We start from the raw sequence: 60,948 nt of genomic DNA on the forward strand, positions 1-60,948 counted from the left end.
AACCCACACCCAACCCAACCCTACCCCTAACCCTTAACCCTAACCTCACCCCTAACCCTAACCCTAACCTCCTAACCCTAACCCTAACCTCCTAACCCTAACCCGACCCTAACCCTAACCCTAAACCCTAACCCACCCCTACCCTAACCCTAACCCACACCCTAACCCTAACCCACACCCTAACCCAACCCTACCCTAACCCTAACCCTTAACCCTAACCTCACCCCTAACCCTAACCCTAACCCCCTAACCCTAACCCGACCCTAACCTGACCCTGACCCTAACCCAACCCTAACCCAACCGTAACCCAACCCTAACCCCAACCCCAACCCTACCTCACCTCACCCTAACCCTAACCCGACCCTGACCCTAACCCAACCCTAACCCACACCCTAACCCTAACCCACACCCAACCCAACCCTACCCCTAACCCTTAACCCTAACCTCACCCCTAACCCTAACCCTAACCTCCTAACCCTAACCCTAACCTCCTAACCCTAACCCGACCCTAACCCTAACCTAACCCTAACCCAACCCTAACCCTACCTCACCTCACCCTAACCCTAACCCGACCCTAACCCTAACCCAACCCTAACCCCTACCCTACCCTAACCCAACCCCTAACCCTAAACCCTGACCCTAACCTACCCTAACCCAACCCTAAACACTAACCCTACCCCAACCCCTAAACCCTAACCACCCTAACCCCTAAACCCTAACCACCCTAACCCTAACCACCCTAACCCTAACCCTAACCCTAACACCCTCACCCTAAACCCTAACCCTAACCCAACCTAACCCTAACCCCAACCCTCACCCTGACCCTAAACCCTACCCCTACCCTAAACCCTCACCCCAACCCCACCCCTACCCCTGACCCTAACCCGACCCCAACCCTAACCTAACCCCTAACCCTAACCCGTAACCCTAAACCCTAACCCTAACCCAACCCTCACCCTAACCCTAACCCAACCCTAACCTTAACCCTAACACCCTAAACCTAACCCTACCCTAACCCAACCCTAACCGTAACCCCAACCTAACCCTAACCCTAACCCAAACCCTAACCTAACCCTAACCCTAAACCCTAACCCTAACCTAACCCTACCCCTAACCTGACCCCGACCCTAACCCTAAACCGTAACCCAACCCTACCCTAACCTTTACCTCTACCCTAACCCTAACCCTAACCCAACTGTGACGAACTGGGACTGTTCTTACTGTGATCTGTAAGTGCTGACAGGGGAGTGTGGCTGGGATGGTCTGCGTTGGGGGATGGGAGAATGACTGAAGGGAAATACCTGAGCCTGTAACATGAGAACCCAGGAGGGGGCTGGGGCGAGGTGACACCTTTGCCCGGGAAACTGAACAAAGGCTGTGGGAGGGGTCGCTGAAGGAGAGTCGGGGGAAGCTGGCTGGTGAGGAGGCTGGAGGCAGGGAGGGCTCTGACCTCTGGAGGGGGGCTGGGGTGCCCGAGGACCCCAAGATGGACCTAACTGAGGGGTATCCTGTTGTCTGTGCCTGCAAGACCTGTCTCGGACTGTATTCCCGTCGTCTAAATAAACCTTCTGCTTTACTGGCTGGCTGAGAGTCATGGTGAATCGCAGGGAGCCGGGGGTGCAGGGCCCTGAGTCCCCCCATACTCCGTGACACCAACCTACACTGACCCTGACCCCGACGCTAAACCTTAACCCTGACCCCGACCCTAACCCCTAACCCTAACCTTGACCCAACCCCCTAACCCTGACCCTCACCCTCCCCTTACCCCAACCCAATCCAACCCTGACCCCGACTAACGCTAACCCTAGCCCCACCCCTACCCCTCACCCTAGCCTAAACCCTAACCCTACCCTATGATCCCTTACCCTAACCCTGACCCTGACCCTAACCCAACCCTAGCCTTGACCCTCACCCTCCCCTTACCCTAACCCAACCCTGACCCGACCCACCCTGACCCTCACCCTAACCCAACCCTAACCTAACCCTAACCCTCACCCTAAACACTCACCCTAAACCTAACCCTAAACCCTGACCCTAACCCGACCCCAACCCTAACCTAACCCCTAACCCTAACCTAACCCTAACCCAACCCTCACCCTAACCTAACCCAACCCCAACCCTAACCCTAACCGTAACCCCAACCTAACCCTAACCCAACCCTAACCCTAACCCCCTAACCCTAAACTGTAACCCAACCCTACCCTAACCTTTACCTCTACCCTAACCCTAACCCCCTAACTCTAACCCAACCTACACTGACCCTGACCCCGACGCTAAACCTTAACCCTGACCCCGACCCTAACCCCTAGCCCTAACCCTAACCTTTACCCAACCCCCTAACCCTGACCCTCACCCTCCCCTTACCCCTAACCCAATCCAACCCTGACCCCGACTAAAGCTAACCCTAGCCCCACCCCTACCCCTCACCATAGCCTAAACCCTAACCCTACCCTACGATCCCTAACCCTAACCCTAACCCAACCCTAGCCTTGACCCTCACCCTCCCCTTACCCTAACCCAACCCTGACCCGACCCACCCTGACCCTCACCCTAACCCAACCCTAACCTAACCCTAACCCCTCACCCTAAACCTAACCCTAAACCCTCACCCTAAACCCTCACCCTAAACCTAACCCTAAACCCTAACCTAACCCCTAACCCTAAACCATAAACCCTAACCCTAATCTAACCCCTAACCCTAAACCCTAACCCTAACCTAACCCTCACCCTCACCCTAACCTAACCCCAACCCTAAACCCCAACCTAAACCCCAACCTAACCCTAATCCAACCCTAACCCTAACCTAACCCTAACCCCCTAACCTGACCCCGACCCTAACCCTAAACCGTAACCCAACCCTACCCTAACCTTTGCCTCTACCCTAACCCCCTAACTCTAACCCAACCTACACTGACCCTGACCCCGACGCTAAACCTTAACCCTGACCCCGACCCTAACCCCTAGCCCTAACCCTAACCTTGACCCAACCCCCTAACCCTGACCCTCACCCTCCCCTTACTCCTAACCCAATCCAACCCTGACCCCGACTAACGCTAACCCTAGCCCCACCCCTACCCCTCACCCTAGCCTAAACCCTAACCCTACCCTACGATCCCTAACCCTAACCCTAACCCAACCCTAGCCTTGACCCTCACCCTCCCCTTACCCTAACCCAACCCTGACCCGACCCACCCTGACCCCAACCCTAACCCTAAACCCAACCCTACCCCTAACCGAACCCTAACCATAGCCTAACCCTAACCCCAACTCTAAACCCTAACCCCAACCCTAATGCCACAGATCCCGCAGGCAGACCCTCTACCTCCCAGCAGGCATGGGTGATGGGGGGGCTCCCGCAGGCGCATGGCACTGCAGATGGACCCCACAGCTCCCAGCTGCTGCGAGCAGACCCCAAAGCTCCCGTCCACCATAGGGGGACCCTAGAACTCCCAGGCACCACATGTGGCAGCAGTCACAGAGGACTCTGGAGCCACAGCTACGGGTGATGGGGGGAACCCAGGAGCCACAGGAGATGGTGGTAGATGCCCTCGGCTTCCACATTTTGTCAGCTCTTTTTAGTAAACGTCAGGGACAGGTCAGGGCTTCCATCAATTTTTGTTTAATGCCCATGACCTGTCCATGACTTTTATTATAAATAACCATGACAAAAATCTTCGCCTCAAGAATGATGAGTTAACTTGCAACCTTCTTCCCTAGCACTTTAGCCCCCTGGAGCAAACATGACCCTACCCCCTCTCTAGGGTGCTACTGACACTAAAACGACCTAAAAACACCTACTTATAAATCACTATTGGTTGGCACCCCATTGCCACCCGCACTTCTATGCTGCTGCTGGCCAAACCCTCCCCCCAAAATCTAAACCCTCCCCGGAACCCAGCTTGAACAAAAAATTGCTCCCCCTTACCCTATAACCTGGTCCCCAACCCTAAACCCCTGAACCGAACCGTAGCCCCAAGCTCCAGCTCTGAGCCCAGCCCCTCTGAGCCGGACGCCGCCTAACCCCGAGGCCAGTTCCCCATCCCCACCCTGGGAAACAACAGCACCACTCGGGGAATGCTGCTTCTTGCCGGCTGCCGGGACTTGGCTCACGCGCACAGCCACAGTCCCGCAGCTACAACCATCCCGCGCGCTCGCTGGCAGCGCGCGCCGCGCCGCACCCCGGGAGCTCAGTCCGAGCCCGCTGCAGCGGCTGCGCCCGCGCCTGGTTCGCTGCCCACGGGAGCCTCGCGCTGCAGCCTGGCGATTTCCCGCCTCCCTTCGGCGACTCCAAACGGGCCCGGGGCTTGGAGAGGTTTCTGAGCCGCCGCGCCCGCAGCCGCGATCTCCGCCGCCAGGCAGTGACAGCCCATTGGCTGCCAGCTCGGCCAGCGGCCAGACAGCGCCCCGCCCCCGCTTTTCCTCCGCCCCGGCGCCAGCCGCCAGCGCCGCTCGGCCTCGCTCCGCCTCCCCGGGGGGCGCGGGACATGCCCCGCCCAGCGCTCGGGGCAGCAGCCCGACGCCCCTGCCCCGTGCCTCGATTCTTCTCCTGTCCGCTAACGAGCACACGCAGGGCGACAGCAGTTACACCCTTACCCCGCGCCCAGTGAACTCCCCTTGCTCGCCATGGGGCAGCCGGCCGGCACTTAACTAGTACGTCACTCAGTCAGTTTCCTCTGCTCTCCAGCCGGTGAAGTCGGAGCTCTCCAAGCTCGCTCACTTACCCTTCTCGTACCAGCTTCATGCCCAGGGTGTACAAAGCACAAACCGTGTGGGATTCTAGCAGAAGAAGATCACGTATTCACTTGGCTTAGGAATCGAGGACTGTGCTGCTGCTCTGACGGGATGTACTTCCATACCTGGGATATTATTGCAAAGATACAATTAGAATTTCTGTTAGACAATTTTATGGGCAAATTATATTTGGTAAAAATCGTATTTAGTGAAAGAAATGCTGTAGTGGGAGCATGGTTACTGGGGCTACAAAACACTTTCCTTCCTGCGTGAAACAGTGTTAGAATTAGAACATTACATAGTTTGTTCCAGTGTTGGTACAGGTTTAATTTCGCTTACGTGTAGGTTTGTTTAAGGGTGACTGTTTTGGTTTATTGGTTTCGTTTGTTTTAGTTGAAGTGGAGCTTTTAATTTACGTTTGCTGGATTGGAATGTCTGACATGCAATACCGATTTTGACATAATTCTGCATATTTTTACACAGATTTGGCCAGTATTCGAATTGCTTTAAGGCTTTATAGGTGGTTTTAATAGTAGGGCTTATTTGTTTTATGTTATTTTATCATCCTGCTGCAGCACACTTTTGATAAAATGTGGGAATTATTAATTTATGGAATTAGAAATGTTTTAAAATAGTTTTTCTTAATGTTTGGATTTTAAATTAAACACTGTTTGCTGCTTCAAATTTTGATTTAGGTTTAGGTTTCTCATGGGATATTTAAGAGGATTTTGGAGTTAATGCTAATTTTTGGACAGATTTAAATTATTTAGATGGACTTGGAGTAAATCCTGTTTACTATTTTATTTTAATAATGGCTATATTACTGTAAACCCTGACCGTGGGAGAGGATATAAGACCATAAGAACGGCCATACTGGGTCAGACCAAAGGTCCATTTAGCCCAGTATCCTGTCTTCCAAGAGCGGCCAGTGCCAGGTGCCCCAGAAAGAATGAACAGAACAGGTAATCATCAAGTGATCCATCCCCTGTCGCCCATTCCCAGATTCTGGCAAAACAGAGGCTAGGGACACCATCACTGCCCATCCTGGCTAATAGCCATTGATGGACCTATCCTCCATGAATGTATCTAGTTCTTTTTTGAATCATGTTATTGTGTTGGCATTCACAACATCCTTTGGCAAGGAGTTCCACAGGTTGACTGTGCGTTGTGTGAAAATACCCTTCCTTTTGTTTGTTTTAAACCTACTGTCTATTAATTTCATTTCGTGACCCCCCTAGTTCCTGTGTTATGAGAAGGAGTAAATAACACTTCCCTGTGTACTTTCTCCACACAAGTCATAATTTTATAGACCTCAATCATATCCCCCCCCTTAGTTGTCTCTTTTCCAAGGTGAAAAGTCCCAGTCTTATGAATCTCTCCTCATATGGAAGCTGTTCCATATTTTTGTTGCCCTTTTCTGAACCTTTTCCAATTCCAATATATCTTTTTTGAGATGGGGCAACCACATCTGCAAGCAGTATTCAAGATGTGGGCGTACCAGGTATTTATATAGATGCAGTATGATATTTTCTGTCTTATTATCTATCCCTTTCTTAATGATTCCCAACATTCTGTTTGCTTTTTTGACTGGGGACTGCTGCTACACACTGAGTGGATGTTTTCAGAGAACTATCCACAATGATTCCAAGATCTCTTTCTTGAGTGGTAACAGCTAATTTAGACCTCATCATTTTATATATTTAGTTGGGATTAATTTTATCAGTGTGCATTACTTTGCATTATTTTGCAATGCAAAGAGAGGAGATGAGCCTGGCCTTTAACTGAGAAGGAGCAGATGCATGCCCCCCTTGAGGGGTGGTGCCAGGTGATGAGGGGGAGGGGTGCAACCCCCCAATTTTTTTGTGTAGCCCACCTCAGCCCTCCCACCAAATAGGAAGAGACTGGTGCCACTCCTGCTGGCTACCAAGTGTCACTGCTGCTCCATAGGAAACACACTCTGAACATTACCCCAACTGGCCACTGAGTGTCACTGCTGCACCAAGGGAAACATGCTCTGTGCTTTATCCTGACTGGCAGGAACACACATTGTGCATTACCCTTACTGGCCACAAGGTATCACTTCTGCTCCAAGGCAGACACACTCTGTGCATTACCCTGACTGGCCACTGGGTGTCACTGCTGCTCAAAGCGAAACATGCACTGTGCATTACCCCAATTTGCCACTGGGTGTCACTGCTGCTCGAAGTGTAACAAAATCTTTGTGTTACTGCTGCTGCTTGGGAGGCAGACTCTGTATATTACCCTGACTGGCCCCTGGGTGTCACGGCTGCTAAAAGGGAAACACGCTCTTTGCAGTACCTCGATTGGCCACTGGGTGTCACTGCTGCTCCAAGGCGTACACACTCTGTGCATTACTCTGACTGGCCACAAGGTGTCACTGCTGCTCCAAGGGAGACACACTGTGACGTTCTGTACCTCGAGGGAACACCCTGTTTGGTTGTTATCTAGTACAAATTTGGCATGTCTGGTGTCTTCAGAAGGCTCATGATGCACTGAGCATTGTTGGTATAGTCATGTTATAGTAATGTTATAGGTTGTAATTTCATGTATATAGTTATGAGGCTGAAAATGTGTCCTCACCGCATAAAACAAGCCTAGGCAAAACGCTCCAGTAACAGAGGGACATTCACACCTCATCAGGGCATGTATGGGACAAACCCAGCCCAGCCTCACAGGAACAAAGGGGACTGGCCTAGACAGCAACAAAGGATCTGTTGGACTCTCGAGTGAGTCACCTCCCTTCCCTTGATGAGGTAGTCACCTGCCTCTGAAGGGGGGGGGCAAAGCCAAGAGGGAAGAAAGAACTGTGATAAAAGGGAGAGACGTTTGCCATGCTCTCTCTCTCTCTCTTCCACCTCCATCTAGAGACATCACCACCAAGTGACTGAAGCACTGATCAAAGGGGAGAGCCTGGCTGAAGAGCAACCAGCCAGCCTATGGTGAGAAGCATCTAAGTTTGTAAGGGCATTGAAAGTGTTAAGATCAGCTTAGAATGCGTTTTGCTTTTATTTCATTTGACCAAATCTGACTTCTTGTGCTTTGAATTATAATCACTTAAAATCTATCTTAGTAGTTAATAAATTTGTTTGTTTATACTACCTGAAGCAGTGTGTCTGGGGCCTGGTCCACACTAACCCCCCACTTCGAACTAAGATACGCAACTTCAGCTACGTTAATAACTTGTAATACTTGTAAATAGTATTTGGGGGCTGTAGTAGTGGGGGGCTATAGTAGTAGTGGGGGATTGTAATACCAGTTGGGGGTAGTAGTTGAGGGGTTGTAGTAGTAGTGGGGGGTTGCACTAGAAGTTGGGGGTTAGTAGTAGTTGGAGGCTCATAGTAGTAGTTTGAGAGTTGTAGTAGTAGTTGGGGGGGTTGTAGTAGAAGTGGAATGGTTGTACTAGCAGTTGTGGGTAGTAGTCATTGGGGATAGTAGTAGTAGTGGGGGGTTACTAGCAGTTGGGTTGATGTAGTAGTACTTGGGGTGTTGTAGAAGTAGTTGGGTTTTTTATTATATTTGGGGGGTCATAGTAGTAGTTGGATGGGTTGTAGTAGAAGTGGGAGGATTGTAGTAGCTGTTGGGGGGTAGTATAAATAGTTAGGGGATAGTAGTAGAGGGATTGTAGTAGTATTTGGGGAAGTTGTAGTAGCAATTGGGGTGTAGCTGGTTCTGGGAGCCCCCCCCCGATTCTACTACCCCTACTACTACTACCAGAACCCCCACCTACTACTACAACCCCCACTACTACTCCTATTATTACTACACCCCCACTACAACAACAATTACTACTAGTAGTACAACTCCTCACTACTATTACTACTACTACTACCACTACAACACCCCACCACTACTACTACCACTACAACCGCCCTATGACTACGATTATTTTGGCAAACTCATTGAAAAATCAATTAAAATCTATTTCTGAAAAAATGTACTTTTATTTGTAAAAAATTGAAGCCAAAGATAACTACTTTTTTAATTGAACACGGGGGGAAAAAACTAAAAAAATCCATTGAAAAATCAACAATTTATTTCTGAAAAAAATTGATTTGTCTTGGGAAAAATCAAACAAAAAATTAATAAAATTTTTAGCCCAATAAATCTATTTTTTTTATCAAAAAGACAAACAATATTTTGGCCAAAAAAAACCCAAAATCCTTTTTCCAATCAAGAAATTCATTACAACGTATTTTCTGCCAAAAAATAATTTTTATTTGGAAAACTTTTAGCAAAAAATAATCTTTTTGTTCGAAAATGTCAAGATATATTTTGGCAAGAACGAAAGAAATTTTCATTGAAATGTGAACTACAATTTATTCTTGAAAAAAATTTCAATGGAAAAAAATTAAAAAATATTTAGCCAAAAACCATCTATTTTTTTCATTGAAAATGTCAAGCATATATTTTGGGAAAATGAGTTTTTCATCAAAAAATCGTTTACAATTTATTCCTGAAAAAATGTATTTTTTTGGAAAAATTAAAAAAATAATAAAATATTTGCCAAAAAATCAATTTTTGATTGAAAATGGCAAATAAATATATTGGCAAAAAAATAAATTTATCTTTGAAAAATCAATTACAACTTATTTGTGAAAAATTGATTTTTAATTGGGAAAAATCAAATAAAATTTGTAGTCCAAGAAGAGCAATTTTTTTTATCAAAACGTCAGTGGTGTATGTAGAATTTATTTCTTACCTGTACGCTGAGCATAGGTGACTCATGGGAGGGACACGGGGCACCAGCTAAAGGGGGGGGCACCTGACCACCCCACATGACCCCCCCACGTGACCCCCCCGGGGCCCCTGCGCTCTCCCTGTCCCCTCCCCATCCCACGTTACCTGGGGCGGGGGGGGGGGGGGGGGGCTCTGACCTGCTGCTGCGCCGGATACAGACTTCTGAACTACAGGGCTCTCCGGAACTGCAGCAGCGAAAGGAGCAGAACGCGGGGCCTGGCCTGGGGGCAGGGTTGGGGACGGTGTAGCTGCACCAGAGGAGCAGAAAGGCGAAAGGAGCAGAATGTGGGGCTGCTCTGGTGTGTGGCTGTACTGTCCCCAGCCCGCTCCCAGCCCTGTCCTCCGGCAGGGCTGTACAGACCCCAGACAGGAGACGCAGCTGCATGGAAGGGCTGGGGGCAGGACTGGGGGGCGGTACAGCTGCACCGGAGGAGCGGCCGGCGTGGGGGCCGCTCACGCTGTGCTCCTGTGTCTATCCAGTACAGCGTACCGGCAATAAATATCCTAATGGTACCGTGGACTAGCCCACCCTACTTGCACCACCGTCCACGGGACACAATTAGAACTTGGTCCGAATCCATTCCTAGTGAAAGCAGGTGCTGTAGAACCCCCCACACCCTGCTCTGGGTGGGGGAATCCTAGGGTTGGGGAAGGGGTCCCAGTTCCCAGCCCCGTGTCTGCACAAACACCAGCCCTCCCTCCTAGGTGGGGTCAGAGTTAGCCCTGGCCAGGAACAGCCCCAGGTCAGGGTCTGGCAGGCGTTCCCGACTCCCTTCCCCTGATACAGCACCTGCCTAGATACACAGACACCCTGCCTCCCATGGATGCAAACCCCTGGAGCAGCCCCACCTGCCTGCAAGCTGGTCTGTCTTTATTCCCCTCCCTTCACCAAATCTTCCTGGGCTTGTCCCCCATCCTCCTCCTGCCGCCCCAATCTGCTCAAGCCCTCCTGGTGGGCCATAGTTAAGCTTGTGTCCTTGTTTGGAGTGGCACCCTCCCCCTGCCTCCAGCCAATCAGGTATGGGCAAAGATGCAAGGCTGGGGAAACACACCTGGGGAAACACACCTGTCCCCAGGTAGCAAGCATGCCCCATGAATCACAGAATATCAGGGTTGGAAGGGACCTCAGGAGGTATCTGGTCCAACCCCCTGCTCAAAGCAGGACCAATCCCCAGACAGATTTTTACCCCAGTTCCCTAAATGGCCCCCTCAAGGATTGAATTTACAACCCTGGGTTTAGCAGGCCAATGCTCAGACCACTAAGCTATCCCTCCCCGCCGACGGTATCACTCTCCCTGTCGGGGAATCGAATCCCAGTCTCCTGCATGACAGGCGGGGATACTCACCACTAAACTAACAAGGAAAGGGGCATGGCTAGGCCACGCTCAGCACACCTGTTTCGTTCAAGTAGGGGGTGCCCCCTCCCATTTGACCTGTGAGAATGTTGGGTTGCGCCTGCCTCATTGCTCTGTTCTCACCACCACCCCAGGGTCACGCTTCAGTGCCTCCTCCCTGGGCCTCCCACTGCTTGGGCCCTGCCTGGGGGCCAGGACCGCAGTCCAGGTGCTTCCAGTGGTGATCGCCCCATGTGAGCCCAGTGCCACTGGGAGGTGCTCAGTGGGGGCGTGCACTGGGTTGTTAGCCAGGTGATCAGCTCTGGCAGGTGCCGCGGCTCTGACAGGGTCCCCGATCCCGCTGGCAGATGCCAGTGCCTCGTGGGTGGTAGGCTGTCACCCTTAGCGTGGCTGCCATATAGAGAGCACAATGCCTTGACCAGCTGTGACCCAAAGGGGGGCCCTTGGGCCGTCAGTGCCTTGCGGGGGTAGCTGCAGGGCTGGAGGAGGTAGCGCCGGACGGCTTCTGCGTTTGCTCTGGCCGAGATTTCCCTGAGGGGCGCGGTGACAAGGAATTTGGTGCATAGATCCACTTCTCTTTCCTGCCTCTGCTTCCTCCAGGTCTCATTTGGGCTCTGTGTGAAGGCAGTGCACTTTCTGGTCCTTCCTCCCACGACCAGCCCTGCTAGTGCCCGGCAAATCCAACCCACAGCCCCTGCTAGCCCAGCCCTTGTCCCCACTGACTCTTCCAGTGCCCGGCAAATCCAACCCACAGCCCCCTGCTAGCCCAGCCCTTGTCCCCACTGACCTCTTCCAGTGCCCGGCAAATCCAACCCACAGGCCCCTGCTAGCCCAGCCCTTGCCCCCCCGACCTCTTCCAGTGCCCAGCAAACCCGACCTGCAGCCCCCTGCTAGCCCAGCCCTTGTCCCCACTGACCTCTTCCAGTGCCCGGCAAATCCAACCCACAGCCCCCTGCTAGCCCAGCCCTTGCCCCCCCGACCTCTTCCAGTGCCCGGCAAACCCGACCTGCAGCCCCCTGCTAGCCCAGCCCTTGCCCCCCCGACCTCTTCCAGTGCCCGGCAAACCCGACCTGCAGCCCCCTGCTAGCCCGGCACTTGCCCCCCCGACCTCTTCCAGTGCCCGGCAAACCAGACCTGCAGCCCCCTGCTAGCCCGGCACTTGCCCCCCCGACCTCTTCCAGTGCCCGGCAAATCCGACCTGCAGCCCCCTGCTAGCCCGGCACTTGCCCCCCCGACCTCTTCCAGTGCCCGGCAAACCCGACCTGCAGCCCCCTGCTAGCCCGGCACTTGCCCCCCCCGACCTCTTCCAGTGCCCGGCAAACCCGACCTGCAGCCCCCTGCTAGCCCGGCACTTGCCCCCCCGACCTCTTCCAGTGCCCGGCAAATCCGACCCGCAGCCCCCTGCTAGCCCAGCCCTTGCCCCCCCGACCTCTTCCAGTGCCCGGCAAATCCAACCCACAGCCCCCTGCTAGCCCAGCCCTTGCCCCCCCGACCTCTTCCAGTGCCCGGCAAACCCGACCTGCAGCCCCCTGCTAGCCCGGCACTTGCCCCCCCGACCTCTTCCAGTGCCCGGCAAATGCAACCCACAGCCCCCTGCTAGCCCAGCCCTTGTCCCCACTGACCTCTTCCAGTGCCCGGCAAATCCAACCCACAGGCCCCTGCTAGCCCAGCCCTTGCCCCCCCGACCTCTTCCAGTGCCCAGCAAACCCGACCTGCAGCCCCCTGCTAGCCCAGCCCTTGTCCCCACTGACCTCTTCCAGTGCCCGGCAAATCCAACCCACAGCCCCCTGCTAGCCCAGCCCTTGCCCCCCCGACCTCTTCCAGTGCCCGGCAAACCCGACCTGCAGCCCCCTGCTAGCCCAGCCCTTGCCCCCCCGACCTCTTCCAGTGCCCGGCAAACCCGACCTGCAGCCCCCTGCTAGCCCGGCACTTGCCCCCCCGACCTCTTCCAGTGCCCGGCAAACCCGACCTGCAGCCCCCTGCTAGCCCGGCACTTGCCCCCCCGACCTCTTCCAGTGCCCGGCAAATCCGACCTGCAGCCCCCTGCTAGCCCGGCACTTGCCCCCCCGACCTCTTCCAGTGCCCGGCAAACCCGACCTGCAGCCCCCTGCTAGCCCGGCACTTGCCCCCCCCCGACCTCTTCCAGTGCCCGGCAAACCCGACCCGCAGCCCCCTGCTAGCCCAGCCCTTGCCCCCCCGACCTCTTCCAGTGCCCGGCAAATCCAACCCGCAGCCCCCTGCTAGCCCAGCCCTTGCCCCACTGACCTCTTCCAGTGCCCGGCAAATCCAACCCACAGGCCCCTGCTAGCCCAGCCCTTGCCCCCCCGACCTCTTCCAGTGCCCAGCAAACCCCACCTGCAGCCCCCTGCTAGCCCAGCCCTTGTCCCCACTGACCTCTTCCAGTGCCCGGCAAATCCAACCTGCAGCCCCCTGCTAGCCCAGCCCTTGCCCCCCCGACCTCTTCCAGTGCCCGGCAAACCCGACCTGCAGCCCCCTGCTAGCCCGGCACTTGCCCCCCCGACCTCTTCCAGTGCCCGGCAAACCCGACCTGCAGCCCCCTGCTAGCCCGGCACTTGCCCCCCCGACCTCTTCCAGTGCCCGGCAAACCCGACCTGCAGCCCCCTGCTAGCCCGGCACTTGCCCCCCCGACCTCTTCCAGTGCCCGGCAAATCCGACCTGCAGCCCCCTGCTAGCCCGGCACTTGCCCCCCCGACCTCTTCCAGTGCCCGGCAAACCCGACCTGCAGCCCCCTGCTAGCCCGGCACTTGCCCCCCCGACCTCTTCCAGCTCTGCAACTGCCACTCTATCCAGGCCCCCAGTGGTCACTGCCCCCGTGGGGAAGAGGTTATTCTAGTGTCTCTCACTGCAGTCAGCACCTCCTACTGGAAGCACGGGTGTCTCCTGCTCCTCCAACCTTTGCCTAAGGGTGGCACTGCCCGTTCAGGGCGCAGCCTGTCATGGCACCCTCTGCTGCCAGCCTGCTGCCTTATGGGATGCAGCCCAGGACCTAGCAGTCATTTGCCCGAGTAGATGCTGTAATAGGGTCCCGAGCAGTAACCCCAACCCTCCCCTTCTTATCACCCTCTGCACCAGCTGCTCTGGTTGGGGGCTCGCCCTGCCCCTGCCTTTCACCTGCGCTGACTGTGTGCCACGGGGGACTGTGGGCACCTGTTTTCATAATCACAGCATGGGCCCTGTGTGCTGTGAGCTCAATTGGCTCCAGCTCCTGCTGCACCCCTGGCGCTCGATGGTGGCTCCAAAAAGGCCATCGGGGCAGCAGAGAAACAGGAACTAGGAAGTGGCAGCGCCTTGGCCAGCGCTGGCCCGTTTTGCTGGGGGGAGGGGGGGGAATAGGGCTTGCACTGCCTGTCTGAGGGCTGGTTCTCACCGAAGGTCACGCTAAGAGCCCTTCCCAAAACAATTCAGGAGATGAGCCTATAACTGACCCATGCTTCAAGGACCCACCACCCGCCGAGCATCAGGTCGTGTTTCTGCAGCAGAGAGAAGGCGCCTGAGCCCCAAGCAGCTCACCAAGCCCTGCACCCCTTCAATAGTGCCCTGCCCCCCACATTGCATTCCCCAGCAGGGTTTTCGCTCTCTCACACCCGCACCTGCACATGCACACACTCCCACCTCCACCCCGCCCACACATACCTACACCGTCCCACCCTCACACACATACCTACACCCTCCCACCCTCACACACATACACCCACACACCCGCACATGCACACCCCCACACACACATACACCCCCCCGACACACACCCGCACATGCACACACTCCCACCTCCACCCCGCCCACACATACCTACACCCTCCCACCCTCACACCCATACACCCGCACATGCACACACTCCCACCTCCACCCCCCCCACATACCTACACCCTCCCACCCTCACACCCATACACCCACACACCCGCACATGCCCACACTCACACCTCCACCCCCCCACATACCTACACCCTCCCACCCTCACACACATACACCCACACACCCGCACATGCACACCCCCACACCTCCACCCCCCCACACACATACACCCCCCCCACACACACATACCTACACCCTCCCACCCTCACACCCATACACCCACACACCCGCACATGCACACACTCCCACCTCCACCCCGCCCACACATACCTCCACCCTCACACCCATACACCCACACACCTGCACATGCACACACTCCCACCTCCACCCCGCCCACACATACCTACACCCTCCCACCCTCACACCCATACACCCACACACCCGCACATGCACACCCCCACACACACATACACCCCACACACACACACCCGCACATGCACACACTCCCACCTCCACCCCGCCCACACATACCTACACCCTCCCACCCTCACACCCACACACCCGCACATGCACACACTCCCACCTCCACCCCCCCCACATACCTACACCCTCCCACCCTCACACACATACACCCACACACCCGCACATGCACACCCCCACACCTCCACCCCCACACACACATACACCCCACACACACACACATACCTACACCCTCCCACCCATACACCCACACACCCGCACATGCACACACTCCCACCTCCACCCCGCCCACACATACCTACACCCTCACACCCATACACCCACACACCTGCACATGCACACACTCCCACCTCCACCCTGCCCACACATACCTACACCCTCCCACCCTCACACCCATACACCCACACACCCGCACATGCACCCCCCCACACCTCCACCCCCCCACACACATACACCCCCCCCCACACACACACATACCTACACCCTCCCACCCTCACACACATACACCCACACACCCGCACATGCACACACTCCCACCTCCACCCCCCCCACATACCTACACCCTCCCACCCTCACACCCATACACCCACACACCCGCACATGCACACCCCCACACCTCCACCCCCCCACACACATACACCGCCCCACACACACACCCGCACATGCACACCCCCCCACACACATACACCCACACACCCGCACATGCACCCCCCCACACCTCCACCCCCCCACACACATACACCCCACACACCCGCACATGCACACCCCCCCACACACATACCTACACCCTCCCACCCTCACATCCATACACCCACACACCCGCACATGCACACCCCCACACCTCCACCCCCCCACACACATACACCCCCCACACACACACATACCTACACCCTCCCACCCTCACACACATACACCCACACACCCGCACATGCACACCCCCACACCTCCACCCCCGCACACACGTACACCCCCACACACACACATACCTACACCCTCCCACCCTCACACACATACACCCACACACCCGCACATGCACACCCCCACACCTCCACCCCCCCACACACATACACCCCCCCACACACACACATACCTACACCCTCCCACCCTCACACACATACACCCACACACCCGCACATGCACACCCCCACACCTCCACCCCCCCACACACATACACCCCACACACACACACCCGCACATGCACCCCCCCACACACACATACCTACACCCTCCCACCCTCACACACATACACCCACACACCCGCACATGCACACTCCCCCCCCACATACCTACACCCTCCCACCCTCACACACATACACCCACACACCCGCACATGCACACCCCCACACCTCCACCCCCGCACACACGTACACCCCCCCACACACACATACCTACACCCTCCCACCCTCACACACATACACCCACACACCCGCACATGCACACCCCCACACCTCCACCCCCCCACACACATACACCCCCCACACACACACACATACCTACACCCTCCCACCCTCACACACATACACCCACACACCCGCACATGCACACCCCCACACCTCCACCCCCCCACACACATACACCCCACACACACACACCCGCACATGCACCCCCACACACACACATACCTACACCCTCCCACCCTCACACACATACACCCACACACCCGCACATGCACACTCCCCCCCCACATACCTACACCCTCCCACCCTCACACACATACACCCACACACCCGCACATGCACACCCCCACACACACATACACCCCCCACACACACACCCGCACATACACCCCCACACACACACATACCTACACCCACACACCCGCACATGCACACCCCCACACCTCCACCCCCACACACACATACACCACACACACACACACACGCACATGCACACACCCCCACACACATACCTACACCCTCCCACCCTCCCACCCATACACCCACACACCCGCACATGCACACCCCCACACCTCCACCCCCACACACACATACACCCCACACACACACACCCGCACATGCACACCCCCCCACACACATACCTACACCCTCCCACCCTCACACCCATACACCCACACACCCGCACATGCACACCCCCACACCTCCACCCCCCCACACACATACACCCCCCACACACACACATACCTACACCCTCACACCCTCACACCCATACACCCACACACCCGCACATGCACACCCCACACCTCCACCCCCACACACACATACACCCCCCACACACACACCCACACATGCACACCCCCCACACACACATACCTACACCCTCCCACCCTCACACACATACACCCACACACCCGCACATGCACCCCCCCACACCTCCACCCCCCCACACACATACACCCCCCCACACACACACCTCCACCCCCTCCCACCTCCACACACACCTACATCCCCCCATCCTCACATACATGCACCCACACACCCGCACATGCACACCCCCACACCTCCACCCCCCCACACACATACACCCCCCCCACACACACACACGCACATGCACACCCCCACACACACATACCTACACCCTCCCACACACCCGCACATGCACACTCCCCCACACACATACCTACACCCTCCCACCCTCACACACATACACCCACACACCCGCACATGCACACCCCCACACCTCCACCCCCACACACACATACACCCCCCACACACACACACCCGCACATGCACACCCCCCACACACACATACCTACACCCTCCCACACACCCGCACATGCACACTCCCCCACACACATACCTATACCCTCCCATCCTCAAACCCACACACCCGCACATGCACACCCCCACACCTCCACCCCCACACACACATACACCCCACACACACACACCCGCACATGCACACACCCCCACACACATACCTACACCCTCCCACCCTCAAACCCACACACCCACACATGCACACTCCCCCACACACATACCTACACCCTCCCACACATACACCCACACACCTGCACATGCACCCCCCTACACCTCCACCCCCCCACACACATACACCCCCCACACACACCTCCACCCCCTCCTACCTCCACACACACCTACATCCCCCCCCCCCACACATACACCCCTCACACACATACACCCCCACACGTATATATACACGCCCACCCTCACACACATACATCCCCACACACACACCCCTGCACCCGCACACACCCGCCCCCACACACACACCTACTCCTCCTCACACACATACACCCACACACACACACCTCCACCCCCTCCCACCTCCACACACACCTACATCCCCCCCACCCTCACACACATACACCCACACACCCGCACATGCACCCCCCCACACCTCCACCCCCACACACACATACGCCCCACACACACACCCCCGCACATGCACCCCCCCACACACACATACCTACACCCTCCCACACATACACCCACACACCCGCACATGCACCCCCCCCACACATACACCCCCACACACACATACACCCCACACACACACCTCCACCCCCTCCTACCTCCACACACACCTACATCCCCCCCACCCCCACACACATACACCCCCCACACGTATATATACACCCCCACCCTCACACACATACATCCCCACACACACACCCCTGCACCCGCACACACCCGCCCCCACACACACACCTACTCCTCCTCACACACATACACCCCCCCACACACACCTCCACCCCCTCCCACCTCCACACACACCTACATTCCCCCCACCCTCACACACATACACCCACACACCCGCACATGCACACCCCCACACCCCCACACCCCCACCTCCACACACACCTACATCCCCCCCACCCTCACACACATGCACCCACACACCTGCACATGCACACACTCCAACCTACACCCCCCACACACATACACCCACACCTCCACCCCCTCCTACCTCCACACACACCTACATCCCCCCCACCCCCACACACATACACCCTCCACACACATACACCCCCCACACGCATATATACACCCCCACCCTCACACACATACATCCCCACACACACACCTCTGCACCCGCACACACCCACCCCCACAAGCAAGGTCTTGCTTGCTTTTCTATGGAAACATAACCAGGATTTAAAAGGCAGTCATGACAATTCAGCAAAGCACCCCAATATTCATCAAGATCCCAGGCTACACTGTGCTGATCAGTCCAGTTAGCGCCTTGTGACTCCAATGGAGCAATGTGGCGGGGGGGGGCTCATGCACCAACCTCAGGTGCAGTCAGTGGGGTTACAGAATGAGCATCAAAAGAAAATTCCAGCCCATATTCCAACAGTTGCTGGGCTTTGGAGCTCTCTGGCAGAAGCAATACCCCACTGCAGCCATTGACCTTTTCCACATCCCCTAGTGGGGCTGGGAGTGGCTGTAATACCACCCAGGGCCAGCAGGGGACACACCTTGGCCTTTTCCGGACCACTCCTCCAATTGCCGTACTTCAAAGAGCAGCAATTGTGGCCCCAGGAGGCGAAGGAAGAGTCTGGAGCGCAGGCAGCGTTAAGGAGTTTATCTTTTAATGTCAATAAATAAGCAGCTAGAACAGTCTCTTCATTTCCTCCTCTGGGAGCTGCACATTGGCCTGACAAAATGTTTCCGTCTGTTCAGTTATTTTTTGCATTAAAAAAAACCCCACCCGGTGAGTGAAGAGGTCACTGGGTGTGAGCTGGTAACACAGCGAATGGGCTGGGTGCCCAGCAAGGAAATGGGGGGAAGGCGGGATGGGCAGGGGCCGCTAGGAAAGACTAGCAGCTCAAAATGTACAGAAGCAAAGTAGCTAGAAGGCCGGGAGGAGGGCAGGCAGTTTGCAAGGGGGAGCTTCCCCCCATTCTCCAAACGCAGCAGGCAAACCCCCATGATGTCCACCCCACCTGGCTGGGGGAGGAGAGGGAGGGCTGCTTGCAGCCTTTGGTGGAGGGGAGCAGCTGTTAAATAAGAGGGGGTGGGCGAGGCTCATGGGGAGGTGAGGGGGCACCGAGGGGTTCTTCACTGTTGGGGTGAAGATGCAGTTTCTCTAGTGGCCAGAGGTGTCACTTCTTCCTCCTCTTCGGGTCTTCTAAACCCACTGTGGGGAGAGATGGGACACGTGAGACAAGGCGGGGGTGGGAGGTCCTCAGGGCCAGGCCACTGCCCAGCCCCAGGTGGCAGGGTTTGTGCCCCAATGGCAGGATGGCCTCCAAGGTCTGGTCTCCAGCCCTTGCCCCACCAGTCGAAAAGGTCCAGAATGACCTGCAGTCTGGCCCTCAGCATCACCCTCTCGTGGCTCGCTGCCCACGCCCCCAGGCAGCACTCGAGCAGAGCGGTCTCTCTCTGGGACAGGACGGGGCTGACTGGTGCTAACGCCCAGGGAGACACTAAGTGGGGGAAACCCCATCCACTTCCCTAGTTAACCAGCAGCTGCTCGGCAGGGATCTCAGCAGTGCCAGGAGCTGCTGTCTCCAGGCCCTACCCTCGCCCCGCAGAGCAGCTAGGGTGACCAGACGTCCTGATATTTAACTCTCTGTCCCACATCCCGATCGATGTCCCTGTACTGTAGGGTGGCCAGGCCTCCGGTTGGTGTGGAGCTGGCAGGCTCCCTACCTGGCTCCACGCAGCTCCCCAGAAGCGGCGAAATCTTCCTCTAGCTCCTAGGCACAGGGACAGCCAGGGGGGCTCTGTGTCCTGCCCCCGCCATGAGCACCGTCTCCACAGCTCCCATTGGCCAGGAACCATGGCCAATGGGAGCTGCGGAGTGGCGCCTGTGGGCGGAGGCAGCGCGCAGAACTGCCTGGTTGTACCTCCGCCTAGGACCCAAAGAGAGATATCACCGCTTCCCCAGAGTCGCCTGAGGTCAGTGCTGCTGGGTGCCCGTACCCTGTACCCCCTCCCGCACCCCAACCCCCTGCCCCAGCCCTAAGCTCCCTCCTGCACCCAAACTCTCTCCTGGAGTCAGCACCCCAAACCCCCTCCCGCACCCCAACCCCCTGCCCTGAGCTCCCTCCAGCACCCAAACTCCCTCCTGGAGTCAGCACCCCAAACCCCCTCCCGCACCCCAACCCCCAGCCCTGAGCTCCCTCCAGCACCCAAACTCCCTCCTGGAGTCAGCACCCCAAACCCCCTCCCGCACCCCAACCCCCAGCCCTGAGCTCCCTCCAGCACCCAAACTCCCTCCTGGAGTCAGCACCCCAAACCCCCTCCCACACCCCAACCCCCAGCCCTGAGCTCCCTCCAGCACCCAAACTCCCTCCTAGAGTCAGCACCCCAAACCCCCTCCCGCACCCCAACCCCCTGCCCTGAGCTCCCTCCCACACCCCAACCCCCTGCCCTGAGCTCCCTCCAGCACCCAAACTCCCTCCTGGAGTCAGCACCCCGAACCCCCTCCCACACCCCAACCCCCTGCCCCAGCCCTAAGCTCCCTCCTGCACCCAAACTCTCTCCTGGAGTCAGCACCCCAAACCCCCTCCCGCACCCCAACCCCCTGCCCTGAGCTCCCTCCAGCACCCAAACTCCCTCCTGGAGTCAGCACCCCAACCCCCTGCCTTGAGCTCCCTCCTGCACCCAAACTCCCTCCTGGAGTCAGCACCCCAACCCCCTGCCTTGAGCTCCCTCCTGCACCCAAACTCCCTCCTGGAGTCAGCACCCCGAACCCACTCCCACACCCCAACCCCCTGCCCCAGCCCTGAGCCCTGCCCTTGCAGCAGGGGCTGGAGCCGGGACCATGCGCCCCTGACCCACGGCTTGTGGCAGGGGCTGCAGCAGGGGCCATAAAAAAAAAAAAAAAAAAAAAAAAATGCCCCCCTCACAGCTTCCTAGGGCTGTGCGCCCCCCCTCCCCCATGGCTCCGGTGGGGGCTGTGAGCCTGTGGCTGCCCCCCCCCCATGTGTCCCAATATTTTACTCTTGCGATCTGGTCACCCTAAGAGCAGCAGCCGGTGGAAACAAGAGCAACAGCAACTGGCTCCTTTGGTGGCAGCTGGAGGATGATGGGCCGTGGGGGAAGAGCCCCCTAGCGCAGCAACAGCATGTGTGACACCCCGTTGGGTCCCCACAGCCAGGGGGCGAGTGGAAGGGAATGGAGAGGCGCAGCTGGGGGCAGAGAAGGCAATGGGGGTACCCGGCCCAGCCAGAGAGCAGCGCTAAGGCTCAAATGGGCAACACCACCCGGCCCCAGACCCCAACTGCCAAACTGCATTGGGACCCAGCCAGGAGTAGCTGGTAAAGCAGTGAGATTTCACATGCACCCCCCCCCCCCCCCCCACACACACACACACACTCTGCAGCGCCTTGGGGACAGATAGACATGGGGCAGGCAAGGCATGCAGCAAAGGATCGTGGGATACCTGAGAGACAGGATCAAGGAGATGGAGGGAAAGGAGATTATGCTACAAGGGGAAAGGATAAAAGAAACCAGCGTTAACAGAGCGCAGGGAAGGAGGTTCTGCGGGACAGAGGGTTAGTCCAGACCTGCACATGGGATGGATGGAAGGTGAAACCCATCGAGGGCATGGGGCTCAAACCCACACCAGAGCAGCACAGAACAGGGGGGGCGGAGCTCAGCAGCAGTCTGGCCCAGCCCTTGGGGAGACTGGAAACAGATACTCCCAGAAGGTAAAGGGCACAGATTATAACAGGTGGCAGGGACAGATGGGGTAAAAAACAACAGGAGTCCTGACTCTGGTCCTGCTGCTCTAACCACTGTACCCCACTCCCCTCCCAGAGCCGGGAGAGAACCCAGGAGTCCTGGCTCCCAGCCCCCCTGCTCTAACCACTGCAACCCACTCCCCTCCCAGAGCCGGGAGAGAACCCAGGTCTCCTGGCTCCCAGCGCCACCTCCCGCTCTAACCACTGCAACCCACTCCACTCCCAGAGCTGGGATAGACCCCAGGCATCCTAGCTCCCAGCCCCCCTGCTCTAGCCCCCAGGGCAGTAAGCAGCCAGCTCTGTGGTGCTGGGGCTGTTCTGGGCCCGTTTGAGCTGCCCTGATGGGTCTGTTACATGGCAGGTGATGCTGATGGTTCGTGGTTAGTAGTATGGAAGGGATGGAGGACAGAGAAGGGGGTGGCACCTGGTGCCAGCTGGAGCTCGGGGGGCAGGTCACTGAGCCCCATCAGGCGGGACTGGCATCTGCACAAATTCACGTCCCGGCTCCAGCTGGTGAATCCTGCTGGGAGCCTCCTGTGGGGCTGCAGGTGGGCCAGGCTACCCAGGCCTGCCCCATGGCAGGGATGCATCCTTACCTTCCAGGTAGTCCCGGGCGATAAATTTCAGCACCTCATCCAGGAGGATGACGGGGAACGAGATCTTCAGCACCACGAGCCAGTGGGTCAGGTCCAGCGGTGTCAGTTTGAAGATCATCTGGCGGGGGGGGAGAGCAAAGGGGGGAGGAGATCATGGGGAGAACAAGGCAGGGGCACACGAGCCTGGGGAAGGGGAATGCCACAGCCCTGGGGAGCAGTGCTTGGGGTGGGGAGGGAGCAGATGGGACCTTCTACCACTAGTGGGTGAGAGTAACGCTGCCCCCTCCCCCCGCCTGCGCACGGCGCTGCACAGCCACCTCGGCAGGGCCACACTTACGGGCAGGGGGTCGACGTAGAGGATGACGAAGTGCAGGGACATGGACAGGCAGATGGAGCTCAGCAGCCACATGTTCACCCAGGGCGGCATGCGCAACAGGGACTGGTTCTCAGACAGGCTGTGCAGAGAGAGAGGCAGAGAGTGAGTGAGGAGGGGGGGGCTGGGCCGGGGGGCGGGGGGAGGGGGCGGGGAGGGGTCCTTGCCTGTTGAGGGCGTTGCACATCTCGATGGTGACCAGCACAGACAGGGCCATGGTCATGGGCACAGGTGACTCGAACACTTCACAATCCAGCCCCTCGAAGTCCACGTTTTCCTCTGTGCACTGCATGAAATGGGACTGGGAGGGGAAGGGGGGGGGTCAAAATGCAGACAGCACAGTGCTCCAGCCAAACTCCTCCCCCACACAGCTCCTAGCAAGGGACACAGAATCCCCCCGCCAAGCACATGCCCCCCCAGCTCTGCACTGGGGCACTGGGGCCAGCACTGACAGCTAGGGAGAGCGTCCAGCTGAGCCCGCCCCACACACACACAGCACAGGGCCCCCAGCTCTGCGCTGGGGCCAGCACTGACAGCTAGGGAGAGCGTCCAGCTGAGCCCGCCCCACACACAGAGCACAGGGCCCCCAGCTCTGCGCTGGGGCCAGCACTGACAGCTAGGGAGAGCGTCCAGCTGAGCCCGCCCCACACACAGAGCACAGGGCCCCCAGCTCGGCACTGGGGCCAGCACTGACAGCTGGGGAGAGCGTCCAGCTGAGCCCGCCCCACACACAGAGCACAGGGCCCCCAGCTCGGCACTGGGGCCAGCACTGACGGCTGGGGAGAGCGTCCAGCTGAGCCCGCCCCACACACACACAGCACAGGGCCCCCAGCTCTGCGCTGGGGCCAGCACTGACAGCTAGGGAGAGCGTCCAGCTGAGCCCGCCCCACACACAGAGCACAGGGCCCCCAGCTCTGCGCTGGGGCCAGCACTGACGGCTGGGGAGAGCGTCCAGCTGAGCCCGCCCCACACACACACAGCACAGGGCCCCCAGCTCTGCGCTGGGGCCAGCACTGACGGCTGGGGAGAGCGTCCAGCTGAGCCCGCCCCACACACACACAGCACAGGGCCCCCAGCTCTGCACTGGGGCCAGCACTGACGGCTGGGGAGAGCGTCCAGCTGAGCCCGCCCCACACACACACAGCACAGGGCCCCCAGCTCTGCGTTGGGGCCAGCTCTCACCAGCTGGTGATAGGTGACGCCAGGACCATCCTCTGCATACATGAACCACCAGGCAGCGGCACCCACTGTAGCAGCTCCGACGTAGCCTGTGGGCAGAGCAGAGGGGAGGCGTGAGTGCACGGCAGAAGGGGATGGGGCTTTGCGGTAGAGGGTGGGAGGACTTTACCGCCAATGGCCATGTAGCGGAAGAAGAGCCAGCCACTGATGAGGGGCTCCTTGGGGCTGCGGGGCGGCTTGTCCATGATGTCCAGGTCCGGAGGGTTGAAGCCCAGGGCAGTGGCCGGGAGCCCGTCAGTCACCAGGTTCACCCACAGCAGCTGCACAGGGATCAAGGCTTCTGGAAGGCCCAGGGCGGCTGTGAGAAAGATACTGTGGGGAGAGGGGGGGAGTGAGAGACAGAAGAGGGGGCAGGGCTGGTGTGTTCGGGGGGGGAGGGGGCAAGGTGTCCCCGATCCCCAGGATCAGTGCGACGCCCCCAGCTTTGCAGCAGTCTCTAGGGGGCCCCCCTTCAGTGTGTCAAACCTCTGGGGTCTCCCTCTCCCAGCAAGCTCGGCCACGCGGCCTCACTACCTCCTTGGACTGAACCTCTGGGCTGCAGCCTCCTGCTTTCCCTGTGAGCTCTGCCCAGTGAGTCCCGCTGAGCCAGACCCTGGCAGAGACGTGCCCACACTGCCGGGACGGTGCCCCTCGCCCAGCGTGGCAGGAACAGCCCCACAGCGCTGGCGCGCAGTCGGGTGTGTTAGTTAGCTGGCCACGGCACAGAGAGCCCTTAGGGTAGCGCAGAGGGGTGCAGGTTACAGCCCAGTCCGTTCTGCTCAGTCCAGAGCCCCGCCAGGCTGTGGGGAGCCCCTTGGGGCAGGCTCTGTCTGGAAAGGCTGGCGTGGCTGGGGGAGGGGAAGGCTGGCATGACTGGGGGAGGGGAGGGCAAGGCTGGAGTGGCTGAGGGAGGGGGGACAAGGCTGGTGTGGCTGGTGTGAGGGGAGGGACCAGGCTGGCATCGCTGGGGGCGGGGAGGGGAAGGCTGGCGTGGCTGGGGGGAGGGGAGAGGAAGTCTGGCGTGGCTGGGGGAGGAGAGGGGCAAGTCTGGCGTGGCTGGGGTGAGGGGAGGGCCCAGGCTGGTGTAGCTGGAGTGGCTGGGGGAGGGGAAGGGAAGGCTGGAGTGGCTGGGGGAGGGGAGGCTGGCGTGGCTGGGGGGAGGGGAGAGGAAGGCTGGTGTGGCTGGGGTGAGGGGAGGGCCCAGGCTGGCGAGGCTGGGGGAGGGGAAGGGAGGGGAAAAGAAGGCTGGTGTGGCTGGGGGAGGGGATGGCTGGCGTGGCTTGAGGAGGGGAGGGGAAGGGTGGTGTGGCTGGGAGAGGAGAAGGGAGGGGAGGGGAAGGGCTGGCATGGCTGGGGAGAGGGGAGGGAAGGGGAAGACTGGTGTGGCTGGGGGGGGGCCCAGGCTGGCGTGGCTGGGGGAGGGGAGGCTGGCGTGGCTGGGGAGAGGGGAGGGAAGGGGAAGACTGGTGTGGCTGGGGGGGGCCCAGGCTGGCGTGGCTGGGGGAGGGGAGGCTGGCGTGGCTGGGGGAGGGGAGGGGAAGGCTGGTGTGGCTGGGGAGAGGGGAGGGGCCAGGCTGGCGTGGCTGGGGAGAGGGGAGGGCCCAGGCTGGCGTGGCTGGGGAGAGGGGAGAGGAAGGCTGGCATGGCTGGGGGAGGGGAGAGGAAGGCTGGCGTAGCTGGGGGAAGGGAGGGGAAGGCTGGCTTGGCTGGGGGAGGGGAGGGGAAGGCTGGCGTGGCTGGGGCGGGAGAGGAAGGCTGGCATGGCTGGGGGAGGGGAGAGGAAGGCTGGCGTGGCTGGGGGAAGGGAGGAGAAGGCTGGCTTGGCTGGGGGAGGGGAGGGGAAGGCTGGCATGGCTGGGGGAGGGGAGGGGAAGGGAAGGCTGGTGTGGCTGGGGAGAGGAGAGGGTCCAGGCTGGCGTGGCTGGGGAAGGGGAGGTTGGCGTGGTTGGGGGAGGGGAGGGGAAGGGAAGGCTGGCGTGGCTGGGGGAGGGGAGGGGAGGGGAGGGGAAGGCTGGCGTGGCTGGTGGTGAGTTGATGGGACAGGATGGTCGCAGTCGGGGGACAGGGCACTCACCAGACGACCTCGCCCACATTGGAGGAAATGAGGTAGCGAATGAACTGCTTCATGTTGTTGTAGATGGCCCTGCCCTCCTCCACAGCGGACACGATGGTGGAGAAGTTGTCGTCAGCCAGGACCATCTCGGAGGCCGTCTTGGCCACGGCCGTGCCAGAGCCCATGGCGATGCCAATCTCGGCCTTCTTCAGTGCAGGGGCGTCATTCACCCCGTCGCCTGTCTGTGTGTGAGTGTGGGGTAAGCCACTGAGTGTGGGATCCCCAAACCCCGCTGCCCCCAAGCACACAGTCCCTTAGCACAGCCTCTCTCCCCCCGCCATGGCAGGGACCCTCTTCCCTTCCCCCGCTCTCTGCCCCCACCCCAGTGATCCTGTCCTCACCCCCCTGGAGTTCCCCCTCACCATGGCTGTGATCTCGTCAAAGGACTGCAGGAACTCCACAATCTTGGACTTGTGGGCGGGCTCGACACGGGCGAAACAGCAGGCCCGCTTACAGGCCTCCCGCTGCTCGGCGGGGGGCAGGTCGTCGAACTCGCGGCCTGTGTAGGCCCTGCCCGTCACCTCCTCGTCCTCGGTGAAGATCCCGATGCGGCGGCAGATGGCAATGGCCGTGCCCTTGTTGTCCCCCGTGATCATGATGACACGGATGCCGGCGTCACGGCACAGCTGGATGGAGCCCATCACCTCCTTCCGGGGTGGGTCCAGCATCCCCACGCAGCCCACAAAGGTCAGGTCCACCTTTGGGGGGGAGCCATTAGCACATGCTGGGCCCATAGCAACCTTCCAACCACGCCCCAAGCAACCCCCATCCCCCAACCACCCCCCATCCCCCAACCAGCCCCATCCCATCCCTAATCAGCCCCAATCCCCCCACCACACCCCAACCAACCACTGCCCCATCCTCCAACCCATCCCCAACCAACCCCCATCCCCCAACCATGCCCCAATCCCCCCACCACACCCCCAACCAACCACTGCCCCATCCCCAACCAACCCCCATCCCCCAACCATCCCCATCCCATCCCCAACCATCCCCAATCCCCTCACCACACCCCAACCAACCACTGCCCCATCCCCCAATCACTCCCCAACCAACCCCCATCCACCAACCACCCCTGCCCCATCCACCAACCACGCCCCAACCACCCCTCCCCCATTCCCCGAACTACTCCCCAAACAACCCCCCAGTCTCCCCACTTCCAGCCCCCAACCAACCCCTGCTTCCATCTCCCCAAACCCTCCCCCAACCAAGCCCCACCTGACCCCCCAACCACTGTCCCAACCAGCACTGACCCCCACCCCCCAACCACTGCCCCACCAGACCCTCGGGGGAGGCCTGAACCTGACCTCATACTCGACAAACTTGGTGGAGTCCTCCAGCACCATGTCCTCTCTCCTGGGGGGGGTGTCACGTGTGGCCAGGGCCAGGCAGCGCAGTGTGTCCCGCCCCGTCCCCCACTCCTTGATGACAGTCAAGATCTTGTCTTTCACCAGGGGTGTGAGGGGGACACGGGTGGTGCCCACTCGGACATAGTTACAGCGGTCGATAACCCCCTCAGGGGCACCCTTTGGGAGCAAGAACATGAGAGAGAGAGAGAGAGAGAGAGAGAGATGGATGGACGGAAGGACGGACGGACGGACGGACGGACGGACGGACGGACGGACAGAGCGAGGGACGGACGGACATAGAGAGAGGCGGACGGATGGAGCGCAGCGGGGACAGAGTGAGAGATGGACAGACAGAGCAAGAGACGGCCGGACAGAGCGAGAGACAGATGGACAGAGCGAGAGACCTAGTGAGGAGGGCTTTAAACTAGGTTCGATGGGGACAGGTGAGCAAAGCCCACAGGTAAGTGGGGAACATGGAGACCTGGGAGATGCGTCGGAAACAAGAGGGAGTGTGGGCTATAATGGCAGAGAGAAAGGAGGGTCAGGGCAAAACTGGGAGGCAAGATCGAACCAGTATCTTAGATGCTTATATACAAATGTGGGAAGTATGGGTAATAAGCAGGAAGAACTGGAAGTGCTAATAAATAAATACAGCTATGATATTGTTGGCATCACTGAAACTTGGTGGGATAATACACATGATTGGAATGTTGGTGTGGATGGATACAGCTTGCTCAGAAAGGATAGACAGGGGGAAAAGGGAGGAGGTGTTGCCTTATATATTAAAAATGTACACACTTGGACTGAGGTGGAGATGGACATAGGAGACGGAAGTGTTGAGAGTCTCTGGGTTAGGCTAAAAGGGGTAAAAAACAAGGGTTATGTCATGCTAGGAGTCTACTACAGGCCACCTAACCAGGTGGAAGAGGTGGATGAGGCTTTTTTTAAACAACTAACAAAATCATCCAAAGCCCAAGATTTGGTGGTGATGGGGGACTTCAACTATCCAAATATATGTTGGGAAAATAACACAGCGGGGCACAGACTATCCAACAAATTCTTGGACTGCATTGCAGACAACTTTTTATTTCAGAAGGTTGAAAAAGCTACTGGGGGGGAAGCTGTTCTAGACTTGATTTTAACAAATAGGGAGGAACTCATTGAGAATTTGAAAGAAGAAGGCAGCTTGGGTGAAAGTGATCATGAAATCATAGAGTTTGCAATTCTAAGGAAGGGTAGAAGGGAGTACAGCAAAATAGAGACAATGGATTTCAGGAAGGCGGATTTTGGTAAGCTCAGAAAGCTGATAGGTAAGGTCCCATGGGAATCAAGACTGAGGGGAAAAACAACTGAGGAGAGTTGGCAGTTTTTCAAAGGGACACTATTAAGGGCCCAAAAGCAAGCTATTCCGCTGGTTAGGAAAGATAGAAAATGTGGCAAAAGACCACCTTGGCATAACAACGAGATCTTGCATGATCTAAAAAATAAAAAGGAGTTATATAAAAAATGGAAACTAGGACAGATTACAAAGGATGAATATAGGCAAACAACACAGGAATGCAGGGGCAAGATTAGAAAGGCAAAGGCACAAAATGAGCTCAAACTAGCTACAGGAATAAAGGGAAACAAGAAGCCTTTTTATCAATACATTAGAAGCAAGAGGAAGACCAAAGACAGGGTAGGCCCACTGCTCAGTGAAGAGGGAGAAACAGTAACAGGAAACTTGGAAATGGCAGAGATGCTTAATGACTTCTTTGTTTCGGTCTTCACCGAGAAGTCTGAAGGAATGCCTAACATAGTGAATGCTAATGGGAAGGGGGTAGGTTTAGCAGATAAAAAAAAAAGAACAAGTTAAAAATCACTTAGAAAAGTTAGATGCCTGCAAGTGACCAGGGCCTGATGAAATGCATCCTAGAATACTCAAGGAGCTAATAGAGGAGGTATCTGAGCCTCTAGCTATTATCTTTGAAAAATCATGGGAGACGGGAGAGATTCCAGAAAACTGGAAAAGGGCAAATATAGTGCCCATCTATAAAAAGGGACATAAAAACAACCCAGGAAACTACAGACCAGTTAGTTTAACTTCTGTGCCAGGGAAGATAATGGAGCAAGTAATTAAGGAAATCATCTGCAAACACTTGGAAGGTGGTAAGGTGATAGGGAATAGCCAGCATGGATTTGTAAAGAACAAATCCTGTCAAACCAATCTGATAGCTTTCTTTGATAGGATAACGAGTCTTGTGGATAAGGGAGAAGCTGTGGATGTGGTATACCTAGACTTTAGTAAGGCATTTGATACGGTCTCGCATGATATTCTTATCGATAAACTAGGCAAATACAATTTAGATGGGGCTACTATAAGGTGGGTGCATAACTAGCTGGATTACCGTACTCAGAGAGTTGTTATTAATGGTTCCCAATCCTGCTGGAAAGGCATAACAAGTGGGGTTCCGCAGGGGTCTGTTTTGGGACCGGCTCTGTTCAATATCTTCATTAACGACTTAGATATTGGCATAGAAAGTACGCTTATTAAGTTTGCAGATGATACCAAACTGGGAGGGATTGCAACTGCTTTGGAGGACAGGATCATAATTCAAAATGATCTGGACAAATTGGAGAAATGGTCTGAGGTAAACAGGATGAAGTTTAACAAAGACAAATGCAAAGTGCTCCACTTAGGAAGGAAAAATCAGTTTCACACATACAGAATGGGAAGAGACTGTCTAGGAAGGAGTACGGCAGAAAGGGATCTAGGGGTTATAGTGGACCACAAGCTAAATATGAGTCAACAGTGTGATGCTGTTGCAAACAAAGCAAACATGATTCTGGGATGTTGTGACGAACTGGGACTGTTCTTACTGTGGTCTTTGAATGCTGACGGGGAGTGTGGCTAGGATAGTCTGCATTGGGGGATGGGAGACTGACCGATGGAGAATACCTGAGCATGTAACATGAGAACCCAGGAAGGGGTTAGAGGCCAGGTGACACCTTTGCCCGGGAAATTGAACAAAGGCTGTAGGAGGGGTCTCATCCCCTCACTGGACTCCACAGCCAGGGAGGTGTACAGCCGACTGAAAGGGGCGGAGACAGGGGACTACGAACTGTTCAAAAAGGCCCTGCTCCGCGAGTTTGGGCTGACCCCTGAGATGTACCGGAAAAGGTTCCGGAGTCAGCGTAAAACCCGTGAGGTCACATACCTACAACTAGCCAACCGGGCGCAGGGGTATGCCCACAAGTGGACAGCTGGGGCCCAAACTATAGAAGACCTGCTTGACCTAGTCGTACTGGAGCACGTGTATGAGCAGTGCCCATCCGACCTGAGGCGATGGTTGATGGACCAAAAGCCAGAGAACCCGCAGCACGCAGGCCAGTTGGGATAACAGGGAGGAGTCCCAAAGGAACAGGCCCGCCACAACGCAGAAAGAGAGTCACCATGGGACCTCCCAGCGGGGAAATATGGAGAACCCCCACCAAAGGGGAACATCCAGCGTCAGGTCCATCCGACCAGCTCGAGGGGACCCACGGGACATGGGCTGCTATCACTGTGGCCAAAGGGGCCACATACGGGCCCAGTGCCTCAGGCTCAGGGACAGACTGAGCGGACCCAACCCACAGAGGGTTGACTGGGTAGAGACCCAGCCAGGCGAGAGGCAGCACTCCCAGGGAAGGGGGGCTGGCAGAGTACCACCTGCTAAGGAGGGAGAAGAGCTCCAGGCCAGCTCCTCTGGGGGGCTGGATGGTCCAGACTCAGGGTTTTTGGTTAATACGGTGGGCACGGGGCTGTCCCTCCGGAGAGAGTACCTTGTTCCCCTGGAGGTGGATGGGAGGAAGGTCAATGGATACTGGGATACGGGCGCAGAGGTGACGCTGGCCCAGCCCGAGGTGGTGGCCCCAGATCGGGTGTTGCCCAACACCTACCTGACCCTGACGGGGGTGGGTGGGACCCCATTCAAGGTGCCTGTGGCGAGGGTACACCTGAAGTGGGGGGCCAAGGAGGGCCCCAAGGACGTGGGGGTACACCCGTATTTGCCCACTGAGGTGTTGATGGGGGGAGACCTGGAGGACTGGCCAAGCAACCCCCAGGGTGCCCTGGTTGTGACCCGCAGTCAGAGCCGGCGAGGGGCACTGCGCCCTGGCCTTGGGGAGGGTGCCTTGCCTGAGGCGCAGGACCCTAACCTGGTGGGGAGGGAACACCCAGGGACACGGCTCAGGGAGGCTGCGGCTTCAGACCCAGCCGGCAAGAGAGAGCAGGTGGCCATCCCTGTCCCAGCTGCTGAGTTCCAGGCCGAGGTGCAGAAAGATCCCTCCTTGTGGAAGATAAGGGACCTGGCCGACCTCGGTGCGGTACAGACCATGGGGAGAGGTGGCCGGAAAAGGTTCCTGTGGGAGAAGGGGTTCCTGTACCGAGAATGGGCTCCCCCAGGGGAAGTGGAGTCAGGGGGGATCAGGAGGCAGCTGGTGGTACCCCAGAAGTATCGCCGCCAGCTGCTGTACTGGGCTCATGACATTCCCCTCTCAGGGCACCAGGGAACCTGGCGTACCCAGCAGAGGCTGCTACGGAGCTTTTACTGGCCTGGGGTCTTTGTTACTGTCCGGCAGTACTGCCGATCCTGTGACCCCTGCCAGAGGGGGAGGAAGGCCCGGGACAAGGGGAAAACGGCTTTAGGACCCTTGCCCAGCATAGAGGAGCCTTTCCAGAGGGTGGCCAAGGTTAAAAGGGGGGCTCTGAACCAAGAGAGCCCGAATCACCGACCTCCAGACTGGAGCGCTGGGAGAAGACCCCAGCCCAGTTGGAACCCCAGGGGTATTGGGGTGGGAAAAGGACAGAGGCCGCATAAACCTTCCCACATGCGAACTACGAGTGCCAGCGAGCAACCCCGACCTAAGGGGGGGCGTGAAACTGGAGGGGCCTGGTGTAATTCTCACCAAGGAATGGGAGGGATGCTGGGGCATCCACGGGAACGGGGGTAGGTTCGAACTTCCCCGGGTCACTGGCTAAAGTGACCCCGCTCAGTTCGGTCTCGAAGGGGGGAGAGATGTGATGAACTGGGACTGTTCTTACTGTGGTCTTTGAATGCTGACAGGGGAGTGTGGCTAGGATAGTCTGCATTGGGGGATGGGAGACTGACCGAGAATACCTGAGCATGTAACATGAGAACCCAGGAAGGGGTTAGAGGCCAGGTGACACCTTTGCCCGGGAAACTGAACAAAGGCTGTGGGAGGGGTCGCTGAAGGGAGAGTTTTTCAGGAGCTGGCTGGTGATATGGCTGGGAGGCAGACGGGGCTCTGACCTCCCAAGGGGCTGGGGTGCCCTGGGACCCCAAGATGGACCTAACTGAGGGGGGTCCTGTTGTCTGTGCCTGCAAGACCTGTCTTGGACCGTGTTCCTGTCGTCTAAATAAACCTTCTGCTTTACTGGCTGGCTGAGAGTCATGGTGAATCGCAGGAAGCCGGGGGTGCAGGGCCCTGAGTCCCCCATACTCCGTGACAGATGTATTAACAGGTGTGTTGTGAGCAAGACACGAGAAGTCATTCTTCTGCTCTACTCTGCTCTGGTTAGGCCTCAACTGGAGTATTCTGTCCAGTTCTGGGCACCACATTTCAAGAAAGATGTGGAGAAATTGGAGAGGGTCCAGAGAAGAGCAACAAGAATGATTAAAGGTCTTGAGAACATGACCTATGAAGGAAGGCTGAAAGAATTTGGTTTGTTTAGTTTGGAAAAGAGAAGACTGAGAGGGGACATGATAGCAGTTTTCAGGTATCTAAAAGGGTGTCATAAGGAGGAGGGAGAAAACTTGTTCACCTTAGCCTCTAAGGATAGAACAAGAAGCAATGGGCTTAAACTGCAGCAAGGGAGGTCTAGGTTGGACATTAGGAAAAAGTTCCTAACTGTCAGGGTGGTTAAACACTGGAATAAATTGCCTAGGGAGGTTGTGGAATCTCCATCTCTGGAGATATTTAAGAGTAGGTTAGATAAATGTCTGTCAGGGATGGTCTAGACAGTATTTGGTCCTGCCATGCGGGCAGGGGACTGGACTCGATGACCTCTCGAGGTCCCTTCCAGTCCTAGAATCTATGAATCTATGACAGAGCCCGGCGGGGACAGAGCGAGAACAAGACAGGCCCAGACAGATGGAGCTTTGGGAACAGGCTGCACTGGACAACTCAGTTCTCCACTGGCTGTGGCTCCCTGACTGGCAGGAGCTCACCGAGAGACACAGGGAGGCTGGTGCCCAGAGGCCCCTTCTCAGAATTGTGGGGCCATGTGGCTCCCCCTGATGACAAGCTAGGCCTAGGCCTTGTAAATAATAGGGGCATTCCCAAAGGGTTTGGATAAAAGACGGAGCATCCAACCCACCATAGCTCTGTGACACTGAGCACCCTGGTTAACATGGGAATGAGAGGAGGTGTCTGGGGAGATAGCCGGGGTACCCTGGTTACCGTGGGAATGAAAGGAGGCAGCTGGGGTTACCCTGGTACCCTGGTTACCGTGGGAATGAGCGGAGGCAGCTGGGGGATACCCAGGGTATGGGAGCCTGGCACTGACCTTGATGAACATCTTGTTGCTGACAGCTGCGCGGGAGGCCTTGGCGGGGGAGCAGTATACGGACATGGACTTCCTGTCGCGGGAGAACTCCAGGGTGAACTCCTTCTTCATCAGCTGCTTAATCACCTGGGGGGGCAGAACAGGGGCTAATGGGGGAGCAGTGACCCCCAAAAAGCACTGGACATGGAGCCCAGGGCAGCTCCTCCCCCCGACTCACGGACCACAGGGAAAATGAGACCAGACCAGGAGAGTGTGTCCCCCTGGGGAGTCCAGCACAACAGGTCTCCTGCTGGGCCAGGCAGGGGGGCAGAGTGGGGGGGCATGGGTAGTAGGGGGGCAAATGCTCCAAGATGCAGGCATTGGCATGGTGGGGAGGGGGAATTGGGGGGTCCTGGAGGGGGCAGTGGGGTGGTATCTGGGGCAAAGGTCCTAGTGGATGAACACTTACAGAGTTGCAGGCATTGGCACGCTCCACCTTGGACAGGCTCCGCACATCTGTGTTGAAAACATTCATCTTCTCCACCAGGCAGGTCAGCGCTGTCTCGGTGGCTTCCCCCACCTTCTCATAGGCACCCTTGGCCTGGAAGTACATGCAGCAGGTCAGGGACGGGCGTGTCCAGGCAGCAGGGTGGGCATGCAGGATCTGGGTAATACTGGCAGGTGGGCAGCGAGATGGGGGATGCAGGTGGCCCAGGTAGGGATGGCACTAGACTAAATGTTACCCCAGGAGAGGAGTATCTTCAGCCCCCCCGCCCCCCACATTTGTTAAACTTCTGAATACCTTATATTTTATTGCATTTGTAGCCCATTTCACAACTTTGAGGCACAATGTGTATGCATGATTTATCCCCGTCATATAAGACGATAAATTTGCACGCTAGGATCTGTAAAATCTGTATTTATTCAGGCGATATATAGGCAAATAAAAAAAATGGTTTCCTCTAAACTTATAGAAACTTTTTAATTTTAAGAATAACTGAAATGTACTAACATCAAGAAATTGAACTGTGCACTGACATTGGGTGGACCTGTATTAAATAGTGTTACAGTAGTTGACAGGGTTAGAATGTTAACCCTAGTTCTTTGGTTCAAAAGGTCGCTTTTCTCGCCTTTGCCCTTGCGAACTGAAGCACAGCGTCAGAGAGATCCAAAGACTGGCCAATGGTATTTTCAAGTGATAAAACAGCAAGCGATATCAATCTCTCGTTGGCCGTCATCGATCAAAGATGTGTTTTAATGAGCCTGAGTTTTGAAAAGCTGCACTCAGCACTCACGGCTGTGACCGGCAGCGTGAGCAGACTCCTCAAAGCTATCCACGCATTAGGAAAAGAGTCTTTTAGCTCTGCATCATGAATGAATTGGAGAAGTTGGAGTGGAGAGCGCTTCCCAAGTGGTAAAATGTGATGGATGTTGTCCAATTTGACATAGAAGTCTTTGTCATTGACGTCCGAATATTCCCCATGTGTCAGTGTCCAGTGAAGGTCCGTACAATTGTTCAAGAGTGTTTTCCTGTCCGCCAGCAGGTTATTAAGGTCATACCCCACCCCCACCCCCAGATCTTTTTGTGGTGCTTCACTTGTCCAAACCTTTCTTCATTGGACACTCGAGCAGTGTCAATGAGTGAGCAAAAAAACTCCCTCTTGAATTTTTCTTCTGAGCATCCCATCACCTCATCTCTACCCTCGCAACCAAACTGTCTCTTCTTCCGGTGAATACGAGTTTCCTTTAAGACAGGCTCAACTCCTAAGTTTTCTGCCATTTCTTTGGCAGCAGTGATGACATCTTCAAATCCTTGGTCTCTTTTGGCCACAGCGAAATCAAGGCAGCTTCTCATCAAAGTAGTAGCGATTGCAATGTCCATCGATTGAGTTTCTAATGCCGTGCTTACAACGTTTGCTTGGAACAGGATATTGGGCCAAACTACAATTGAGACCAGACATTTGAAGTCAGTGATCTGGTTTGCCAGGCTTTGCACCTCATGCTGCATTCCAGTCTTGGCTTTACTCGACTGCGCCAGTTCCGTCAGTCATTGTAAACCTCAGTCACTTGGTACCCCACTGGCCTCACACTGTCAGTGTGACTCTCCCAGCGAGTGTCACTTAGCGGCTTCACCGTTAGATTCGTAAAATTGTCCGTGAGGATCTTCCGCCTGATAGTTGATGCTGAAAACCAGACGTATATCCTCTGCAGTACTCCAAAGAGAGATACTGAATCTAAAGATGACGATGCTGCGTCTGACATAACCAGGTTGAGGGAATGGCAGCCACAAGGCATGAAGAAAGCCCTTGGATTCAGTGCAAGGAAACTTGCCTGAAAACCATTGTTTCTTCCCTTCATGTTCGTGCCATTGTCGTAGCTGTGGCCACAGCAGTCCTGAAGCTTTCATAGAATCACAGAATATCAGGGTTGGAAGGGACCTCAGGAGTCATCTAGTCCAACCCCCTGCTCAAAGCAGGACCAATCCCCAACTAAATCATCCCAGCCAGGGCTTTGTCAAGCCAGGCCTTAAAAACCTCTAAGGATGGAGATTCCACCACCTCCCTAGGTAACCCATTCCCGTGCTTCACCACCCTCCTAGTGAAATAGTGTTTCCTAATATCCAACCTAAACGTTCCCCACTGCAACTTGAGACCATTACTCCTTGTTCTGTCATCTGCTACCATTGAGAACAGCCGAGCTCCATCCTCTTTGAAACCCTCCTTCAGGTAGTTGAAGGCTGCTATCAAATCCCCCCTCACTCTTCTCTTCTGCAAACTAAATAAGCCCAGTTCCCTCAGCCTCTCCCCATAAGTCATGTGCCCCAGCCCCCTAATCATTTTTGTTGCCCTCCGCTGGACTCTCTCCAATTTGTCCACATCCTTTCTGTAGTGGGAGGCCCAAAACTGGATGCAATACTCCAGATGTGGCCTGACCAGTGCTGAATAGAGGGGAATAATCACTTCCCTCGATCTGTTCACAATGCTTCTACTAATGCAGCCCAATATGCCATTAGCCTTCTTGGCAACAAGGGAACACTGTTGACTCCTATCCAGCTTCTCGTCCACTGTAACCCCGAGGTCCTTTTCTGCAGAACTGCCGCTTAGCCAGTTGGTCCACAGCCTGTAGCAGTGCCTGGGATTCTTCCATCCTCAGTGCAGGACTCTGCACTTGTCTTTGTCATCAGATTTATTTTGGCCCAATCCTCCAATTTGTCTAGGTCACTCTGGACCTCATCCCGACCCTCCAGCATATCTACCTCTCCCTCCAGCTTAGTGTCATCCGCGAACTTGCTGAGGGTGCAATCTCATCTTATTTTATTCTCATTCAAAACATTCATAAATAGTTCTGTTAGGCCTTTTCCAGTAGAGTCAGCCACAGACCGGAAACAGATGCAGTGTTCCTTTAGTTGGATACAGCCATCCTCATCGTCAGCAAATCTGACTGTGACTGCCGGGAGTGCAGCCCCTTATTACAGCGTAGAACTTCGCTTTGCTGAGCTAGATCAATATGGTATGAAGCACCTTCCTTCCCATAAAGTTAATCAATTCATTTTGAATTGTTTTGCTACAGTAATGGTCCATTGCTTCTTTTCAAACTACTCATCGTAGGTGCTCAGGCATCACATCGTCGTATTTCCCAAGGAGCTCTACCAAACCGAGGAAATTACCGTTATGTTCAATGAACAACTTAGCCGAGGAGCCCCGGAAAGATAAATTATTCTTTGCAAGGAAGAGCATCGGTGTAGTTGGGGGGTGGGGGTGGGGGGTAGGGGGGGCATTGCCCCCCCCAAAAAGAGGTGGGGTGGGGAGAGTTACATGGGGTCATGTGTCATTTCACGCCCCCATTTCTGCGAGCACGAGGGGCTCTGTCCTTCCCATACTGTGCCTCCCCCTCCCACCCTCTGCACATGGAGCAGCTGTTCTCCAGGTCTCTGCCTTGGCAGCTGCATGCTGCCTCCTGGGTCCTAATGCCTGCCTCTTTCCTGCACAAGTGTGAGTGCCTGTGGGGGCAGGGGCAGGGCAAGAGGTGCGGTGGAGGAAAGAGACAGTGCGGAAGGGGGTGGGATGGGGCAGGGGAAGAGAAAGGGAGGGATATGGGGCATGGGACAGTGTGGAGTGGAAGTGGGAGGGGATGGGGAAGAGAAGGGGATACGGGAATGGGCGGTGGGGGGTGGGAAGCAGGAGCTTGGCTTGTAGCGTCCCCAGGACAGCAGCAGCCGCCCCAGCAGGGAGCTGGAGCTCCCCTTTTAAGCCGTCCCGTCCCCCAGGCCAGTGAGCCAAGGGAACTGGCTTCAGGGTGTGGTTTGCCCCCCCCCCCAATATAACAGTCAATCTATGCCTATGAGAAAGAGGGTAATTGAGATCAGACGCTCGAGCATGTTCCTCCAATGCTAAGTTGCTACATTACTAATGCGCTGGTTTTCTGCACCTGTGCATTTATTTAGCTTGAGCCTGGACTCGACCTCCATCCATTTGAAGTAGGCTGTAAAATGGCTGAGTGACTTTTCATGTTGTGTTGCTTCAGAACATCAGCTAAGTTATGCCAGTAACTGTACCCAGAAAATGCAAGCAACAAGTTGGCATTCTTGTCAAATGTTTTGCAACAAAACCAGAACACTTTGTCAGTTGCTTTCAAGTAAACTAGCCAACGCCGATTCAGTTTCTCACCATTCTCGAGCACTCTATCGCAGCATGACTTTGAGAAGTGTCATTTCTGCTCATTTACTGGAAATATCTTATCCTCGATTTTCCCTGGCCCCATTCAAAATTGTATGATCCATATTGGCAAAGTTTAGGATCGCCGGCCATAAAGCAAGATCTGATGTATCGAGTTGTGGTGTGCAATTTTTCTCACTGCTGTTTCATCGTGGGAGGCTGATTCTTCTTTATTGTTTCTCTCCTTTTCATGTAAACCACATTCTTCTTTATCTTCACTCGCCTTTATGCTGCCAGGAAAACTGGATGACTGTCCACCACTTTCCTCACATTTCCATTGCTTATCTTCCGGTAAATCCGCTAATTCCGTAGTAATAGGACTTCCATCATTTCTTGTTACTAACAACAAAACAGCACCCTGAGCCCAGCGCCCCACAAGCCCGACTCCCCAGGGGGTCGCCTGGACTGCCTATCCCTAAATCTAGCCCTGGGCCCAGGTAAGAGTGAGAAGGATGGGGGTGAGGGTGACCCAGGAGGGGGGAATCCAAGGTGATCCAGGCGGGATAGGGAATGTGGGGTGCAGGATGACCTGGGGGGTGCAGGATGATCCAGCGGGGTGGGGAATGCGGCGTGCAGGGTGACCTGGGGGGTGCAGGGTGACCCAGGCAGGGTGGGGAATGCGGGGTGCAGGGTAACCCAGTTGGAGTGGGAAATGGGGGGGTGCAGGATGACCTGGGGGATGCAGGGTGACCCATGTGGGGTGGAGAATGGGGGGTTCAGGGTGACCCAGGTGCAGTGGGAAATGGGGGGGTGCAGGGAGACCTGGGGGGTTCAGGGTGACTCAGGCAGGGCAGGGAATGGGAGGATGCAAGGTGATCTGGGGGTGCAGGGTGGTCCAGGTAGGATGCGGGGTGTTCACCTCATTGTAATCCAGGGAGGAGTCATTGCAGAGGGCACAGATAGTGGCCAGTTCAACCAGCCCATCGTACTGCCCAGCCTTCACATGCTTGTCACTCTTCAGTCTGCAGAGACACAGGGAAGGGGAGTGAGGGGGAGATGAGATGTGGGGAAGAAAGGGGGGTGCACAGAGATGGGGAGGGGGAGGCAGGGACACACAGAGATGGGGAGAGCGGGGTGCACAGAGATGAGGGAGAGAGGGGACACCAACTGGCAGCAACAGAAGGATGATGACAAGTTTTCACAGAGGGGTGGTCAGAGGCAGAGTGGAGTCATGGGGATGCTGGGAGTGTGGGGGTTGCACGGTGGCTGAGGATACTGGGGGTCAGGGTCATGGGAGATGCTGGAGTTAGGGATGTCGGGGTCATGGGGGATGCTGGGGCTGGGAGTGTCAGGGTGTGACAACCTGTACCCCCACGTTCAACACTTTTATATGGTTATGATATATTTTGTACAAAGTATACCTTGTGAGGTATAATTTGAAAACTTATAATATACTGAACATCATTGTCCCGTTAAAATGTATGTAAAAGCACTGCATGTAAAATGATGAGATTTTACTATATGTGTGTTGCTAAAATATGATGTAATTCTGGAGAACACTCACAGACTAGCTCCCCAGAAAAAAACCAAAAGGAATGAGCACAAGTGCTAGAGAGCCATTACCTGTTTAATCAGGCATTCAAAAGAAGGGGGAAGGTATAGGCAAAAGAATTTACAATTCATATGAAGGACAGTTTGCAGACTACGTATGCAATGGAACTGCCTAACCCCATGACTCAGCAAGGATTTTTCCAGCACAAGGGGTTGGGGTATAAGAATAGAGAACACACAAATTACCACTCCTCCCCCACCTCCACTCATGGCAGTAAGATCGCTTGAAAGACAATAGGAGAACTGGCGGGTGGGGGGGGTCCTGGTTGGGAGGCTTTCCAGTTAGCACGGACTGCTGAAAGTTTTGGGTGAGAGAAACCTTTTTGGTTTAAAACTATTAGCCTGGGTAAAATTCTTCTGTAACCTATTCTGACCTTTGTGCCTTAACACTTATAATCACTTAACTCTCTCATTCTCTGGTTAATAAACTGGTTTTATTGTTTTATCTAAACCAGTTGAAGTGTTTGGGGAATCTCTAGTCAGGTTAACAAAGGCTGGTGCGCGATCATTCCCTTTGATGGAATGATGAACTATTCACGAGCGTACACTGTTCAGGGTGGGGGTTCTGAGCAGTGTAAGATGCACATTTCTGGGGTGCAAGGCTGGGGCTAAGAATTTGCAGGTCATAGTTCAGGAGTGGTTGGGAGCCCATTCATGTAACTTTGCTGGGAGTGACTGTACATGCTCATGGCTGTGTGTGCGCAGAGCCTAGAAAGGCTGCTTGTCACTGGCAAGGCCGTGTAAGAGGCACCGTGGGCTGGAGAGTTAAGGGGACACAGCAGTTTAGTGGTTCAGGTTGTACCCTGGGGTGTGTCACATAGGGGTCACGGGGCATGCTGGGGTTAGGGGTATGTCAGGGGACAGGGGGTGCTGGGGTTGGGGATGTCAAGGGCCATGGTGGATGTTGGGGTCAGGGAAATGCTGGGGGTCCGGAGATGTTGGGGATGGCAGGGACCATGAGGGATGCTGAGGTTGGGAGTGTCAGGGTACGTGGGATGTCAGGGGGATATCGGGGGTCACTCACACTTCTCCCTCAGGGGCGTAGGTGGAACCGGTAATGCTGAACTCATTCAGGGAACAGACGTCTCCCTCCACCTTCTCAACGACAAACATCTGCCAAGAGACAGAGAGAGACAGGTCAGGGCAGGCGGTCCAAGGGGCTGTGGGGTGGGAACACACGGGGGGGCTGTCCAGGGAGGGGGGCGCCCCTTACCTTGCACACAGACATCTGGTTGGTGGTGAGGGTGCCGGTCTTGTCAGAGCAGATGACTGAGGTGCAGCCCAGCGTCTCCACAGACGGCAGGCTCCGGACAATGGCGTTCTTCTTGGCCATGCGGCGGGTGCCCAGGGCCAGGCAGGTGGTGATCACAGCGGGGAGACCTGCAGGGGAGGGGAGCAGAGGTTAACGCCCAGCGTGTTACCATGGAGTCACTGCCAGCGCCTGCTCTGGACCGGGAAGGAGCAGGGCTGGAAACAGCTGGAATCTGTTCACCAGGGCTGCTGGGACTCAGAAGGAGCCCGGACACACGGCCCCTGGAATGGCTCCGAAGGGCAGGCAGACGCCAGGCCCCACAGCCCACCGCACAGACTGACCTTCAGGAATGGCGGCCACGGCCAGGGCCACGGCAATCTTGAAGTAGTAGATGGCACCGCGGATCCAGGAGCCGCCGTGGACGGGGTCGTTGAAGTGGCCAATATTGATGAGCCAGACGGCCACGCAGATGAGCGAGATGACCTTGGAGAGCTGCTCCCCGAACTCATCCAGCTTCTGCTGCAGCGGCGTCTTCTCCTGCTCCGTGGCCGCCATCTGATCCCGGATCTTCCCGATCTCGGTGCCCACCCCCGTGGCAATGACAATGCCCACAGCCTTGCCAGCTGCCACGTTGGTGCCCTGCAGGGGGAGGCAGCGAGGGGTGTTGGCAGGGGAGGAGAAGCAGCGGCACCAACAAGGAGTGTGCATGGAGACCCCGTGGAGCCCAGGACAGGGGACCGGGGCAAAGCTCTGTCTGTCCTGCAGGGCTGGGGGCATTGGTGACCCCCAGGGGCAGGTCTCTAGTCTGGGGGTGACCCTGGGCTGTAGCTTTTGGTTGTGGGGGTGCAGGGTGGGGGTGACGCTGGGGGTAGCTCTCTGGCTGGGTGCAGGGTGGGGATAACCCAGGGGTAGCTCTCTGGCTGGGTGCAGGGTGGGGATAACCCAGGGGGTAGCTCTCTCGCTGGGTGCAGGGTGGGGATAACCCAGGGGGTAGCTCTCTGGCTGGGTGCAGGGTGGGGATAACCCAGGGGTAGCTCTCTGGCTGGGTGCAGGGGGGGGGTGACCTGGGGGGTAGCTCTCTGGCTGGGTGCATGGTGGGGGTGACTCCAGCTGGGGTGCAGGGTGGGGATAACACGAAGCAGAGGATTTTCTTAATGGTTTTCTTAATGGTTTTCATGAACACTGTGAGTGCCTCAGTTTCCCTGCATGCTGCGTGTGTAACAGGGGGGTGGGTGAGGGGGTTTGTTGTTGCAGAAGACCAGGTGTGACCTCGCCTAGCGGCCTGGACCCCAGACAATGGCCTGGAGCTTGGGTACCCTAGCAACTGGTGACCGTGAACCCTCCCGGCCCCCTAGCTTGGAAGTCAGCCAGTTCAGGCCACTGGGAGGACAATGGGCTGCGGAGAGAGGATCCTGGTGACCTGACCAGCCGGTTCCAGCCAGAGGGGAACAAAGGATGGAAGAGAGGGGGTCCCATGTGACCTGTTTGCCCAGGACCGAACACAAAGGACATGGAGGGGCCGAGGGGGGAGGTGATATAGGAGGCTCAGCTGGAAGGAGGAGGCTGCTGGACTTGGGGGAGAGAGAACAGCCAGAGTCCACCTGGATGGGGACAGACCCAGCTGGCCGGGGCTGAGACTGGCCAGGCTCGAGGGCCCTGAGAACTGCCTGGGGTAGGTTCAGACGCTCAATAAACCTCCTGTGTGACGCTGGCTGAGAGTCGCTGTAGGCTACAGATTGGGGGGCATCGCTCCCTCTGGGAGTGGAGGCCCCGGGGGTCCAGAGCGAGGGGACTCCCTGAGGGGGCCCATGGCAGAGACAGTCGTGCTGAAGGCTGAGAAAGGTACAGCTCCAGGAGGCGCTGGAGCCCAGGGCTTAACCCCTGAGACAGAGTGGACCCCCGAGAAGGGCTGTCACACTGAAGGGGGGTCCTCCCAGGGACCATATGGAGCCAAGAGAGAACAGGGCCTGGGAGTCCATGACAGAGGGTGACCTGGGGGGCAACTCTCTGGCTGGGAGGGCAGAGGGGCAGCCCTCAGCATGGGGGGAGTGATATTCAGGCCCTCGTGCAACACTCACCGAGAAGAGCATGTTCTTCTTGTCCTGGTTGACAGCGCGAGGGTCCGGGATAGGGTCCGTGTGCTTGATAACAGAGACAGACTCACCTGCAGGAGGAGCAGAGAGGGCTGAGCACATGGGACGAGGGCACCAGGAGTCCTGCCAGACAGACACCCAGACATCCCCACCACATGGACAGATGGGCACCCACAGACGCAAACGGGCCCAGACACACGGACACACAGGGAGCAGAACAGGAACTTAGAGATGCCCTCCTCCCTCCACCCCCGCACGACCCACTCACCCACCGACCGACACACAGACACAGTCAGAGAGGCAAAGTCACCCAGAGAGACACCCCTACCCACACACAGTGACACATAAACAAACACCTCCCAGACACCCCCCAACGTACCCCCCCCCAGACCCACATAGACCAGCTACAGTGACTACAGTTACACCTCAGGGCTACAGACTCACAATCACAAGCTTGAATTTCTTTTGGCTGCCCCGCAGTTCTGTCCCTCCCAGCCCAGTTTTGCCGCCCTTAGGCCCCCAGCCCAGTTCTTTCCCACCCCAGACCAGCCCCCACCCCAGTTCTTTTCCCCTCAGCCCAGCTCTCCAGGCTGGTTCTGCCCCCCATCCCCCTCCCGCCAGGCCCTGTACCTGTCAGGATGGATTGGTCCACACGCAGGGTGGTGGATTTGATGGAGAGGAGCCGGATGTCGGCTGGCACCTTGTCACCCACTGCAGGGAGAGGCACAGGACACACTATGATGGATGGACATGGGGGAAGGGGTGTCCCCACTACCAGAGTCTGGGGGGCAGACCCTGCACCCCACCCCCTCTCAACAGGGCTGCAGGGGACGCTCAGGGCAAAAGGGTGAGGGGGCTGTGTGACTTTGGGTTGAGAGTGTTGGAGCAGCAGCCGGGGGGACACGGCCCCTGGGTGTCAGCAACACACAACACCAGGAGAATGCACAGCGGGAGGGAGCCAGACAGCCAGGGGTGTGGAGGAGGTTATACAGGGAGAGGAAATGCTGGATCTTCTCTCCCTGTTCACCCCTAGCCGGGGCACCAGCCCCTCTATTCCAGCCGGGGATCAGGCCCCCCGGCAGTGTAACCCTAGCCGCCCCCCTGCGCTGGGACCCTTCCTGTCAGCTCAGTAAGTGTCTCCCTCCTCCCCCTCCCCGGTGCCCTCTATGTCCTGCCGCCCCTGTCCTCATAAACCTGGCTCATCACATTCCTGCCGCCCCGGCCGCTTGGCACTGCCCATAGAAGGAGCGCCCGGCGCCTCAGCCCCCCCCCCCCCACTTTGCCCAGGGGGCTCTCAAGGAGATGGCGAGGTCAGGGCTCCCGGCTGGCTGGCTGGCACGGCTGGGGGGCACTAGGAAGGGGGATATAAGGTCATCCCCCCCCAGCCTGCAGGGAGGGGCGGAGACGGGGTTGGTGCGGGGGATAGAGGGTCTCTCCCCCCAGGCTGGGGGGGCAGTGGCATGATAGGAGCGTTGGCTGCAGCCCAGGCCCCGGAACACCTGTCACTGAACAAGTGCAGTGCAAAGGGGATTCCATGGGGCTCCGCTTTCAGCCGGGGCCAGGGACTGTCTGTTCCCAAACACCCGCCTCCCAGCACAGGGAGAACGAGGCTGCGTCTGCCCCACGAGCTGGGGTCAGGGCAGGCCGGGGCCAGGCAGTAAACAAGGCCGAGAGCTGCTGGGAGGCCCTGCTTAGCCAGCCCCCACAGCCCCTGACACCCTCGCAGAGGGGAAGGGTGAGGAGCATTGGGGATCCTCCAAGGGCATTGTGGGTAATCATGGCAACAGCATGATTCGGACGTCACCCCTGACCCTTCAACCCTCAGTGCACAGGGTATGTTTAACTGTTGCCCTGAGGATGCCCCCTGCCCTTTACCCCATGGTGCCTTTGGCACCTTGAACCCCATGTGCTCATGGCCACACACTCACCAGCCACCTCGGCAATGTCGCCAGGGACCATGTCCCGGGCCTTGATTCTCTGCACAGATTTCCTGTCTGCACGGTACACCTTGCCCATTTCGGGTTCATACTCCTTCAGGGCCTCGATGGCGTTTTCAGCGTTCCTCTCCTGCCAGGGCAGCACAAACAGTCACGCCCACCTGCCCACAGCCCCCCGGGGTCTGGGTGTACTGAGACCCCCTTAACCAGCACTGACATATGGGTTGGGATGCAGGGGGCTGTTTATACAGCGATCCGTCGCTTGGTGTTGAGGTGCGGCCACCTCTGGGGTGGGACACTGGGGCTGTTTACACAGGGGCCCATGGCCGGTGCCAAGATGGAGCCCCCTTCTGGGATGAGACACTGATGTCAGTGACCCCTTCTAAGTCGCCTGCTCTATTTCCTGGGTCACTTCAGCAGTCTCCCATCCAGGTACTGATCTGGCCTGACCCTGCTTAGCACACAGAGGGGGTGGTCGCTGGCCCCTGGTTACCTGCCAGACTCCTACAATGGCATTGGCGATGAGGATCAGGAGAATGACGAATGGCTCCACGAATGCAGTGACTGTCTCCTCGCCTTCCTCAAACCAGGCCAGCACCTATGAGGGGCAGAGCCACAGCCAGGGTCATGCCTGTGTGACCTACAGCACAGCACAAGTCACCCTTCCCACCCCTTGCCTGGAGAGCTACACCCCTTCCTTCCCCTCCTCCACAGAGCTACACAAACCCAGAGTGCTACACCTTTCCCGTCCACATGGCCAGGGAGTTACAGCCCTCCCCTCCCCTCCTCCACAGAACTACACCATCCCATCCACAGACAGAGTGCTACACCCCTCTGACCTACATGGCCAGGGAGTTACAGCCCTCCCCTCCTCCACAGAGCTACACCCTCCCACACACACACCACACACCCTTGAATGCTACACCCCTTCCACCCACAGCCATAGCCCCAGAGCTTCACCATTACCCTCCCCCCCCCAGAGTTCTACACCCCCCCATCCACATGACCAGAGAGCTACACTTCTTACTTCCCCTCCACCTCCACAGAGCTACACCCTTCTCACCCACATGGCCAGAGAGATACATCACCCCCCTGCATTATACTCTTCCACACGCACACACACAATTACACACTCACACAGTGCTGCACCCCTCCCCTCTCCTCCACAGAGCTATGCCCTCCCCCCACAGAGAGCTACACCCACTTAGAAACACAGCCAGAGCGCTACACCCTTCACACCACATAGCAAAATTGCTACACCCCTCCACAACTCTACACCCTCCCCCAGACACACATACAGTTCTACACCTTCTCTGTCTCTCACACCACACACACATAGTGCTACACCCCTCTCCTTCCCCCACCTAGCTACACACTCGCACACCTCCTACAGATGCCCAGAGCGCTACAGCTTCTTAGACACACAGCCAGAGCACTACACCCCCCTCCACTCCCCCAGAACAACATGTCTCTCTCTCACATACATCCCACACAGAACTCCACACACACACCCCATGAACACTACACCCCAGCCCATGCACTCGGCAGGGCCAGCTCCAGGCACCAGCTTACCAAGCAGGTGCTTGGGGCGGCCACTTCGGAGAGGGGCGGCACGTCCAGCTGTTCAGCGGCAATTCGGCGGACGGTCCCTCACTCCTGCTCGGAGCGAAGGACCTCCCGCCGAATTGTCGCCGCAGATCGCGCTCACGATCGCGGCTTTTTTTTTTTTTTTTTTTGGTTGGCTGCTTGGGGCGGCCAAAACCCTGGAGCTGGCCCTGGCACTCAGAGCGTTATAGTCCTTCCCATTCGCACACACAGTGCACAACACCCTGCCTCATACTCCCTCAGGTAGCTACCTAGCTCCCAACACTCATTACTCTCTTGGGTATTTCTATTATAATGGAGTCTTGTCCCAGGTGCTGCACAGACCTCAACTGAGATCAGGAGTCCCCTTAAGCCAGGGGTTTTCAAACTGGGGGTTGGGACCCCTCAGGGGGTCACGAGGTTATTACATGGGGGGGTCGTGAGCTGTCAGCTTCCACTCCAAACCCCGCTTTGCCTCCAGCATTTATAATGGTGTTAAATATATAAAAAAGTGTTTTTAATTTATTGGGGGGGTCGCACTCAGAGGCTTGTGATGTGAAAGGGGTCACCAGTACAAAAGTTTGAGAACCACTTCCTTAAGCCAAGTGCTACACAGACCCTGCCCAGGATCCGGGAGTGTATGGGGATGGATGGATGGATGGATAGATATATAGCTAGATAGCAGTAGGAATATACTACCTGACCCGGATGGTGATAATGACTTTGAAATGCTCAGGGAGATTAGAGAGGCTATAAAAATAAAAACCTCAATAATAATGGGGGATTTCAACTACCCCCATACTGGGTACAAGTCACCTCAGGACAGGATGCAGAGATAAAGCTTCTTGACACCTTAAATGACTGCTTCTTAGAGCAGCTGGTCCTGGAACCCACAAGAGGAGAGGCAATTCTTGATTTAGTCCTAAGTGGAGCACAGGATCTGGTCCAAGAGGTGAATATAGCTGGACCGTTTGGTAATAGTGACCATAATATAATTAAATTTAACATCCCGGTGGCAGGGAAAACACCACAGTGGCCCAACACTGTAGCATTTAATTTCAGAAGGGGAACTACACAAAAATGAGGAAGTTAGTTAAACAGAAATTAAAAGGTTCAGTGCCAAAAGTGAAATCCCTGCAAGCTGCATGGAAACTTTTTAAAGACACCACAATAGAGGCTCAACTTAAATGTATCCCCAAATTAAAAAACATAGCAAGAGAACCCAAAAAAGAGCCACCGTGGCTAAACAACAAAGTAAAAGAAGCAGTGAGAGACAAAAAGGCATCCTTTAAAAAGTGGAAGTTAAATCCTAGTGAGGAAAATAGAAAGGAGCATAAACTCTGGCAAGTGAAGTGTAAAAATATAGTTAGGAAGGCCAAAAAAGAATTTGAAGAACAGCTAGCCAAAGATTCAAACAGTAAAAGCAAAAACATTTTTAAGTACATCAGAAGCAGGAAACCTGCTAAACAACCAGTGGGGCCACTGAACAATCGAGATGCTAAAGGAGCACTCAAGGATGATAAGGACATTGCGGAGAAACTAAATGAATTCTTTGCATCGGTCTTCACGATTGAGGATCTGAAGGAGATTCCTAAAACTGAGCCATTCTTTTTAGGTGACAGATCTGAGGAACTGTCCCAGATTGAGATGTCATTATAGGAGGTTTTGGAACAAATGGATAAACTAAACAGTAATAAGTCACCAGGAGCAGATGGTATCACCCAAGAGTTCTGAAGGAACTCAAATGAGAAATTGCAGAACTACTAACTGTAGTCTGTAACCTATGATTTAAATCAGCTTCTGTATCAGATGACTGGAGGATAGCTAATGTGACGCCAATTTTTAAAAAGGACTCCAGAGGAAACCCCAGCAATCACAGGCCGGTAAGTCTGTCTTCAGTACTGGGCAAACTGGTTGAAACTGAAGTAAAGAACAAAATTTTTTGCTTTGCCTCTGGGTCCAGCCGCCCTGCGCCCTATTTTTTTTTTTCTTGGGGCGGCAAAAAAGTCAGAGCCTGCCCTGGCAACACACAGTCAGTCTGTGGGACTCTTTGCCAGAGGATGTTGTGAAGGCCAAGACCATAACAGGGTTCAAAAAAGAACTACATAAACTCATGGAGGATAGGTCCATTAATGGCTATTAGCCAGGATGGGCAGGGATGGTGTCCCTAGCCTCTCTTTGCCAGAAGCTAGGAATGGGCGACAGGGAATGGATCACTTGATGATTGCTTGTTCTGTTCATTCCCTCTGGGGCACCTGGCACTGGTCACTGTTGAAAGACAGGATATTGGGCTAAATGGACCTTTGGTCTGACCCAGTATGGCCATTCTTATATGATAGATAGATAGATAGATAGATAGATAGATAGATAGATAGATAGATAGATAGATAGATAGATAGATAGGGTGGATGGGGATGGATAGATAGATAGATCGATAGATGGGGTGGATGGGGGTAGATAGATAGATAGATAGATAGATAGATAGATAGATAGATAGATAGATAGATAGATGGGGGGATCAGGATAGATAGATGGGGGGATGGGGGTAGATAGATAGATAGATAGATAGATAGATAGATAGATAGATAGATAGATAGATAGATAGATGGGTGGATGGGTGGATGGGGATAGATAGATAGATAGATAGATAGATAGATAGATAGATAGATGGGGGGATCAGGATAGATAGATGGGGGGATGGGGGTAGATAGATAGATAGATAGATAGATAGATAGATAGATAGATAGATAGATAGATGGGGTACATGACGAGATCCCTGGGGTGCAACGTGGCACTGTGGGATGGCTGTGTCCCCTTAACTCACTAAGCTGGGTTGTCTCTCACAATGCCTCACTGGTGACAAGCAGCAAACCCCTCCTAATGCTGTTTCCACTCAGTACAACCACATGTTGCACCTAGGGAGGTCGTGGAGTCTCCTTCCTTGGAGGTTTTTAAGGCCCGGCTTGACAAAGCCCTGGCTGGGATGATTTAGTTGGGAATTGGTCCTGCTTTGAGCAGGGGGTTGGACTAGATGACCTCCTGAGGTCCCTTCCAACCCTGATATTCTATGATTCTATGTGGAGCCCCACACCCAGCTAGATTGCATGGATGCTCCCAGAGCCATTCACGAATTACACAGAGCAAGGCACCAGCCAAATCCCCCAACTCCCAGCCTTGTACCACTGGAATATACCGTTTTGCACCGCTCAAGACCTTTTCTTGAGCAATGCAAGTTTATTAATTGTTTCACCACTTCCTCGATGGAAAGTGGGCATACACTAGCCTTTGTGACCTGGGCAGGTTCACTGAGCACTTCAGTCAAACTCACTGGTAAGGAAAAACATTAGAGTAAGTTTATTGATTACAAAAAGATGGATTTTAAGTGATTATAAGTGATAGGCAAAAAGTCAGAGTGGTTACCCCTCCCTCCCTCCATCTATCTATCTCCATACACACTCATCAATCTAGCTTATCCCAAAATAGCTTCCATTTCTGGCCCATCCCCTCTACCTGGTCACAATCCGCTTGGTTAGCTGCAGGTTTACTGCCCCAGGGCTCCTGAGGTGCTGCGGTGCCACCTCCTGCTGCTCTGACTCGGGGGATGACTGGATTTCAACCCCACGCCCCGCACAGCTAGGTGCACAGACACGCCCCGCACAGCTAGGTGCACAGACACGCCCCGCACAGCTAGGTGCACAGACACACCCCGCACAGCTAGGTGCACAGACACGCCCCGCCCAGCTAGGTGCACAGACACGCCCCGCACAGCTAGGTGCACAGACACGCCCCGCACAGCTAGGTGCACAGACACACCCCGCCCAGCTAGGTGCACAGACACACCCCGCACAGCTAGGTGCACAGACACGCCCCGCACAGCTAGGTGCACAGACACACCCCGCACAGCTAGGTGCACAGACACGCCCCGCACAGCTAGGTGCACAGACACGCCCCGCCCAGCTAGGTGCACAGACACGCCCCGCACAGCTAGGTGCACAGACACACCCCGCACAGCTAGGTGCACAGACACACCCCGCACAGCTAGGTGCACAGACACGCCCCGCACAGCTAGGTGCACAGACACGCCCCGCACAGCTAGGTGCACAGACACGCCCCGCACAGCTAGGTGCACAGACACGCCCCGCACAGCTAGGTGCACAGACACGCCCCGCCCAGCTAGGTGCACAGACACGCCCCGCCCAGCTAGGTGCACAGACACACCCCGCACAGCTAGGTGCACAGACACGCCCCGCACAGCTAGGTGCACAGACACACCCCGCACAGCTAGGTGCACAGACACGCCCCGCACAGCTAGGTGCACAGACACACCCCGCACAGCTAGGTGCACAGACACACCCCGCACAGCTAGGTGCACAGACACGCCCCGCACAGCTAGGTGCACAGAGCCCCGCACAGCTAGGTGCACAGAGCCCCGCACAGCTAGGTGCACAGAGCCCTGCACAGCTAGGTGCACAGACACGCCCCGCACAGCTAGGTGCACAGACGCCCCGCACAGCTAGGTGCACAGACACGCCCCGCACAGCTAGGTGCACAGACACACCCCGCACAGCTAGGTGCACAGACACGCCCCGCACAGCTAGGTGCACAGACACGCCCCGCACAGCTAGGTGCACAGACACGCCCCGCCCAGCTAGGTGCACAGACACGCCCCGCCCAGCTAGGTGCACAGACACACCCCGCACAGCTAGGTGCACAGACACGCCCCGCACAGCTAGGTGCACAGACACGCCCCGCACAGCTAGGTGCACAGACACACCCCGCACAGCTAGGTGCACAGACACGCCCCGCACAGCTAGGTGCACAGACACGCCCCGCACAGCTAGGTGCACAGACACGCCCCGCCCAGCTAGGTGCACAGACACACCCCGCACAGCTAGGTGCACAGACACGCCCCGCACAGCTAGGTGCACAGACACGCCCCGCACAGCTAGGTGCACAGACACACCCCGCACAGCTAGGTGCACAGACACGCCCCGCACAGCTAGGTGCACAGACACGCCCCGCACAGCTAGGTGCACAGACACACCCCGCACAGCTAGGTGCACAGACACACCCCGCACCTACAGCAACGCACCCCACCCCTACTGAGCAGGGCCGGCTCCAGGGTTTTGGCGGGAGGTCCTTCGCTCCGAGCGGGAGCGAGGGACCATCCGCCGAATTGCTGCCGAATAGCTGGACGTGCCGCCCCTCTCCGGAGTGGCCGCCCCAAGCACCTGCTTGGCAAGCTGGTGCCTGGAGCCGGCCCTGCTACTGAGCAAAGCACTCCTGCAGAGACACACCCTCAGGCATGCATACATGCGCAGCGCAATGCACACCTCCCCAGACACAGGGGCCAGCTCTCTGACTCACCCCCGCAGCAATGAAGCCACGGGTGTGTGCACACACTCACACAGAACCCCCCCCCCGAGTGTCTCCCACTTTTGCACAGACACCAGCCCCCCCCCCCCACACACACACACAGTTATACAACAGGGATGCTGCAGCCTTGCCCAGGCTGGGCCCAACTGTGCCCACTCAGGTTTCATCCAGGGCCCAGTGAGATTGAGATCAGTTTACAGGCCTCTTGCACTCATGCAAGGGGACAGGGGGGCCCAGCTGTCGCCGTTCCCCCCCCTCCCCTCCCCCAGTACATATCAAGATCAAGGGGACATGGGAGGAGGGCTGATGGAGCCACATGGGGGGAGAATCAGTGGGGAGAGGGGTTCCTCCTCCCTCCACTGCCTACCCAGGCAGGGTCTCCCATGCTTTAACACCTGCCAGACGCAGCCCTGGGCCTCCCTCTTCCCACCCCCTAGCCCTGGCTCCCTCCTTCCACCCGCAGCCCTGGCCCAGCTGCCGACACTTGAGATGCTGCCTTTTCGGGAGCCGATACTGAATCCTTCAAGACTGAATTCCGGGCGGGCCTGGACCAGGTCTCCACACAGAAAGGTCATGGTGAAGGACGATGCAAGACGCCTCCCAATGCCCGCTCCCCTCCTGGCCTGAGGAGCCCTGGGCCCACAGCGCCCCTGCCAGAGACACAGCGTGGAGCCTGGAAAGAGCAGGGTGGGACCGTACCCCTGGCCCTTCCCCAGGGACATCTGTCCCCCGGCACCTCCCAGTGCTTTGCACACAGGAGTGATCCAGACTTCACCCCGCCCCACTCAAAAGGGGGAAACTGAGGCACAGACAGCCTGTGGCAGGGCCAGGAATAGAATCCAGGAATCCTGACTCCCAGCCCCCCCCCCCCCCCTGCGCTCTAACCACTAGACTCCACTCCCCTCCCAGAGCCAGGGATAGAACCCAGGAGTCCTGGCTCCCAATCTCTACCCTCATGGGTTTCCCAGGACATACCAGCCTCTCTCACTAAAATTTACTCCTCAGTTCCCATGTTACACATATAGAGCTCCCTTCCCAGCACTGCCCCTCCCCCAGCCCTCTGGGACCCCCCAGTCACTCATGGAGCTCCAGCGCTCTGGGACCCCCCCAGTGCCCCCCACTACTCATGACAATGATGCAGCCTCTGCCCAGCCGCCTGGGACTTCCCAGCTCTCTGGGACCCCCAGCCCCCCCCCCCACTCATGAAGGAGATGCAGCCCCTCCCACACCCTGGGACCCCAGCCCCCCCCCCACTCATGAAGGAGATGCAGCCCCTCCCACACCCTGGGACCCCAGCCCCCCCAGCACTCACAAAGGAGATGCAGCCCCTCCCACACCCTGGGACCCCAGCCCCCCCCACTCATGAAGGAGATGCAGCCCCTCCCACACCCTAGGACCCCAGCCCCCCCTCACTCATGAAGGAGATGCAGCCCCTCCCACACCCTGGGACCCCAGCCCCCCCAGCACTCACAAAGGAGATGCAGCCCCTCCCACACCCTGGGACCCCAGCCCCCCCTCACTCATGAAGGAGATGCAGCCCCTCCCACACCCTGGGACCCCAGCCCCCCAGCACTCACGAAGGAGATGCAACCCCTCCCACACCCTGGGACCCCAGCCCCCCCCCACTCATGAAGGAGATGCAGCCCCTCCCACACCCTAGGACCCCAGCCCCCCCTCACTCACAAAGGAGATGCAGCCCCTCCCACACCCTGGGATCCCAGCCCCCTCCCTACCCCCATCACTCACGAAGGAGATGCAGGCTGCCAGCAGCAGGATTCGCACCAGCAGGTCCTCAAACTGCTCCACCACCAGCTCCCAGATGGACTTGCCTGGGGAGTGGGGCAGGGTCAGGGAGCAGCAGGGATACCCCCCCCCCAGGGATCCCACCCCTATTTTCCTTGGGTGTGGGGGCACAGGGGGTCAGAGGCAGGGACACCAAGTCACTAGGGTGCCAGCCCTCCAGGACTATCCTGGAGTCACCAGGAATTAAAGATTCTCTCAGGTGATGAAAGCTCCAGGAATCTGTGCAACCAAAACGGGCAGCCCTGCGAGTCCCAGGGGCTGGAGCCGGAATGGAGAATGGGGGTCGGAGCTGGGGAGTCAGGTTGTGGGGCAAGGGAGGGCCTTGGGGGCAGTGGGTTGAGGGCGCTGGCCACAGGGGTAAAGTTATAGGGCAATGGAGGCACTGGGCTATCAGAGGGGCCGTGGGCCCTGGGAGCAGTGGGTTATGGACAGGGGGCTGGCCACAGGGGTCAGGTTATGGGGTGATGGAGGGGCCGTGGGGAGTTATGGGGTGGCGTTGGCCCCAGGGTTTGGGTTAGAGAGAGGCTGGGGCTGGCCTGAGGATGTGGCCGGCGGTGGCTGCCGTGGGCTCTGGCACTTTGCGGTTTTGGGGGCACCAGTGGCTGGGACTCACCTTCCTCTGCCGGGAGCTCTGCCCATGGAGCCGCCGCCGCAGGAGTGAAGGAAGAGAGGAGGAGAGGCTGGTTAGCACCGTGAGCGGGAACCCCTGGGGCAGGGCGCATGCTGCACACGGGGGAGACAAGAACGAGCCCCAAAGGAGGGGACATGGCACACAAACAGGGGCAGACGGATTCATTGGCCTAGGGCACAACATCCCAGCCCAGGGTCGCACAGGGCATGGGGCCTCAAACCCTGGCACCTTTGGCAGGCTAAGGGGAGAGTGTGTGTGTGTGTGTGTGCGCACAACACACTGAGACACACGCTGGGCTGACAGGAGGCGGAAAGGGGGGGGCAGGGCCCCCCAAAATTAATGGGGTGAAATGGGAGAGGGATGGGCCCAGCTGAAATGAGGTACCAGGGCCCTATATTTCCCTAGCTGGGGCTGCACAGACATGCAGAGAATGGGGTACGCACATGCCCACTGGTGTAAACACACCCTCAGACATGTAAACACGCCCTCACACACATGAACACACCTGCACACACACATGTAAACACACCCACACGTGAGTGAACTCACCTTCATACATACAGGAACGCCCATACACACCTACACACGCCCACACACCCTCACACACACACGACCATGCCCTCACACACATAGATGCAGACAAACATAGTCATTCACACACAAGTACTCACTCACACACTCTCCTGCAGTGACCCAAGCTGGGCTGAGTGATCCCGAGCTCCTTGGCCTGCTGCCCTGGGACCTGCACCAAGCCCAGTGGGGCTGGGGGTGGCAGGAAGCCGGAGGATATGGGGCTAGGAGGGGCACCACGGTGCGGTTGGGATCATGCCCATCCTCAGTTGCAGTCTGAGCCACCCATCACTTCCACACATGCTGGCCCAGCACAGGACTTTCCTGCCCCGCCAGCATTAGGGGCTCCCCTTAACCCTGTGCCAGGACAGGAGGCGCAGAGTGAAGGATGCCCTTCGCCCCACGCAGCATCTCTGGTGTCCGATCCATTCCAGAGGGAATTACAGGCGGGTTATTCTTAGCCAAGGAGCAGCTGCCTTGTCCCCAGGACAGCCGGGCCTTGCCTGTGTCTGCATCTTTGGCTTCTCTGTGATAGGCTCTGACCCTGATTCTGATATGCGGCTCCCCGGGCTCTGATATGTGGCTCCCCAGGTTCTCATACGTGGCTCCCTGGGTTCCGATCCGCGGCCCCCCGGGCTCCGATACGTGGATCCCTGGGCTCCGATACGTGTCTCCTGGGGTTCCGATACGTGGCCCCCCCAGGCTCTGATACGCAGCTCCCTGGGCTGATACGCGGCTCCCTGGGCTCCGATACGTAGCCCCCCCGGGCTCTGATATGCCGGCGCCCAGGGTTCTGATACGTGGCCCCCCCCCCGGGCTCCGATACGCAGCTCCCCGGGCTCCAATACGTGGCTCCCTGGGCTCCGATACGTGGCCCCCCCCGGCTCTGATACGCGGCTCCCCGGGCTCTGATACGCGGCTCCCTGAGCTGCGATACGTGGCTCCCCGGGCTCCGATATGTGGCTCTGGGAGCCCTGCTGATTCTTGCCCTGACACCCAGCTCCCCTCATGCTGCTACACACCTCCCAGGGCCCAGTGGCTGATGCCAGCCTTGCTCATTGTCTCTCGCTCCATCCCTACCTCTCTGTGTCCAGCCAACCCCATGCACCCTTAGCCACCTGTTCCATTCTCTCCTGTTTGCCTCCTTCTTTCTCGCTCCCCAGCCCCAGACATTTCTCTCCCCCCCCACCCCCCCCGGACACAAGCAAACTCTCTGTTCCTCATTCTCAATCCTTCTTCCTTTCTCGGTCTCTTTCTCGCTCCACCTCTCTCCGCCTCGTCTCTCCCCGCCCCGGTAGCCGGTCCAGCCAGATGTGTGCAGATGCAGGGCGCTGCCAGCACTTACCGTTGGGGCCGTATTTGTCCAGGTTCTTCTTCACGTGTTCGGGCGTCAGGCCAGAGTTCTCGCTCACGCCAAAGTAGGCCAGACACTCCTCCACGGTCTTTGTGTGGGAGTTCTCCATGGCTGCCCCACCAGCGCTGTAAGCCCTGTCCCCACTGGGCTCGGCCTGTCTCTGCCCCTCACAAGCCCCAGCTGGTCAGTTGGTCTCTGAGCGTCTCCCACCTCGCGTCCCCTGCCGCTCAGCAGACCATGGCCCTCCTCGGCGCCCAGTATCCGACAGGGGAGCCCACGCAACCCGTCCCGGTAGAGACACCCTCAGTGGGGACTGGGGCTGTCCCTGGTCCTTATGAGGGAGCCCACGGGGAAGACTCCCGGGCCCCGTCCCTGTGCTCCCATTGGGCAGCTCCCCTGACATCACGGCAGGCACCGGCACACATATGGCATTCTGCGCAGGGAGGTATTTTTGCTGACTTGAGGCAGCGGGAGGGAGACCGAGAGGTGACTTAGGAGAGTGGCTGAGGCGGCCGCACACCGAGATGTCACTCAACGTCTGCCAGCTCCTTGCAAGAAACCTCCCCCACCCCTCATCCTGCTTCTTGGCTCCTTGCGGGTTATTTCTGTCCCTTGGCCATAATGGACACGCGGCTCAGGGCTCGTCTCACTCACATTTCCTCGTCCTCACCCCCTTCCCTCTGTCCAGTCCTCCGGTCCTCTGTCTACCCCCCAGCCAGATGAGCTCCCGTGCTGGCCGTCCACAGCTGCACCCGCTGGCCAGATCCCATGTGCCCCCCACCAGCTACCCAGCCAGCTGTGCCCACAATCACTAACCAGCAACCCATCTAGATCGACCCACCCGAGGGAAGGGCAGGCAGCCCATGGGCTTGGGGGGGCTGTGAGCCAGGGGGATCCCCTCTATGGGGGAAGGGCCAGCAGCCCCAGGGTTGGGGGGGGAAAGCTGGGGGGGGGATCCCCTCCGTGGGGGAAGGTCCAGCAGCCCCAGGGCTGGGGGGGAGAGGCTGGGGGGGGGGGATTCCCCTCCGTGGGGGAAGGGCCAGCAGCCCCAGGGCTGGGGCGGGGGTGTGAGCTGGGGGGGGGGGAAATCCCCTCTGTGGGGGAAGGGCCAGCAGCCCCAGGGCTGGGATGGGGGGTGAGAGCCAGGGGGGGAATCCCCTCCGTGGGGGAAGGGCCAGCAGTCCCAGGGCTGGCGGGGGGGGGGGGGGGGCTGTGAGCCCAGGGAGGGAGGGAGTTCCCTCCCAAAGGGAAGGGCCAGGAGCCCTGGTGACTGAACTCAGGGGTGACCATCGGGCAGGAGCGCCGCCAGCTTTTCCTGCCCCGAAATCCCGCCCTCCCACAGAGGCAGCGGAAGGGCCGCCGAAATACTGCCACAGTCGCCGGCCCCCAAATTGTAGCGCCCTTGGCGACCACCTAGGTCGCCTAATGGGTTGCGGCGGCCCTGCCATCGGGGACTGAGTGCCTGGTGGAGGGATTTGGAGCGGGTGGGAAGTGAGAAGGATTTTCATTTTGGGTCCGCGTCTGTCTGCCCATCTGTGCATCTCCACCGTTCCTGCTGGGGCCAGCGCACCCTGGCTGTGCCCATGTGAATGCGGTGCAGAAACCCCTGGGAAAACACGTCTGTCTTGTCAGAGACTTTACACCTCAGGCGATGCCGGGGGCCAGGCCCCTCTGCTCCTGCTGTGTCTGCTGCTGGGTGGGGCAGAGGACACAGCGACACCCCTTCCCCGTCCCCGTGCAGGGAGTCCACGCTCACTGCATCTCCCCTCTGCCCCCCAGTTAGGGTCTGAGGTGAATGGAGCTGCCAGAAGAACAGAGGGGACCCGGCTCCATTGGGGCTGGGGAGCCCTTGGGGAACAGGAGGTGTAGGGGGCATGGAAGGGAGATCTCAGGGAGATGGGATGGGAACCAGGGCAGGGCAAATGGCCTGGGGTCAGGGATGCTGTTGTGGGGCAGAGCAGGGCATTAGGAAATGGAGTGGAGAGGTGACGGGATCGGGGGGCTGGGGGGCAGGGCAGTGGGGCTGAGGGCTGGAGGTTCAGTGGGGTTGATGGCTGGGATAAGGGCAGGGAAATGGGGCTGAGGGCTGGAAGCTCAGTGGGGCTGGGGGTGGGATGGTGGCAGGGTAATGGGGCTGAGGGCTGGAGGCTCAGTGGGGCTGGAGGCTGGGATAGCGGCAGGGCAATGCGGCGGGAGGCTGGGATGGCGGCAGGGTAGTGGTGCTGGGGGCTCAGTGGGGCCGGGGGCAGGGCAGTGTGGCTAAGGGTTGGAGGCAGTGGCGGATTAGCCACTGGGCCAATGGGGAAATGGACCAACTGGGGGGCCCAGAAAAAATGGGCGCCCCCGCACCCCGACCTCATTTCCCCGCTTGGAGCGCCGGGCCGGAGGGCGGGCGAACGGGGGCCCCACCGAAAGGTAAAACCTGCCTCTGGCTGGGGGGGGGGAGGGGGGGCAGCCAGCAGCAGTAACGCGATCGGTCCATAGCCAGCTCAGCCCTCGGTGCGTAGATAGGGCTCGGGCCGGGAGGCTCCGGGAATCGTGTGCAGGGCAGGGGTACCCGGCAGCGGGGAACGAGGGCACGGGCTGGGGGGGATCCTGGCGTGGGGGGGAGGGGCACGGGCTGGGGGGGACCCGGCAGCAGGGAACGAGGGCACGGGCTGGGGGGGATCCTGGAGTGGGGGGGAGGGGCACAGGCTGGGGGGGTACCCGGCAGCGGGGAACGAGGGCACGGGCTGGGGGGGATCCTGGCGTGGGGGGGAGGGGCACAGGCTGGGGGGGGACCCGGCAGCAGGGAACGAGGGCACGGGCTGGGGGGGATCCTGGCGTGGGGGGGAGGGGCACAGGCTGGGGGGGGACCCGGCAGCAGGGAACGAGGGCACGGGCTGGGGGGGATCCTGGCGTGGGGGGGAGGGGCACGGGCTGGGGGGGACCCGGCAGCAGGGAACGAGGGCACGGGCTGGGGGGGATCCTGGCATGGGGGGGAGGGGCACGGGCTGGGGGGGACCCGGCAGCGGGGAACGAGGGCACGGGCTGGGGGGGATCCTGGCGTGGGGGGGAGGGGCACAGGCTGGGGGGGGACCCGGCAGCGGGGAACGAGGGCACGGGCTGGGGGGGATCCTGGCGTGGGGGGGAGGGGCACGGGCTGGGGGGTACCC

General features: G+C 57.5%; 1 protein-coding gene across 1 annotated transcript; it reads right to left on the reverse strand.

The window, feature by feature from the left end:
• Positions 1-20,163: 20,163 nt before the first annotated feature.
• Positions 20,164-57,902, reverse strand: ATP2A1 (ATPase sarcoplasmic/endoplasmic reticulum Ca2+ transporting 1). Its single transcript, XM_065422390.1, has 22 exons — positions 57,785-57,902; positions 55,852-55,869; positions 55,182-55,264; positions 46,969-47,073; positions 46,467-46,605; positions 45,169-45,249; positions 44,524-44,609; positions 42,787-43,084; positions 42,407-42,573; positions 42,218-42,306; positions 40,502-40,604; positions 35,397-35,528; positions 34,949-35,074; positions 28,360-28,578; positions 27,415-27,750; positions 27,014-27,234; positions 25,070-25,272; positions 24,904-24,989; positions 23,889-24,022; positions 23,686-23,803; positions 23,349-23,466; positions 20,164-20,198 (listed from the first exon to the last, which is right to left on the reverse strand). Exons 1-22 carry the CDS (start codon positions 57,900-57,902, stop codon positions 20,164-20,166), a joined length of 3,015 nt encoding a protein of 1,004 aa, XP_065278462.1.
• Positions 57,903-60,948: the final 3,046 nt, after the last annotated feature.

Source organism: Emys orbicularis, chromosome 24 (genome assembly GCF_028017835.1).
Source record: "Emys orbicularis isolate rEmyOrb1 chromosome 24, rEmyOrb1.hap1, whole genome shotgun sequence".
In the NCBI taxonomy this organism is placed as follows: Eukaryota; Metazoa; Chordata; order Testudines; family Emydidae; genus Emys; species Emys orbicularis.

What these genes read in the sequence shown, in the direction of transcription:
- ATP2A1 (XM_065422390.1), bottom strand. Translation starts at nt 57,902, where the DNA reads ATGGAGAACTCCCACACAAAGACCGTGGAGGAGTGTCTGGCCTACTTT. An exon ending in TTGACGAGATCACAGCCATG is followed by an intron (nt 27,235 to 27,414) that starts GTGAGGGGGAAC and finishes ACTCACACACAG; the next exon opens with ACAGGCGACGGGGTGAATGA. An exon ending in TCTACGTCGACCCCCTGCCC is followed by an intron (nt 23,467 to 23,685) that starts GTAAGTGTGGCC and finishes CCCCCCCGCCAG; the next exon opens with ATGATCTTCAAACTGACACC.